General features: G+C 47.0%; 1 protein-coding gene across 2 annotated transcripts; it reads left to right on the forward strand.

Moving 5' to 3' along the window:
- Positions 1-13,957: 13,957 nt before the first annotated feature.
- Positions 13,958-31,292, forward strand: TNFAIP2 (TNF alpha induced protein 2). 2 transcript variants are annotated; one of them, XM_030949710.1, is made up of 12 exons: positions 13,958-14,030; positions 19,562-19,910; positions 21,516-22,143; positions 23,415-23,529; positions 24,746-24,871; positions 25,601-25,701; positions 25,794-25,892; positions 26,070-26,193; positions 27,137-27,259; positions 28,139-28,294; positions 29,366-29,487; positions 29,906-31,292. In XM_030949710.1, the coding sequence occupies exons 2-12, from the start codon at positions 19,574-19,576 to the stop codon at positions 30,045-30,047; spliced, it is 2,073 nt and encodes a 690-aa protein (XP_030805570.1). In that variant the 5' UTR covers positions 13,958-14,030; positions 19,562-19,573; the 3' UTR covers positions 30,048-31,292. The 2 variants fall into 2 exon arrangements, with proteins under 2 accessions (XP_030805570.1, XP_030805571.1); XM_030949711.1 differs by lacking the exon at positions 13,958-14,030 and adding an exon at positions 15,070-15,138.
- The last annotated feature ends 40,322 nt before the right edge of the window (positions 31,293-71,614 follow it).

A 71,614-nucleotide genomic window follows, 5' to 3' on the forward strand; every position in this document is an offset into this window, starting at 1 on the left:
ATGACAATTCCCACAAACGCTCAGCTTGGTGACTCCCTGTATTTGCTATGGAGAAGGAGAAGTAAAATATCATCTGAGTCTCCCTTAGGTATGCAGAACACATGAACACTTCGGAGCTCCCCTCCCCTGTCCTGGGGACATGGTGCAAGCAGGGAGCCCTGTGATTACATCCCCCATGGGTCTGTGAGCTACATTCCCCCTCCCAGCAGCAGGGAAGGGCATCAGTGCTGAGAGACTTACATTTCTTGTTAGAAGGATTGACTGAGTGGGAGAGATACAAAGAGGATTTCGACGTTTGCAAGCTAGGCCCGAGACTTGTAAAGCTGCACTCCTGGAGTGCCAGATGTGAGGCACAAAAGCCTCAGTGAGAGATTTTGTGCATCAGAAATTTCCCTTTACCGTATATGCATCTCTCATCCAAGCACCTCACGCAAGGCAACCATGGCATTTTCACAAGCGCAATATTTAAATGTATACTGGGGTTTTCAATCTCATAATTTTACTGGCAGATCTCCACAAAGCAACTGCCTTTCCTCAGGCCCCAGCTGCCTGTCCCTGGGATTAGATAAGGTGCTTGGTTTCCGTTTCCTAATAAAAGCAAGTTGCTCCCCTGAAGTCATGGAGGAAAGCTGGGCACAATGGTCTGCCTTTTGTCACAGCCTCTCCTGAGACACTCAGATCCTGCAGCCTGGCATCCTGTGAGTGCCAGGCACACAGCCAGCTTCCTCTGGGAGCTGCTGCTCTCTGGCTGCTTGCTCTTGAGCAAAGCAGCTTAAGGTTAACCCCATCATGGCAAGGCCATGGTTCAGCCCTGCCCCAACAGCTGTGCAAGTTGGAGAGGGGGCTCCAGGATAGGTGAGGAGCAGGGGTACCTCTGGGCAGGGGGATGCTTGGTCTGGGCTGCAGAGCAGACCCTGGAGCCAGCTGAGCAAGGAAAAAGGAAGGGATGTGCTTTCCAAAATGAGCTGCTGCTGTCCAGCTGTCTTCTGTGGAAGACTCAGTGTTCATTACAGCCATATTTCACATTCCAAAAAAAAAAGAATAAAGGCCTCCCAGGGCTTTTAAACGTGGAATATGTGTCTCTCATAGCAAAGTGCCAAGAAGCTCAATTATTACCCTATTAATTCCTTCTGCTTGTTGTTTCTCTGTGAAGAAAAACACCATCATCCCTATTCCTATCCCAGCATAGAGTTACATTCCCTTCATGACACTCTTCTCACTTTTACCCCAAATGGCCCATGCTACTATGTGCAGATGCATCTCTGGTGTATAATGCTGTCTCAAAAGCATCAAACTAAATGAAAAAGCCAAACTCTCTCCAGACTTAGCTTCTCAGGAGTGAAGGTTGCATCTGGGGGGGCGAGGCACAGATCTGGCACAGCTGACAGTGCTGTGTGGGTGGTGAAAGATGTTTTTTTTTTTTTGTTTCAGAGGTCTCTGATGTTTCACAATACTGTTTTTTCTGGTTTGGAGTGAAAAGCAAAGGTCAGTGACAGCAGTCAGGGTGCATGAGCTGGCATTTGCCATCAGAGACCAGCCATCAGATGCCACCATTTCACCAATTTTGCTCTGTGAAGTTGTTCTTCCCTGGAAGAAAGGTATGGGAAAGAGACTCACTTGAAGCAAGAAAGGAAGAGTACCAAGACACTGCAGTGAATGCCCAGGAGGCTGTCCCTCAGCTGGGGATCATAATCAATCAGTCGAAATATTCCTGAAAAGAGTCTTTTAGAGCAGTGCCACTATAATGTTTAGCTCCCTGTCATGTGGTATCTTTCAGAAATTATCTCTCAGTTGGTTTAAAATATTACGGATGATCAGTAAGAAGAGGAATGATGTATTGCATCCACTTTACAGGCTTGGTGATGTGGCCTGACACCACCCCAGCACACAGCTGGGATGACAAGAGGTGCCAGGGCATTATTTTCTCAGGGATGACTGAAAAGTTATATTAGTTTTAGGCTTCACTGCTTTAGTAGTTAGATATCACTCTTCTCCCAAGCACCAGAGGTTAGCAAACATTTATCTTCCGTATTTTGCATCTTTCTCCATGAAATCTTGTTTTGGTTGGATTTACTGCCCCAAAGCCAGTCATTTTGGTTCTTTGGTACTGGACAGATACCAGAATGCTCTGCTCAGCATCACTGTGCATCTCCATTCCTTGAGGACAATTTTATGTAATACCGCTAAAGACATCATGATATTACTACTGGGATTGGCCCACTTCCCCCATAAAACCTGAGCAAGAGAGCAGTCAGGTTGCTGGAGCATTGATTTAAACTATTTGCTATCACTGTTACAGCAAAAAGACAGTACTGGGAAAAGGTGAAGGCTGATGTACATTAATGGGTAGCAAAAGTGGATTAACTTTTAAAAAACTACTAGACCTTTCTCTAGTCCCAGCTTGAGGACACTGAGCACATGAACTTTACCTGCCTTGATCCCTGTCACACACAGCACGGCAAATACTCTTCTAGTGTAGTACTCTCAATTTGTATTTGTAAATTCATACAACACCATTAGAATACATTTTCCCAGAAAAGAATATGTAAGGCACAGAAAACTCTGTTGTAGTATTTCTGCCATCTTCATAGTACCTGAAAGTCTTGAATTTTCAGTGTAAGGCTTTCCTGCAAGCTGAACAGAGATTGCAGCTCTTTCTAAATGAGGCAGAGTTAATGGCAGATTGAAGTCTGACATTTAAAATGACACCTAAGTCCCAAGACATCTGACCAGGCATAGTTTATGTTTGGCCAGGCATGCAATGTGCTTGGCAGCACAAGCAGGCCCATTGCCTGAGCTCCATAATGAGTGTGGCACTGGAGACATGCCATGGCTTTGCTAGGGGATGCAGGATTATACCTTGGTTCCCAGGACTGTGAGGAGACTGGTGCCAGGCAAGACAGAACTGCTTTTGTGTGAACAGTGCAGAAGTGCAGAGAAAGCAAACCAAACCAGAAGGCAGAAAGGGGGCTGCACTCAGCCCCAGGGAAGGGCATGGCAAACTGCAGCTGGGAAAGAGAGGCTGAGAATCAGAAGAAAGCCCAGAAAAAAGGAATGATTTCACAAGCTGCATTCATAAAGAATGAGAGCTTTGCTTAATATTGGTTAGTGCAAGAGCAGTGGCCTTCAACTTTTTTCTGTCTATGGACTAAGGAAGTATTTCCAGGGGAGGCCCAGAATACAGATGTGATAAATGTCTTCCAGTCGGTTAAGAAATGGCTGCAAAAGGGAAAGAATGTGCTCCTCTCAGTTTTCTGTGGGGGTCAGGCATAGAGAAGCTTCTACTGAAGTAAGTAGACCCAAGTTAGCAGCAAAACCACCACTACTGCTGGCAGGGCTGGACTTCTGAGGACAGCATGTCATCCCCACCACCAGGGGCTTTTACAGAATCATAGAATGGTTAGAACTGGAAGGGATGCCAAAGATCAACTCATTCCAACCCACCTGCCATGAACAGGGACACCTTCCACAAGACCAGGTGGCTCCTATCCAACAGTACTTCCTGGTGAAGCACATCATAGGTAATCCCAGAACTGAAATGAAGGGAAAATCAAACTAATCCCACAAGTCTAGCACCTTGAGCAAGGCACAAAGTGCTGGGGATCATTTCCTGAGTGAAGGAGCTCACAACTTCTCAATACTTTTTTCCAAAACTTGGGGGAAAAATATTTCCTGAAAGAACTGTGCTATGAATAGAAACTCATTGAATGGGTAAGAGGCAATCATGGAATTAATCATCAGGGATTCATGAGGCAGCACAAGGCCAAAAGTCTGGTGGCTTTCGTCTCCAAAAGCACGTCATGCACTCGTGGACTGTCATCTTCTCCTCATAGCCCCAGCTGGAGCTCAGGAATGAATTGCTCATGCTTTCGTCTTGAGAGCTCTTCAAACAAAAGGGCCTTGAGCCTCCAAAGCACCAGCAAAAGCCCACGGTGCCTCTTTCCCTCAGTGATCTCAAGGCTGAATCCACCCAGTGCCTTGCTAGGCAGCTGTTAGTCACTCTCTGAAACAAAAACCATTCCTGGGATGACAGGAGCGCTGTCTGTGAGCAGACATGGAGAGAAACAACAGCCCAAACAGCTCAACAGCTGGATTTGCCTGTGGTAAGATATTCTCCCAGCAAGCTCAGAAAGGAGCTGTTATTTGGAAGCACCACATGGAATTCCACATGTGACATTTCAGCATTGCCTGCAGGGAGGAGACTAAACCTGAACGCACAATTTCCTCTGCTTTTGGCCCTGACCCTTGGGTCTGGGACTTCTCATTTCCACCAAAATGCCTTTTGCAACTGATTAAATACTAAGACAGCTCAAGGTTGTGTCTCCTAAGTGAATTAATTTTTTAAAAAAGAGGATTTCTTTGCCTTGCTACAGGGTGGGAATACTTGGATGAATATCTAATTTTGTTCTATTAAACATCCAAAGCAGAAGAAAATCTTGAGTTAAAAAAACTGCCCGTAGGCAGGCATGACAACTCACAGCAATGTTATTCCATTTCCCAAAGTTATTCACAATCCATTGAAAACAAGAACTACTATGTCTCCACAATCAGTCGACCTTCAGCCTTGGTGTGTGGATTTAGATGCCATTGTTTTAGTCACAGCAAGAAAAATGAATTGCATTGTTGCTGTTCCAGCTGTATTTCTGGGAAAATGCTTGCATGGGGTGTACCAAACAGAACCCTCAAAGGAATATTATTTTCCTCAGTTAAAAAAAATAAATATATATAACGTTATATATATATATAACCCTTTCAACCTCTGATGAGTGAAACAGCTTCTTTTTGATGCAGGTAGAGAGAAGCCTGGAGGGGTTAAAAACACACACATGGGGCTGCTTATCTTTACATAGTGCATCCAAATTATTGAGTTTACATCCCAGCACCGGATTTCCTATCCAGCACTCACATTTATTTACTTTAGATATATTTTCCTTTTTTCTCTGAAGGTGATGTTCAAAATAATTATGACAACTCATCCATTTAGGAAGTGGTTTAGGAAGAATCCATGTCTGGCCATTGTGCTATTGGGAAAAATCCTAGGAGCAAAGCACCTTATCCAGCCCTATGGTGCAGGTTGTGCCAAGGCAGGGAAGGCAAAAGAAAAGGTTATTGCCCTGAAGATCCAACAAGATTCTTCAGATGTTTTTTTGAGAAAAGGAACATTTCATTGCCTGATCAGTGGGAATTTCAGTCATCAGAACTGTAAATCTCCTTCAGAAATATGTTCCTATTTACAAAGAAATGAAGGGCTGTTCTCTACTGTCAGTAAACTTGGCAGCAATAACTCTGTTGATTTCAACAGTGAAATATAAGCAATAAGCTCCTTGCTGAGTCAGAGGGCTTGAAACACAGGCTGTCCTCATGGCTACTTGGATTTCCCCTGGAAACTTCCCTCTGCACCACTTATCAAGCCTAAGTTTGCCTGAGCACATGAGCATAATGCCACAGGAGAAAGGCCAGGAACAGGAAGGGGAAAACCTTGAGGACTTACAGGGAAGTTCAAAACAGAAGAACTTCTTGGTGTTTCACTGTCAAGACCTCAAACAGAAATACTGTTTTTGCAGTTTCCTGGGTGCTTTCCCCCAGTACTTTCCACCATCCTGTGATGGGGAGTTCATGGACAGCCTTTCCTGCTGGGCAAAAAGAGAGGCCCCAAGGGAGAGAGTCCTGGGCCAGGGGAGGTACCTGGGTTAGGGTAAAACAACTGCAGTGAAAAGAGGTCATGATTAGTTCCACCAGGCCTAAACACCTGCTGCCATCATGAGGACCAGTTGGGATTTGGTCCCATCCAGTGACCTTTCCAGTGTTGCATTCCCTGATCTAAAATTAGCCCTCTCATCCCTTGCACACAAGCCCTGTGCCAGCCCAGATACACCTGTGGGTGACCGGATAGAATCCACCAGCTGAGCACTGGTGAGGACAGGCATGGCCCAGCCCCAGCTCTTAAATATGGATGAGGACATTCCTCTCACACCCCGGGAGCTGCTGGGTGTCAGGAAACCACTCAGGGTGGTTTTGGCAGTTCCTGAGCTCAGCTGACAGAGCAGCTCTGTCACGACACCCAGCCCTGTGCTGTGCAGCCCAGCTGTGCTATCACATCTGGAGCACATTGCAGACAGCACAAGTGTCTGATGCTGCTCAGGATGTGGCTCCTTGCACCATTTCTTGTAGCTTAACTGATGAGGCAGTTCCCATTTGCCTTCTCTCAGCCCATGGCTATGCTAGCCCCTGAGGACATACAAGTGAAAAGCATCCCCAACTTAGAGACCCCTGTTTAATGCAGGAGCACTGTAAGAAAAGCAACTTGCATCTTGGAAGCACACATACAAATTTTTCTGGCTTCACAGAGCCCCTTGTGTCTTCATGCTGAACTTCAAAGGCATTAGGAAGCTATAAACAGAGAAGCAGTGTTTATAGAAAGAAACAAGCATAAGCTGATATAAAGAAAGGACTATGGGACACTGGAGTACCTCTAAAATGGGATGCTAAAAATAATGCTGCTTTTCAGTCAGAGATCCCTGAACCATCTCCAAAGGAGCCATGTTTTTCAGAACATCTGTGCTACAGGCAGTTGTGAATCCCTCACAATGGCCTCAGCCAAGAGCTCTTCCAGATCTGCTCTGAACCCCAAGCCAATGCTGTGACCCCACAACTTGCCCTGCATTTCCCAACAGGAACAGGACAGAAGGAAGGAGTTTCCACTCCCCTGGGGTGAATTGTGCTTAGAACACTGAACTTCCACACAGGAAGAACACTTCTGGTTTCTTTCAGGTGAAAAGGAAAAAGCTGCGCCCTTCCCTCAGCACCTGCTGTTCCTCCCCAAGTCATCACATGCCAGATGTTGAGGCTGCCCATCAGAGTGCAAGCAGCACCAAACACAGGGACAATATCACTCCCTCTGACCCATGGGTGACTTTTCCCAGGCTATGAAGATGCCTGGCTGAAGGTCCAGGGATAGCAAACCGGGAACAGCTGGCTGCCAGGGCTGCCAGGTCAAGGGGATTTCCCTTCCAGCACGTGATGTCTCCTGCCCACTGTGAGCATGTCAGGGACAGCTGCCCCGGCCAGAAATCTCTGACATGAATCCCTCCTCCCTCTCCATGTCAGAGCAACCACAGAAATGCACACCTCCCTCGCTCAAATGCCAGGGGAGGGTGCCAGGGCAGCCTCAGGGACAGATGCCTCCTCCACCAGAATATCACAGCAAAGGTGTCAGCAGCCTCAGCTACGACCACTCCTCAAGCAGAAATACCAGGATGGGGATGCAGACCATGCTTGAATGCAAGCCCTTCCTTTGATGAAGGTTTAGGACATTCCTGTCAGGTTTGAGCTCCTGGCTCATTACTCAGGCATGTAGTATCTCTAATGCCAGAAGAAACAAAAATCAGGGAAGTTCTCTGGGATTTTGTTGGTCCAGATATGACCAGAGAAGACAAAACTATCATCGTGTGAGGCTGGTACTACTGGTAGAAAAGCTCCCCAGAGGGGTTGACACTGTTGAAGTTATCAAATCACAGTTTTGCTGCAGGTCAGACCTCCAACACCAACCTCCCTCAAACAGACCTAGGAAAAAACAGGTTTTCATCACTTGAAGAGGAAGACAACAGAGGCAGAACTATGACAAGAGGATGAAGATAAACGGCTGCCGTGGATGCTTCTGCTGAACATGGTTCTGCTTGTCTTTCACACCTGGATTCAAAAAAATCATGACCAGATCAATCTTCTCAGCACAAGGTCAGGATTCTTCCTGTGGCAATAGGGTTCACGTTGGAAAGAACAAAGTATTTTGCAGGAGGAAGGAATCTTTTTGGATCTGAGAACATTAGGTTAGGTAAGTGCATTAATACTTAAATATTTCATATTGGTTGGCTTCAAGATCTTCGGTTTACATGTTGCTTTCAAGTAGTAACATAATACTAGAATTGGCCAACTTGAGGTTCCCTTTAACCTCAGAGTGAGCGTCCACAGGTGTGAGTGAAAAGTTTGCTCCCCACCTACCACAAAATATAGCCTTCACATGGAATTCTTTGGAGAAGGCCAAAAGCAGGCTTCAAAGAGAACAGAGACCCATCCCTTGGTGTGCTTCTGTGATAATTTTGAAAGCCAAAGGATGTTGTACTTAAAAGCATATAACTTAGCACATGCATAATTATCAAGGGTTGTGAAGCACAACAATGAAAACAAACATTTGGGGCCAGGAAGTAGTCAATTACATAAGAGGAAAAGTGAGATGTTGTATCTTGTGGTCTCACAGGTGTCTCAGACTGGCTAGAAACAACAGTCCCTTCACATTGAAAGGTTTCAGACTTGGACCCCAGGAGGTGCTCTCCACTCACTTGCCTTCGTCTTGGGCACCTAGAGGAAGTCCAGTTAGCTTCAGTCTAGGAGGTTCTCACTTCACTGACACATACTGAAACTGGAACAGAGAGTGAAACTTCATCCTAGTGATTTCTGCTATTGTCTGGGAAGTCCTGGGTATCCAATCTTTGCCCACCACTCCTTGGTTATATCTCTTACACAAAGCATGGCCTATCATGGGAACTTTCTCCTCAGTGGTAAACACTGTGTGATGCAATCTGCTGATGAACTCAGAGGCCCATTGCCCAGGCTCTGCTCCTGTCCCTGTGCTGTAAGGCCAGCATTTGGTATATACACATAGCTCTTCTCAGCCTGGTTGCTGATGGAGAAAAAAAAATCCTTTTCATTACTTGTAGTCATCACAAACGGGGGAGAGGAAGACACCTCAATCAGTTGGAAATAATATTGTTGCAAGCTGACCCAAGTGATCAGAGTTAAAATGCACAAAAGTCTTGAAAGCTGGATCCACCTCCTCCAGACCTCCAACCACTTACTGGCTGCTCTGCCCCAGCTGCTGAGCAGTGATAGTGCCTTTGGAGCCAGCAAGTTCCTCCACAGCTTACTGACCTGTCATGTCTCTGTACTCACAGAGAAGACCTGGGCCCCTTCATGACCTAGCTGACATTGCTCTGGTCTGCAGAGCTGAGCCAGCCTTCAGAATTCAAACTTTCATTCTTTCACTGACCTAAAACTTAATAAAGTTTTGAAAAGAGACAGAGAAATGCGGCAGGTGTAATTTCTTGGTCTTTTACCTCACATTCTAATGAGGACTCCAAATCCTCTTCTGCTACCCCTTTCTGCACGTGATCCCACTTCTATAAAATTATCCCACAGTGCACAGAAATAAAAGAGGCTATTTCCCAGCACAGGAGGATGAAAAGCAATGAGCTACAAGCAGCTCGTGTCATAGCACATGCAACCCTCACCCCACGCTGCCTCACATGCCTCCCCCAGCACTGCAGGAAGGTCAGCCACCCTAGGGACATCCTTCCCTATTTCCCTCCCCAAGCTGCTGCACACCCCATCCCACGTGGAAAAGCTGATGGGTATTACCTGACCCTGATTTTTCAGTCCATCTCCACATTGAGAGTATTTACTGACTCTTCCAAGCACCAACTCAGGCCCCTCTATTTCGGCTTTGTGTGCCCCCCAGCTCCAGGAGATAGCCACATATTCCCAGCAGAAGGTGGCAAGGAGTGCCTGCTTACTCAGAAAGCTGCTGCCAGCCACCTGCACCCAGACCTACTGCTTTTCTACTCTGAAATGTGCACAGCTGGAATTGCTCAGTGCAAATAAGTTATACTCATAGAAAATCCCACAGGAATGTTACTATCTTCCCTGTCTGGTAACAAAGGTAATAAAGCAAGTTTGAACAAAAATCTCAAATACCATTCAATGAATAACCATATTGAATTAATGGACTCCAGGAAGAACATCTTTACCCTCATGACAATCTGCTTCTTGACACACCTTTAGCTAACAATGAGGATAATAGCTTTTCAGGACCCTGAAAGAGGAAATTAAAACCACACTTCAAAAATAATCTCCTTATAAATGCTTATTGTTGATAGTATCTTCATTTGTACAGGTAGATCTTTCATTGTCTAATGCAAAGAATTCACAACTTTTTCTAGTAGAGACACACCCCATTTGCAGGCTCCTGCTCAGCTAAATTTGGATATTAGGACTGGCAGTAAAATTGACTTTGATGCTCAACCGAGAAGGGGGAAACAATCCTATGCAAGTCACTGTTCAAAAGTAAGCAAGCAGCTGCAAAATAAAGTTAAAAATCTCTGAAGCATATCTTGCTTTTAAGTGTAAATTTCAGGTGAGAAATATATCCTCTGTATTAGAGAAGTGAGGCGTAAACACCTGGATTCCAGGGATCCCAGACTTCAGTTAACTTCTGAGAACTATAAACACAGATATCAGTGTAGCCCTGTGCAATACACTGACTACTTACAGAGCACAGAAAAGTTCCTGTGCAGCACTGGAAGATGTGCAGCCTGATTTAACTTGGTTACCCACTACCCAATATTATTTTAGTAGGAACAAGATACTTGTGTCAGGAATCAGGTTACACAGACAAGCAATGTCATGCTGCTGAACAGCAGGAGGTCAAAGTGCTGTGATACATTTGGTTTGGGCAAACAAGGGCAGCCAGGGGATGACACCCAAACTCTAAATTTTTAATTTAAAACCAAATTACAAGATGCTTTTTGTTCCCCCCTCTGCTGGCAGAAATGCCCTGACCCCACTGAAATTAACTTTAAACAGATGGAGATGAAGCCCAGCACCAGATCCCATTATATGAATCTAATTTGGATCCCGCATAAATCATTCTATACAAACATTTATTCAAGAAAACAACCCAGGATGCCCCCAAATCTGCAGCTACATTTGCTGCAGATGTATACCAGGTGAGCATCAGACTCCCTTGACTTCCCCCATCCCTAACTGCAAGAGTCTTCTACAGTCAGGGCCCCCAGTGGGTAATCTGGGGATAAAACATTTGTCTGAACCAAGTGCAAAGACCCTCTGAATATTTAAAGAGAGGTTTCAGTGGATCTGAGATGTGTCACTGAGTCACTTCCCAATGCAGATTCCCAGCACATCTGTGATAAACATCCCTGCATCCTTCAGGGATCACATAATTGAGGATGTGAGGAACCAGCCCCAGGTTCCCTCCTGCATCCAGAACAGCATGCTCTGCTTTCAGACAGTCACAAACACTGCCTCCCCAGCCATGCCCACAGCTCTGTGTGTGTGTGTATGTGCATGTGTGTGTGTAACCCCTGGACCACACCAGACACCCTGGTTCCTCCCACAAGCCATATTCCTGCATGAAAAGGTCATTGGATGCAACATCAAGCTCACCTCCAGCTGTCCCCAAACCAGCTCTAACTGCAATGATCAAACCTTGCCTCTTCTCCCTTTCTCACTGGCATTGGAGGAGGTGATGAAATACAGAGCAAGTTTCAGCACTCTAGGGCCAAATCTTGCACTGTTTCCAATGATTTTCAGGCTCATGTGGCACCCGCCATTTCCATCCTGTGACCATGGTTATTCCTGGTCACTGGTTGTCAAGGAGTAAGGGGACCCAGCCCTGGGGCAATCCCAGAGGGGAACCCTCTGCCCAGCACAGCCAAAGGCTGGCATGACATGAATCAGTGTTTTCAAGATCATGGGTTTGCCCATCAGGGTGGCCCCTCTGCTTCTGCTTCCTGTCTTGGCAGACATTGCTGAGGGTGAGGTTTTTCCCTGCTACCATGGACTTCTTGGAAAGAGTGCCAGAGAGGAAAGTGGCTGTGCCAGCAGATAGGATGCCTGCCAAAAAGCACAGACCAGGACAGGCATCTGCTCTCCAGCACTGTGCCAGCTCAACTGGGCACCTTCCAGCACAAGCCATGGCCCCAGAGCATGTCTGCTGCTGGGGATGTCCCCACACAGGACCTGAGTAGCCCCTACAAAAGTTTTGTGGCCACACAGGGGCTGAGTGTGGACATCAGGAGCACCAGGTTCATTGTTCACACTCACCTTTAAATCCCCGGACCATTTTTTACATTTTGCATCAGATCAAAGCTATCAGATGTAAAACAGAAATTCTCCCAAGCACAGTAACCAGGCACTTGGACTTTCTACCTGCCCCACTCCCTGCCCCACAGCAGCTTCCCAGGAAAGGGGGAAGGGTAGACTCTGCAGGACCACAATATTTTGATTTTCTGCCTGCAGGGCAACTGCTTCAACCCAGATCTCATCCAGATATGTGCAGAAGATGTTTCCCATTGAAGCTATCTAAGCAAGGGACAGCACAGCCCTCACAGCTTTCAAACCCTCTGCAAAGGCCCCACCACAGCCATTGCTGTCACCCAGGCCCTCCAGCCAGCCCCTGCTGTGGCAGCGTGCTTCTCCAGGTAACAGGGACACCACACTCCATGGCCAGAGATGCTGGTGGCTGGAAATCCGGAGCAGAAAACAAGTCACAGAATCATGGAATAGTTTGGGTTAAAAGAGATCTTTAAAGGTTGCCTAGTCCAACCTCCCTGCAATGAGCAGGGACATCTTCAGCTACATCAGGTTGCTCAGATTCCTCTCCAACTTGACCTTGAATGTGTCCAGGGAGAGAGCAACTCACACCTCTCTGGGCAACCTCTTCCAGTGTTTTATCACTCTCATCATAAAATACATCTTCCTTTTCTATCATCTAAATTGACCTTTCTTCAGCTCCAAACCATTACCCCTTGTCCTATTGCAACAGGCTCTGCTAAAACCTTTGTCCCCATCTTTCTTATAGGCCCCCTTCAAGTACTGAAAGGCTCAAGAAGGTCTCCCATCCACAAGTGGAACACAGATTTTCAGAGGCTTTGGGGTAAGGAAGGCAGCCTGTCCTTTTCAGTCTCTAGGCAGGGAGTCAATCCCCACTCTGAAGATGCTGGAGGGTATTCATGTTTCCATGGGAAGTGCCGTGAGCCCTGCTCTGGGGAAGGCACAATGCAGGACCCAGATACAGGTAGCTGTGCTTTCAGTCATGCACCTCATCCCCAACAGCCTGCTGGTGGCAGTGCCCTGCTCACAAAGCAAAGCTTTCAAGGATCATGGAATATCCTGATTGGAGAGGACCTATATATGAAGTCCAACACCCATTTCTGCACTGGACAACCTCAAAAGTCACACCATGTGTCTGAGAGCCTTGTCCAAATGCTTCTTGAACTCTGGCAGGCTTGATACCATGACTACTTCCCTGGGGATCCTGTTTCAGTGTCCAGCCACCCTCTGGGTGAAGAACCTGTTCCTGATTTCCAACCTAAACCTTGCCTGACACAGCTTCAGGCCATTCCCGTGGGTCCTGTCTGTGGTGGCCATCGGGAGGAGATCAGTGCCTGCCCCATCTCTTTCCCTTTTTGAAGGGGCTGTAGGCTGTGATGAGGTCTCCCTAAGTCTTGTCTTCTCCAGGCTGAACAAGTCTAGTGACCTCAACTGCTCCACATATGGCTTCCCCTCCAGACCCTTCACCATCTTTGTTGCTCTCCTTTGGACACTAATAGTTTTATGCCTTTCTTATATTGTGGCACCCAAAACTGCCCCCAGCACTCGAGGTGAGGCTGCTCCAGTGCAGAGCAGAGCAGGACAATCCCCTCCCTTGCCCGGCTGCCGATGCTGTGCTTGATTCCCCCCCCCGGCTGGCCCTCCTGGCTGCCAGGGCACTGTTGGCTCATGTTCAACTTGCCGTCTCAGGTCCCTTTCCTCATTCCCCAGGCTGCTTGCACACCCAGAGATAACCACCTCAGGTGCAGAACACGGCATTTTTGGAGGCACCTGCTCTATCCCTGACGGCGCATTCCCAAGTCCTCAATGGGACACATCACTCAGCCAAGCCCGGCATCCAGCACTCTGTCGGGACAGGGCGCCGGGCTCAGCCCGTCCCTCCGCACGGACCGACCCTCGGCACCAGGCGCTCCGCTGCCGGCCGCTTCCCCGCGGAGGGGATTTCTCTGTTCCCTTCTCTCGAGGGGAGGTGCAACTGGAGTTTCCCAGCAGCTGGTCCCGCCCCCGCTTTCCTCCCCTTATAGCCGGGCTGCCCCCGCCCCGGGCCCAGACCCTGTGACAGTGCCGGTGACAGTGACAGCGCTGCTGGCCCGCGTCCAGCCCCGCCGCCCGGGAGCCGCCGCACAGTAAGTCCGTCAGTCTCGGGTCTTTCCCTTCCCCTTCCCCTTCCCCTCGCCGGCGTCTCCGCTTCTCCCGAGCCGCTGCCCCGCTCCGGGCTCATTGCTGGGGAGCTCGGGGGCTCTCTGCTGGGTTCGAGAGTGGGGAACGAGGGGCACCCACGGAGGATGGGTTGCCGGGCACAGGGACGGGTTTCAGCCCCACCTTGGAATTATCAGAATGGGAAATAAATCGGACTGCTGGCAGAACAGGAGCACCAGGCATATCCCAGGGCTGGGCACCGCAAGGATATGTGCCTGGTAATTCCATTGTGACAGCTGGGTCTGATTTGTGCTGCTTTTCCCCTAAATTTCAGGGCACAGGCTCAAGCAGTGACTACTGTAAACCATACAACTCCTTCCTACCCTTCTGCCTTCCAACACCTTTCCCAAAATCCAGATGAAGGTATTAGGCACCAAAGCGTCCTAAACGCAGATCTGGCGCTGGATTTCAGATCCAGTGTGGCACTTCTGCCCTCTCTTCTTTGTCTCTATTTAAAGGAAGTGATTTTCCCCCAAACCACAGGAAAGTAATTGGATTGTGATTCTCTCAGTTTGGCTGCACTGAAAAAACACCATTTCAGAGCCTGGACCCTGGATGGCCCTGGGCAGCCCCTGGGACTTGCACCCTGCCAGGGTCACTGTGCCAAGCTGGCACAATTCTGCATTGCCGTGCTTGCCCTTTTGTGACTGCTTTTTCTTTGTCAGGGATGTCCCACAGCTCCTAGGACCTGCCTTTTCCCAGAGCATTGAAAATCCTATAGAAATACCCTTCTGTCTTTGTGCAGCAGACCCATATCCATTGCATCAGCTCCTCAGCACAAATTGAAAAATTCAGCCCCAGGATTAGGATCCTTGGTGTGTTCAAAGTAGAATTTCTTTTTGAGGCTGCTGCAAAGTGAAGAAGAGACTTCTGTGACTGGAGCATAGAAGCCATGGTGCCTCACTTTGACACCCAAGTTCAGGACAGAAAACCTGAAGAAACACTGCCCAAAGTGTCAGCTGCCTGCCCCCCACCAAGGGACTTTGAGGATTTTCAGCTCTGATAAAGCAAATCACAAGGGAGCAGAGAGCTCAGGTTTGGGTTTGCTTCATTCACCTTCTCTATAAAAGATGCCTGGAAAGCCAAAGAATTTGAAAGTGCTGAGAGAAACTCCCAGGGAATTTATCTTCTCAGTCGCTGTTAGCTCTAGCAGTGAACTTTGAAACTCTAGGCCTTAAAGAAGGATTTGGCTTTGGAACTAAAAACGTTTTTATTATGAAAACAAAACTCTAGACAGCAGCATCTGGTTGGTCTTTCAGCAGCAACAGTTCAAAATTATGCTGCTCAGACTTGAAGGAAGAAGAAAAAATTAGGGTAATACAGTGCATTCTCTCTGTTTTTTCCCAACAACAGTGTATATATAGAATTTTCTCTTTCTCTGTTTGAAAGATTCTCAATAACAACAGGAGATGATGGTTTACTGGATGGTTTTCAGGTGTGTCAGTAGTTTAGGGAAATCAGAGTCTCGTTTGGAAATGACCGCTGCACTGCACAACTGTATCTACACATGGTTTTATGCTGGCTTAAAGCATCTCTCTCATGCCAGGTGAGATGCCCTGGGGTCCTTTCCCTGCTCTACCACTGCCATTCCCCTGAATCCCTTGGGTTCCCCATCACCCCCAGCCCTGTAGGGCTGCCTGGTGATGCTGAGGCACATGGATCGAGTCCTCTGGGGAGTTTCTGCTCCTGCCTTGGCTTCTTTACTGGAGACAAGTTTACTGGAACTTTACTGGAGTTCAGCTCCCCATTAGGAGCAGAACTTGGCCACCATCAGGACACTGCTGGAGCACATATTGGGTGGTGGGTGTCTCACAGGGGTCTGCAGATGGGACTATGGATGTGAGCAGCATAGTAGAGGGTCAAGATGGAGCTCTGTGTGGCCCAACTCTTCTGTAGACTGTGATTTCCCAGGCAGAGCCAAGTGGGAGCCCTCAGATTTGTGGTGTCTCCATTCAGTACTTAACCCAGATAACAAAAATAGTAGGAAAAACCCCTCACCTCCTAGGAGGGCTCCCAGCTTGCAGAGATTGAGTCTGGCATCTTTTTGGACTCTTTGCTTTGATGAATTAGCAGTTTGTTTATGTGTCAGCACATGGTCTGAGGTACACTAAACTCAAACTGCCTGCACTGCTCTGCTGCTTCAAAGATGGCTTGGCCCAGTGCAATTCTTTTGTGTGGGCAGATAACTTTGCTAGATAACTCTGGATTTCTGAGAGGCTGTGGGAGAATGGGAGATGTTCACTGAAATGAGATACAAATCCTCATGACCTAGTATGTCAGCAGGCTGGAGAGGACCAAAAATCCAAACAAATGCTTGTTAATACTGGCAGCAGCTCAGGAAAAAGAAGTCAAGAAAAAGTTCAGCAAAAAAATTGAGAATAGGGATAATTAATAAATCTCTTCCCCTGAGTGCTCTCTGGCACACCATGAGCTGCCCCTGGCCAATGAGATCATTCTGCATGAAAGCTGTTTCCTTTGAGGAGGAAAAGGAGAAAATGGGAAGCCACTGTGCCCAGAGTCCAGGCTGGGTCCTTCTGTGTCTTGACTCTGCTCCAAGTGTTTCCCTTGCCCTTGCTGCCCATCCCAGAAAAGCTCCAACTCAGAGGTGGGTGTTGTGATCAGCAGAGAGCTCGCTGTATCCCAGCACAGCCACACCAGCAGTCACAGCACACAGTCCCAGTGCTGCAGGGCATCTGGACACGGTGGCAGGGGGTGTGCTGCTCTTCTGGTTTGAAACCAGAAGCTAAATATGCTGTGTCAGAAATAATTGGAGCTAAAGGCTCCCCTGGCACAAACCATGTTGCCACATAACAATAATGAGGATGACGATGATAACAGTAAATTAGTAATAATACTGAGTTGGGAACAATGTCAACTCTTGACCTCAAACCATTACATTTCCTAAGACCTGAATTTGAGTTCTGGGAAATGATTTAGCATTTCTCCTGCTAAAAAATTTGAAGCCAGCTAAAACTCCTTTGCAGAGGGTTTGATTTGTAAGAAGAGCACAGGCATAGAGGAGCAGCCTGCAGCTGTCGAAGCCAAAGCCAAGCTATGTTGGGCAGGAGCACGTCCTGACAGAGGCAGGAGGTGCAGTCCTAGCACAGCATCTCCTGCCTGTGCACCCCAGATGTAACCAGGACCACCTCCTTTTAGCTCAGTATTTCTTGTAGAAAGTGTTGGCATTTTTTTTCTGTAAGTTTCTTAAAAGCATTTCTTACAGTAAGGTCTTGGTTAGCTAACAATAATGAGAAGAGATGGACAGGGAGTGTTTGGTACCCCTTGACATTAAGACTGGGGCTGCATTTCAAGGCAGAAGTGGCAGCTGAGGTTTAATGGTTTTTCCTGCTTCAGATACAAACACAGGTCAACCAGCAGTGGTACATGATAATCCCTGGGCAAGAGTTCAAGCTGGCCAAATGTGAAAGCATGGCAGCTTTTGCATCGACAGCCTTACCTAGGTGCTTGAGTCTGGCTTTTTTGAGCACTACCACGACAAAGTTCTGACAGATGTTAAAAACTCAGATTCTAACCAGCTAAATCATTCCCTTATGGAGTCTTGTATGTGTAGTGTCACTTCAATGCTTTTCAAAGATCTATTGCATTTATCTTGGCATTGAAGAAGAACCAAATCTTCAAAGTCCACCTCTGTGATCATCATTCATCAAAATGAAAGACCTTAGCCTTTTAGAAGGGATGAGGTACTTTCTTTGGTTAGAAAACAAACAAAAAAAACCCCAATAATGCTTTGTTTGAAATAATAGGAGAGAGAGAAAGGACTCAGATGAGTCTGTGCTTGAACAAACAGGAAGGAAGGGATTTGGCAGAATTAATGTAAGCACAGTGTTGTGTTGGGAAATGCAGGTTATGAAAAGAGCTCTGCAAAAACTGGGCAAGTCCAAGTCATTTGCAGAACATGCCTGTTGCCATGAATTTTTGGGGTTGGTTGGTTGTTTTTCTGGGTATTTTTGTGGTGGAAATGTAACAAAAATGAACTTTTTTTTCCCACTGCTTTCAGGATTCTAGTGGGTCATCCTGACTAGCATAGCTGGAGTGAACTGCAGGGGGTTTCCTTCCCCCTCCCCTCCTCAGTTCATGTGCTAGGGAGATGTGTGTGCACAGATTCAGCCATGGCACAGCTGCTGGCTAACCTGGGATTAGCTCACTTAGTTGAGAGTATGGTGCTAATAATGCCTTTGGTTGTGGGTTCAATCCCTGTATGGGCTATTCACTTTAGGGTTAGAATTGGTGATCCTTGTGGGTCCTTTTCTGCTCAGACTATTCTGTAACTCCTGTCAGCTGAGTTCTGGTGCTCAGGCCCCCTTTGCTTGCTCATACAAGCAGAACTCCTTCCCAAATGAGTTTTCATATTTGTTGTGTTTAGAGGGTAACAGCATTACTAATCCTGCACATGGCCTGGCATCCAAAGCAGGGAGAAGGAAAGCTCTCAGCAAAGCCAGGCTCTCACTGCTCTCTGTATAACTTAGAATGAAAAGCCACAGTCTTCCAACAAGTTCTCCCAGAAATAAGTATCAAATTTTGTATCAGCACAAGACATATCAACATTATAAACTCAACAGAGGTATTTGAAGATCACCACATTGTGGCTGTATAACTGAAGCCAAATTCTTCATTTGTTTGAAGTCTAATTTTTCTGCCATTACTCAGTACAAGCAAACCAAAACTTGCCTGAGAGTTCTTCATACAGATGTGCTTCAGTCTCCTAGAAAGTCGCTTTATTTAAAGCATTATTAGAATAAAGATTGGAAACTATGAGTCATTTTATTTATTTACAATAATTGCATAATTATAATCATCATAAAAATGGTTATAGTTATGCAAATAAATATTTTGCAATCTATTGAATTATAGAGGAACATAATTCTAAACATGAATTCTGAGAAGAAGTTGTAACAATAACAAATTTCTGTTGTTAATTATTTGTAGTGTAAGAGTGTTGGTGGTAATGCAGGACTCTGGCAGGATCATGTTTGTTTAAACAAGGCTAAACTACCCTGATCCTCGTGACTTGTTCCCACTTACCTTGAGCACAGATGAGGAAAAAAAGGCCCTGAGTAAGGTGGGAATTGATTCTGATGCCATGTAAGAGTATGAGAGCTTTGTGGTTGCTTTGAAGGCACAGGACATTTATCCCACCCACATCATTCATGTGCCCATCCATGCTCATGTCCATAGTCACACAGCATCCCATGGGAGAGCCTGACAAGCTCAAGGTCTCAAATCAGGACATCTGAATCATCCTCAAAATGGGTCTTTGATTTTTTTCTAATTTGGACTGGACATTAGCTGGATGGTGTTGCTCAGGAATTCTCCTGTACTCATACCAGATGTGTAACATTCTCCATGTTGCCCACACATATGCCTTGCCACACTTTCTCCTTGGTATTTTTCTTCCTAACTGTTATAATCTGATTTTTTTTCCCCCTGAAATTTACAGGCTAGAAGGAAAATGATGAAAATGTTACCTTTTTTCCAAAGTCCTTTTGGAATACGCAGTGGATCGGAGGGTTGCATTGATGCAAACAGGCCATTTGAAAACACTTCACCATCAGTAGCTGAGCCAGTCCCTGCCTGTCCTGAACCTTCTGCAGATGAGATCTGGTCCAGGGACCAAGACAAGATGAGAGAAAGGCCAGAGGCAGCCTGCAGAGCTTCACGTGCCTCTTCCATCACGAGCAATGAGAGCTGCATCTCTGCCGGGGACAGCCCTGAGAAGGGGAACAAAGGAATAAAGGGAATGCTTAAAAGTGCATTTAAAATCGTTAAAAAGACCAAGCCACCCAGTGGTAAGTGCTCCTCCATCCTCCTTGCACCACTTCATGGGCCATAGTTTCCTCTAGAGGGGCTGTATGAGGCAGGGAGTTGTCCCCTAGGGAAACAAAGGCGCTGATAGATTGAAGTGACTTTTCCAAGAAGCCTGGAGAAAATTGAGCTGAGGGAGACATGACCTCAAGTCCTAGTCTTTTAGTACCAAGGGTACAGTCCTTGAGGAGCTGTTCAGCTGTCCATTTGCAGGTTTTCTGTCCAAAACAAACTTATTTCTGCTTCCCATGGGGGCACAGAGAACTGTGGGTGGGTAAGAAACCAAGGTGTAACTCTCAGCTCTGTTCCTCCATCTCCTCCTACAAAGTCTTGTTTTAGTACAAATTTTTGCATTTCCAGACAAGCTTTTACCTGTCTAATTGTCATCTCTCTCTCCATGTGTCAAATGCTTTCCCTAACTGGTGGGTTTTCCTTCTTGGCCTTGAATTTGCTGCTGAAAACAGGTCTTTTGTACTTTTGTCCTTACTGCTGCATTGCCCTGTCCCCAATGTCTTTTTTTTTTTTTTAAGCAACCAGAATTGCAGAAAATATTCCAAATGAGACACCACCAATGTGTGGCACAATATATTCCTATTTTCCCATCTCAGCTGGATATTTCTCACTGAGTACATCCTGGGGTCATAACTGACACGTTCACTACCACCTCCCAGTAAGGATTTACTAATTCTCCAGGCATCTCTCTTCTTCCTCCATCTCAAGCTGATTCACATCCAGCTTGCAGCAGAAAATCATGTTTGTTGCTAAGTAACTTTTATTCTATGGGATTTGTATCTGGTGTTTTGTGCTATTAAATTTCAGCTCATTTACTATTCAAGTTATCCCATTGTTCCTGTAAAATACACCAAGCCCTCAGTTTCGATAATGTCTCTGAACTTTGTGCAATCAGCAGATGCCAAAAGGGCACTCCCAGTTTTTGTGCCACAATCTTTAAGGATAAATGAAGTAAGATGAGTTTCATGAATAATGTAAGCTTTCTCCACCCAGGGTACTCCATTACACACTAACAAATCTTATTTTGGGATATAATTTTGCCAGGTTTCCCTGTCTCAAGAAACTGGCTGTAGTTCAGATAAGATAGTTGAATTGTATTTGTCTTGCTTACTAAATGTGTCCTCCCAAACAATTTCACAGGTCAGGTTGTGCCAAATCTATTTCTGGAAAACCCATGTGGTATTTCCTTCAGCACATCTTTAGTTACATCTTTCCGTCTACATTATTTCTAATGCCGTACTTCTGACTTGAGGTCAAATTAATGGGAAGAGGGACGAGCAATAACCAACTAACTCCACAAGACTAAATTTTGGAAACAATTATAGGTGGCTTGTGAATAGCTGTCCATATGCAGCACACTGGTGGTGGGTATTCAAATTTCCATTGCCCCAGTTGAAGGCAAGCTAGAAATAATCTGATATTTAATTAAACAGACTTTCAATATGGTGTAGGAGCCCAAGAGGTAGCATTTTAGAAGTATAAGCATTTTTTTAAAAGATTCCAGAGCCATCATTTTTATAAAACATAAGTCTAAATCTTCACTCTTGGTTAAAGAAAGGCTGTTCTGTTTTCACCAGTCAAACAAGTCATGGATCTCCTTGGAGAGCAAAAGCTTTGTGATGCCATTCAACATCTGTTTGCCCTGGAGAAAAGCCTGTCTAGCAAAAGTGAGGAGGAACTGAACACCAGTCAGAAGGACATCGAGTCTGTCTATGAAGTTCTGAAACACAAAGTCTTCAGCACCTTGAAGGATTCTGTGCTGCTTGCAAAAACAAACCCAGATCTGCTACAGCAGGCAGTGGAGGCTCTGAAAGAACAGGAGAAAGAAGATCAGAACTACATGTCAGAGAATCCACCTGACCAAAATATGCAATTTAGACCTAGAAAATGGAAAGAGCTCTGGATGGCTACAGTAAAGGAGTCAGTAGAGGCTCGAATGAAAGACACAAGCCGTACTCCTAGAACTGAGAACCTCTCTGCAGTCGGCCAGAACCTCCTGCACATGGGAAAGACAATGAAAGAAGATTTGACAGTGGTTGCCAAGTATATTAATAAGCTTTATCCTCCTGAGTTTAATGTGTTCAGCATATACGCAGAACTCTACCACAATTATTTTGCCTCCCAGGCAAAGAAAAATGCTGAGTCCCATCTGGAAGACAAGGATATTTACCTTCTTCTCTCGTGGGTGCACAATTTCTATCCAAAGTAAGTGGGCTTTTATACATGTTTACCCCTGGAAATCAAAACAGGCTCACTGGCTGCAAACCCAGGCATTTGCTTGATTTATGAGTTAGTATTACTGCAGTGCAGTCCAGTACCTGGCTAAGTTACTGGTGTTACTGATGATCTGCTGATTTACAGTCCTTGCCAGAATAGCCAGAAGGGACACTCTCAAGGCTGCTAGTCTCTAAATGAAGGGCTGTTTCACCATTTTGGCTGCTGGGCAACCTACACACAAATGTTTAGGGCTTCATCTGTGGGTTAAATTGATCAGGTTCATTGCCTTGATATCTATTCCAGTTGCAGACCTGGGCTCACTCTTGGAAAATTTGGAAATCTCAGCCCTTTGTACCAGAGGGCAGACAACAAATAGAACAACCTGAGATGCAATTATCCTGGGCATGGAGGATGTTGCTTAGGTGTTACCCACAGTCTATGTTTTCTTCACCTTTAGGAGAGCCAGGGGTGTGCCCCTGTGAGAGGACACAATCTAAGGGTCCCCATAAACTCAGTATGTTACTGAACTGAAAACATTGCTTGTTGTGGCTAATAGTACTGAGTGGAGAATTGAGGGCTTTCACTTCTTAGGTGTAAACCAGTCAAGACACCAGCAATGTTTCTTCTGTTTCAAAGTCATTCAGCTCCACTTTATCCTTTTTGTGTTCCACTGATGAGTGTAATGATTCAGTGTTGATCCCAGAAGTTTTCCACAGCCAGTGTTGTGCTCTAGATCAGGATATTCAGGTCTGAACCAGCCTGTGTTTGGGAGTGAGCAGTTGTGAGGAGTAGGGCTCAGCCCAGCACTGGGGACAGTGTTGGCCAGGGTAGCAGCTGCTTTGGGAGTGTTCCCAGAGGCCACGTCCAGGTGTCTGCTGAGGGACCGCCTCCCAGCGATCAAACACCAGCTTTCCATCTGCTCACCTCTCTGTATGGATGGAGAGAGGTCATGTCCAGAGGCTAGACTCCCCTGCTTGCTTCAGGTCTCCCATCCCCACCAGAGCACAGTGGCTGGTACTCAGGAGTTTGACAGACCATGATTCCATTCACAAGGTTGCTTGTGGTCCCACCCTCACAGATCTCACCCCTGGCACATATCCATTCAGCTTCTCCAAGTCCTGTCTGGACTGAGGACAATGTACATTTCCATCTGTTTTTTCCAACTGATACCCTCAAAAAGTGTTAGTGATTTGCATCAACAACTGTCTTAAATTACACTGCCCTTGGAAAATACAATTGTTTGGCTTTTTTCATTCCAGAGACATGAGAAATGATCATGCTTTAGCCATGGAGTTGGATAAAGTTAAGCTTGGAAGCCTTTTGCCTTCAAGTCTGAGCAAAAAGCTTGAAAATAAATACCTTGACAGTGAAGAGGTAAGAAAGGTTCAGTTACTCCTTTTCTTCCCCTCACTGTTCCCTATGACTCCTCAGAGAAGTTGTGACTTGTCCTGGACACGCACTTCTTCAACAATGAACCACACACCCTTTCAGGGAGAAGCAAAAGCTTTTGTTTGTTTTTGGGGAGCAGGTCACCTTTCTGCTAGATGGGACTTGCAGAGCAAACTTCTGCTTAGCCCTGGCAGCCATGAGAAAAGAACTGCTCTGTTCTTGTAAATCATGTGGTAGCAACAGGGGGAAAATCATCCAACAACAGATCTTTATGGGCAACTTTCTCATTGTCTGATAAATCTCCAGAGGGACTTACGGTCCCTCTCACAGGAGTCTCTGAAGGATCTTGGATTACTCCTGGTATCTGCAGAGGTGCCAGACCTTGGGTGAGCACAGAGCATGGAGTTCTGGTCTTGACAAATCTGTTCCTTTGATGGAGAATTGCCTGCTCTCCAGAAGATAAAACTTGCTCTGGTTTTTGTATCACCCTTCCCTTAATGAAAACAAGAAGCCACTACTAGAGTATTCCCATAGCTTAGTGCTCTTGGCATTTGGGGCTGGAATTCCCAGAAAATGAGAAGATGAGTTCCAAGTTTAAGTGTAGTCTGTGATGGTTTGCATATGGGAGAGGTGGTGTGAGGTCTGCAAAGCGCATGAACGGGACACTGGGGGATCAGCAGTATGTGCCAGACACTGCACAGACCATTTCCAAAGCCTCACTGCAGCACAGAGGGGTCAGAGCAGAGAAAACCTGAGAGCACTTTGTTTCCCTCTCCAGCACTTGTGTGGTGTCAGAAAAGCTCATGAAAAAGGATTGCAAAAGCAGGTGGCTCTGAGACTGACACACACAGTGTGTGACTGGGGGAATTTGGGCTCTGGCACATGTAGCTGCTGCAACCTTCCTACCCACTGCTCCATCCCTGCCCTCCTGATCCCCCAGATGTGGAGGTGTGACGGGATCTTCACTCTCACCTTAAAATACTCAACTTACTATTGTGTAGGTGTCATGAGGGGGTTGTCCTTGTTGCTGTGAAGTCATGGGTCAAGTCATTTCCTAACAAGGAACCTTTATATCCCAGCCAGGGCTGAGGAAAAGGTCTGCTGAGCCAGGCAAAAGGTGGGTGGGTGAGTAAAACCTGCATAAGGCAGGAGCTGTTGCATCCATGTTGTAGTAAATGCCATTGTTCTTCCTTCCCTAAAGGTTACTGTCAAAAATTCACTGAGCAGATGTCTAGATAAAGAAATCCAAAGATGGAAAGAAGACAAGGAACCAGAGAAGCTAAATGGGCATTTTCAGAGTGAACTGCTAGGAATATTTGTTATCCAGGTAATACAGAGCTATATTAAAAATAAACAATTGCATCCTTTACCTGCTTAGGATTTGAGACCAACTATGGTCAATGCAGAAAAGGAAAAGGCCAAGTCACTTGTGTAGAGTGGTAGCAGAGGTGGGTGGTACAGGGAAGCTCAAAACCATGGTCTGTCTTGGGCTTGCTGTTCCATGGGACAGAGGCAAACACCTCTATAAGCAAAACAGGAAGAAAAACTCCCTTCCTTCTCCTGTGCAATTTCTTCTGCATCCCCAGCATCAGAGACAGGACACCAGCTCAGTTGATTGAGAAACGGGGAGTCTCTTTCTTCCTCCCAGGGAAAGTGCCACAGGCAGAGCTGCCCCTTTCCGTCCTCTGGCTGCAGAGGATTAGTTGAGTTTATTTTTAAAAAATAAACCTCTCATGTGTTGAGGTTGTTTCGATTAAATTGTTCATTTAAATGCAATCTAATGACATAAAAAAAAAAAAAAAAAAAAACAAGTGTGAAATTGCCTACTTTCTCAGCTGTTTTCTAGATTTTCTTCATGCTCCTTTTGAACCTCTCAGCTAAGTATAGCTGCTCTGTGTGGTCCCTGGATCAGTTGCAGGGGGAGATGCAGGAGAGCTGGGTGCAGCTCTCAGCAAAGGATCTGCAGCTTCTTTTACCCAGCAAACCTGCAGCTTCTTTTACCCAAAACCTGACCTTTTTGGAGCAGGCAACATTTAAAATTGATCTCGCTTGTTAGAGTATCTACAGCAGCCAGAAGCGAGCTGAGGACATCAGCAAGGCTGTGGGTGAGGAGCTGTCCCGTCGGCTGCTGAAGGAGCTGCCAGCCTTCCTGAGGAGGTGAGTGAGCTGGGGAGGGCTGTGGGCACTGGGGCTGGCACAGCACCTGGGCAGCCACTCACCCACCTCTCCTCTTCCCATCTCCCCTCCAGCTACAGGGATGCCTTTGAAGACTTCAAGGAGAAAAGCAAGAAGCACACATACTACAAGCCTATAGTGATTGCAAATATTAACAACTGCTGGAATTTTAGGTAAGGGTCCAAAAGAAAAGGTTTTGCTCTTTCCTCTGCAGGCAGTGTATAGAGGGGAGGTACTCCAGAGTGAGCAGAGGTAGGTCCATCTGCCTGCAGAAGGTTTGTAGACCTCTGAATTTCTCTCTCTTTCCTCTGAGGACAGACTGTTCTGACCTGACTGGTATTTTCTTTCAGAGACTACACGGAGAAATATGTGGCAGAAAAGGATGACAGTAAAGCTGATATCCTCAGCACTCTTGCTGATATTGAAAACAGTGGCTTTGATGTGCTGCTTCAACAGCTCTTTGCCCAGCTGAAGGTACCATATCTGTGCCCCACATCCTCCTGCCCCATGGCTCAGCTGATACCAGGGCAGGGCATGTTCTCCTGCCATGCTATCTGTTGTTCTAATCTCTGATTCAAACCAGCCAAGTTCAGAAGGGACAGGATCAATCCTAACCCACACTGCTGCTGGAAAACTCCCACTAAGCTCTCCTTGAGCTGGTCCTCGAGCCTGCAGGCAAAATGGGTGCAGTGACATAGGCATGACTGTGCAGGTGAACATAAAACCTGCTGATGGCATCTGAGACAACAGCTACAGCAGGGAGAGTCTCAACCTGCAGCTATTTGCTCTCCACACTGTAGGAAGACATCACTAATGGCATAAACTGCAATTACGCAGCTTTTGGCTTCCCCATAAAGGTGACCTGAAGGGCATTTCTGTACTTCTGGCTTCCTTTTTTTTTTTTTTGTTTATATATATATAACACAATCTTTTTGAGTTAAGCAATTTTGGTGGAGGAAAAGGAAGCGTAGGAGTCAGGAATGTTCAGTCACAATCTCTCCTGCTTTCTCTGTAGAGCCTCTTGGAAGGCACGAGAGAACAGGGGTGCAATTTTTTTCATTTTTATATTTATTTACTGTGGCTGAGAAAAACTGTGAGCATCTCATAAGGATTCATTTCTTTTCCCCTGATGGTTCCATAATTCTTTAATCAGACAAGATGGTGAGGGGGAAAGAAAAAGCAGAAATAATAAAAAACACCTCCAATATTAACCTTTCAAGTCCTTGGTCTTCTTAACCATGAGGAGCCAAGAAGGGGACACAGTCCTTTGTTCCCCTGTCCCTGTAAGGCATCACCACACACCTCTGCACAGGACTACACACCATGCTCTCACTGCATGGGATACATGTAGGAATGACAAAGATACATGTGCATAGAAGTTGTTTGAGGTAACTTAGCAGATTTTCCTTTTTTTCAGCCAATGTACAAGAAGTTTACAGAGAATAAGTGGGATTCCAGCAGTGAAATTATGAATGAGATCATTAAAACCACCAGCAAACATATTTCAGACTTCCAGACCTTAAAGGACCCGTTTTACCATGTAAGTCCAAGAGAAATATTGGAGGGATTCTGGGGTGCTGGGGCTGCATTTTCAGCTCTGATCCTCTGTGGCTTGAGCTGCCTTGACCTCTGGTGAGCTGGCCTGGTATCAGGAAGCTTCTCAGGCAGGGTTTCCATCAGCATGCAGTTTACCCAGATAAGGCACATAAATCTCACCCTCCTCTGACAGAAGCAGACTCCTGCAGCTCTGCTGCACTGTTTGCAGAGCAAACCACCTCTGATGCAGAGAAACTGCTTTAGAGACCACCCAACATGTGGCTTTAATTACAGATTTGGTTTAGCAATCTTGAAACACAGATGCAGTTGCATGGTTCAGTCTCATTGCTCCTTTGATTGCCCTAGGGGCTGGAGGAGGTGGATGCAAATGGGACAAATCCCAGAGAACTGAGCCAGAACCACATCCTCCCTGGTGCTGGACTATATATGAAATATCATAATATAAGACAATATTTGATTTCCTGTCTTTGTCTTTTTAGTAGCTGGGACAAATTATGATGTTTTATGTGTTAGAGAGAAGAACAGGAAGAACAGCATGAATTCCTGTTTCTCTGGAATACTGTTACTCCTTTACCACATGGAGATCTTTTCTTCACTTTAAACTCTTCCCAGAAGGAAATAAACATTTGGAAATTCCCATTCTTTTAGAGCACAAAGAAATTCTCGGCATCTAGGATGTGCTGTAACTGTTCTTGGGAGGCTGGCAACCAGGGCTGTTCCTGCTGTGTAATCTGCTGCAGGCATTGGTGGGGCATGGCTGACAGCACCCAGGATGGTTTTGTCCTCCATCCACACACATGGTTTGTTATGTCCCCAAGCAAAAGAGAGATGGATGATGATTGCCTCCTCTCCTTCCCAACAGGCTATCGTGGAGAAGATCCATACCCGTTTGGTTAAAGAGTACATTGTGAGGCTGCTGAAGAGGAAGGTCAGCCTGAAAACTCCAGCACAGCAGCAAACTCTGGCCCAACACATCTCCAAGAATGCTGCTGACCTGGAAGCCTTCTGCACCAGCAATGTACGTGAGTGCTTGCCATGAACCCATCAGCACAGGGCACAGACACACTGAAAAACAGGAAAGTAATTCTGGGAACTTTTGTTAACCTTTTCAACTCAGCTTAATTTCCTGGAAGGCAGGACCTGAGGCAGAAAGTGGTCTCTACATGCCTATAGGCAGAAAGGGTTCCCTGTAAGCAGCCTGCCCCTCCCTGCTTGGAGAGACATGATTTCATCTTCCTTTGTCCCACAGGCAGTTTCCTTTCGAAGGTTTATACTAAGAGGGTCAAAAGACTTAGATAATCTTTTCCGGTTTCAGTACAGCTTGCATGGAGTCTGGGTTTCCTCTCACCCTTGATTTCCCTGATGCTGCAGCTTTTAGGTCAACCAGGGGCTAAAGGAGGCAGTGTGGGGGTCTGTGGTATGCATGGAATTTCTCAATGAGAGCCACAGCTGGAACACCCCTCTCTGGTTTTTGAGATCATCTCCCTCCTTCCATGCCTCTAATTTTGCCTGCAAAAAAAAACTAAGAGCTAAGCCAAAACCTGTCTTCCATCACCCCATGCATGTTTGACTGGAGAAGGAACAAATCTTTCACATAGAGTGGGTAGGAGGTCAGGCAGCTGCACCTTGGAAATTCCAATGGTCAGGAAGAAGCTGTAGCTGGGGCTTCTACCCGATTTTGGCGATACCTGGAGATGCCAAAGGCAGGGTTGTGTTTGGAGCTGGGGCAGAGCAGCACGTGGCAGTGACTCACCTGGCCCATGAGATTAAAGACCTTGGTACACACACCAGGCAGTGCAGAAACCCAAGGAAAAGGAAATGAGCAGATAGACTCTGCTGAGGTGGATGTGGAAGTCTCAGTCTTATGGCAAACCACACATCATTTGTGAAAGGATTAAAAACCATCAAAAAGCTAATCCAGTTTTTCCAAGGCTGCCTGAGGCAGAAACCGCACTGAAAACAATGAGGCACCTAAAATCACTGATGTGTCCTTTCCACTTGCCAAGAAACAGCCTCAGGGGGCAGCTCCTGGGGTGGGGGGCACTTTGCACCCCCATGATGTCCTGCTAACCACTTTTTCTTCTTGCAGGGATCTCAAGCCACGTGGCTGAATTCAGCACTCCCCAAACTGGCTGAAATAATCCGACTTCAGGATTTAGGTGCTATTAAAATTGAAGTTGCAACACTTGCCACAACATACCCAGACATCCGGTAAGAGATGCTGAAACAGATTTGCTAGTACTCATAAAGAATTTTAATTGAGCCAGAAAGCAGTCAAATATGAATACAGGTGAGGTTCATACAGCCTGAGCCTATAAACCTGGGTGGGAGCTGCCTTCCAGGCTGTGGCCATCCCAGTCCTATCAGAAAGCAAAGGAAGATATGAATAAAAGCCTGTTGATATATTCCAAATTCTGGCCTGATTTTCTCCTTTAACTTGGAGATTCCCTTCCCTACCCCAAACATCCCAGGACAGTTCAGGGTCTTGTGTAGGACTGCCAGGTACCAAGCTGGCACTCACAGGGGACATCAGCACACGCCACAGGTTGGGAGGCACATCCTGGTGCAGTGGCCCTGACATGTGGAGATGTGTGGGAGGAAATAACACCTGCCCATTTCTCTTCCACAGCAAAAGGCACCTGGAAGCATTCCTGCACATCAAAGCCAATTTGTCACGCAGTGAACTCAAGAGCATCCTGGGCTACTTGGCAGACAGCACAGCATCCACACAGCCCAGGGCCCCGCTCTTCTCCAGCATCAACGTGTCCTAGACCATGGCATGCCTTGGCACTGCCCTGTGCTGGACTGTGGGGTGAGCTGGGGATGGAGACCATCTCCTGGAGCAATGCATGGCACACACTGCCACCTTTTCCTATGGAAAGTGCTTTGTCCCAGTCTGGTGCTCAGCATCTCTGTGGGAATCATTGTCCTCCATGTGGGGCTGGGCACAGGGTGCACCCATGGGAGGTGCAGTGCCCACAAAGACTGGGGCTGCTCCTCCCACCAATCATGGATTCCCTCTGAGGTCTCCTTGGTGCCACCACATTCTCTGCCTGGACACTGCCCTGGAGCTCTGCACTCCATCTACCTCTCAGGGTGCCACAAAGGCTACATCACAGACCAAGCAGGCACCACCTATGTAGCTTTATATCTTCTAAGGAAATTAAGGGAAACAAAAACTGAAACCAACATTTAGAGATGCGTAGCATCCCATGAACTCTCGAGATGTTGGGAAAGTCCCATGTGAGCATGCTTGCAATCCATCTGCCTTCCTCAGAGCCAGGCAGGGTAGCTGTGTTAGGCTGGTGGGAGAGGCACGAGGTTCCTGGGGAGGAGGAGCTGCAGCTCAGCAGCTCCTGCCAGCCCCCTTGGAGCAGCTGCAGGCTCTGACCCAGGGCAGCAGCACTGCCCAGAGCCTTGGGGTTTCCATTGGAGAACGGGCCCTGGGGGATTGTGTGCTTCCTCCACCTCTGTGAGGTGGGAGATCCTGGGCCCCTGGCAGTGACCCCATCCAGTGCATTTGCATGGAGGGACCCCTCAAACAGAGGCTGGGAGCGAGCTGCCTATTGAAATGGATTGTCTGGGTTAAGCAGCAGCTGGTAAAACACTTTGGATATTACTGAAGTCCTCCTTACCAAGGAGAGGACTTCCAGACCCCATTAACAACACAGGCTTTGAATGGGGTGTGGAACTGGTCTCAAATGTCATCAATACATACTGAGCACCCTGTATGTGTCACCATTGTCTTGCTCACTCTTTTCCCCTTGTGCTGTGAGGTAGATACGATGTGAAAATACAAATGAGTCTCTTGTGAAACTGTGTTTTGTTTCTTACAGCACAGTTTTTTTGGGAACTTAATCACTTGCCAAAACAGCACTGTGTATATTTGGAGACCTTTCCCTTCTGTTCTCCTCTGTTTGAACTTTTAGCATCAGTCTGTAGAAAGTCAGTCTGGAAGGAAGATGCCTGATGACTGTGCAAACTATATAATGTATATTTATATGTATATGCAATGTACCACCAGTGTATTTTTGCATCCAATTTTATTTGTTCTCAGTTAGAGATACTAATATGCAATGTTTATAATAAACAGTATTCAAATATGCTAGAAAAGTGACAGTTTACTGTGTTGCCACTGCTATGTTGTCCTTCAAAGGGCCATTTCTCCCAGCCTGCTCTGGTGAATTATCACCCACTGGTTCCAAGTAGGGGAACCAGTCCTGTATAGACAGGCTGGAAAAGCATTGCTGCTGCCCCTGTTAGACATTCACTGAGCAGAGTGGGCTGCTCACTAGCAGTGGCCAGTGGCAAATGCTCAGGGGAATCTTCTGCCAACAGGTCCTGCAGCAAAATTGTGCCACGAGTGAAAAACAGTGCTTTGATTTTAGTCTGCAGCCTGGCCACAGGCAGCACAAATCACTCTCTCGTTCCTTAAGCACACTCACACAAAACTCATATAGACATATGGGTTAAAAAATTATTATTTAAACACTTGTCTCAGCTACAGTTTAAAGGCAAATGCCAAAATGACTTCTGACTGTGCTGAGCACTTATGACAACTGTCACCTATTGGGTAACATTTTCTTTCCCAATTAGTGAAAGGTAACTTTATTGCTATAAAATTATGTATTTTGATTTAGAGATCTGTTAAAGGCCTACAGAAATGCATCATACAAGTGATTACACTGATCTTTAAAAAAAAAATCCAGCTAAGTGCCCAAAGGGAAACAGTATCTATTTATATATCATAATTAGCATGGGTAGGAGAAAATGGTTTTCATACACATTTCATAAGCCATATGGAAGTGCATTGTGCAATCTCTTCATGCTGCTATAAAACCCCAGCTTTCATCTCTAATGAGCCCAGGAAACTAATTTATTTATCTTCCCGCATGACTCGACATTTAAAATGGCATTTATTTATAGGTGGCATATTACACACAGCCAGGTAGTTTCAGGAGGTTGCACAAATGTCTTCTGATAACAGTGTTAGTTCAATATGATAAATAGCACTTCTAAAAACTACGTAAATAAAATTTTCTGAGGTCAGCATGGCTCGACTTTCTTTATCATGCAACCTCTGCTGATGCTTGGAGGCAGAGCAGATTGCAAAGATTAAAAAAATAGGATCAATTTTACAGAACAGTTAGGAAAGCTGGTTCCTGAGCACAGCTGCTGTAGCATTACCAGCTTTCCCTGTTTGCTGTCATCAGTGTCCCCAGCACATCAGCGCACAACAGAAACCACAGTGGGCACAGACTGAGCTCAGACATACACTCACAACACTCCTGGCTCCCTGCCCATCCATCGCACCTGGCACTTCCATCATTTGACAGAAGACTTGCAATCTGCAGTGCAAAGGACACAAACCACAGCATAGCAGGGGATGGTCTGAGGCATTACTCCCTCCTCTGCTCCTGCAGGAGCACCTGTGGTGTGAGTCCCCAGGGACCCCTGGGGAACCTCTGCCCTTTCTGCAGGGGAAGCCAAAACCTCCAGAGAGATCACAGACTCAAGTGTGAGTGTGATGGGGAGAAAAAAAACCAGCAGGAATGTTTTGTTAAAGCCTCATGAGAAACTCTGGGAGCTGCTGACCTGGAAATAAAGGGTTAAGAAGCCAGAATGTCAGCAATTCCTTCCCTTTGAGCCTGGATCCTCTCTCTAAAATCCACTAAGAAATGACAGCACTGAACTAAAGGCCACAGGATTGGGTGGTGTGCTGATTTTAAGAGAGAGACACACTAGAGCAAAGTGGTTTGGTGGGTGGGGTTTTCCAGGTGAACAGTGCTGGCTTCAGTGACGTGCCCGGGTGACACATTCCTCACCTGCTAATTGCTGTAAAGCAGGAAATGTAAATGTATGTGCAATCACATCTTCACCAAGGATGTGGCAACAAATTGCCAACATCCATTTTCAAATCCTGCCTTTAGCATAGCTAATATAAACTTTAATAGAAGAAAACCTGGAAACCCCAATCCAGTGGGAAGAGACCTGAAGCCTGGCAATGCATGGAGCATCCCACAGGAAAGGCACAGCTGCAGTGAGGAGTGGGATGGCAGAGCCTCCTTCCCAACAGGAATTAGGGCACACGGGCTGCAAGTCTGGCATCTCCCAGGAAGGTTTCACTTGCTGCTCCATCACCTGCCTCCTGCTTGGGTCAAAAGCCAGTACTGGGGACTAAACAGGCAGGAGCACCAGGAAGGAAGGATGTTTTGGGAACGGACTAGAGGTAAGTGAGCTTGAGCGTGGCTCTAGCAAAATCATGCTTTCCCATGCTGTAGATTGAAATCCACAAGAGTAATTGCTGCCTTCCTGCATGACTTAGAAGAGGATGTGGCAACACCACCACACTGATATGCCTGAAACACAAAATAGCTTTCCTGTAGCCACAATAATAGATGGCAGCTAATGTCAGGGGATTTCAAGAATTACTCATCAATGCAGGAAACATGGATTTCCACCCTAGCAAAGAAACAAATCCATAGTAATGGGAAGAGAGGTGAATCCCACTTCCTAAGGGGAAAGAGAGGAAATGCAATGGAGCAGACACACCCATAAGGCTGTTCAGGGGCATGTTACAGAGGAAAAGTTAACTGTGTTTTTTTAAAGCAGTATGAAGTTTTTAAGGTTACTGTGAAGTGAATGTTCACACCTGCTGGGCACCATTTCTCCTTGCTACCAGGGGCTTTCTCCTCTAGAAATCAGGTTTTAAAAACCCCTTTTGGACTGACCAGTTTGGAGGCTTCCCTACAGTGACATTTTTCATCTCTTCTCTGTGTCTCTCAGGTATTCAGCTCCTTTTTTCAGCTCTTCACAAGTCTCCTGATGTCTCCCAGCACTACCCAATGAGGCCCTGGGACCACATTCTCCCAGTTCTCTCAACCTTCCAGCAGATGGGACACACAAGGGCAAATTATGTACCAGCGCCCAGAAAAAAACATCATTTGAGGTCAAGGAATTCAGTGCTATTTATCTAAGTAGTTTTTATCCAAATAGGACAGAGCACTTGAGCTGTAATAACTCTCATAATGGACTAATAAAAGAGGAAATCTTATTATTTAGCAGAAAAGCTGAGCACTCAAAAGTACTCCTCTCAAATGGGAGGAGGTTGTAACAAGTCCTTAGGTAGAACAATATTGGTCCTGGAGTCTTCAAGAGATTTTGAGCTCTATCCCAAAGGCGTGAAGCCAACCCCCAAGTCCCACTGGCAAGAGCAGTGTAGCTGAGAGCTCAACCAAGTGCACAGTTTAGGATAAAGTTAACAGTGCTATGTCCTAGTTCAATATGAACTAGAGGGCTGTTTCTGCTCCTTGGTTTCATTGCTGTCCCCTTTACACCAAGGCTGTAAGAAGTGGTGAAAACCATCTGACCTGTGGAACACAGACTGTCATCTTCATGCTGCGGCACAGCAGATCCCTTGTCTCAGCCCAGGTCCCATCCCCAACTTCACTCATTTTGACACAGCCCCCTCACAATCTGCATGGGGCTACACAGAACCAAAAACCTTGGCTGAAGCTACCCACTCCTCCTGCCAGAGGTATTTCCCATGCCCCAAGAGAGGCATTCAGCTCAGCAGGATCCTGGCAGCCACCTGCTTGTGACAACGTTGTGCTTGACCACAACCGTGGACCACATCAGCTTTGAGGCAAGTGGGTGTGAAGGGAATGTCACCTGAAGAGGTCACACTGCATTCAGAGGTGTCATTGCTGTCCTGCCTGGACCCAGGTGGTTTGCAAAAAGCAGAACTGAGCAGCATTGTGTTCCTCCACCAGGATGCAAAAAGACCCCTCGTAAGATTTACTGGAAGAGTCACTGAAAAAGGGGAGGAAACTCTTGCACATGCTGTGTGAGCTAGACCTGCTGCTGGAGCAGCCTTGGAGCTTGTGAAGATATCACAGGTGAGATCCTCAGGTTAGTCCTGGAGCTGGCAAAAAACCCCAGCATGAGGAGTAATCCAGATAACCTTAGCTGTATGTCAGTAAGGGAAACACAGGAGGCTGCAGAAGCAGAGACTGAGGTGGGAGTGCAGCCTTCAGGTGTCTGCCATGCCTCTGGCCATGTTCAAAAATCCTCTGTAAGTCTTTGTTTAACTGTCCAGCTCAGCATCCCGTTCAGGTCCATTAAAAATATCACTAAGACTAAAGTATTACTGTGGAATGCATGAACTGCCCAAGCTCCCATTTTTGTTTGATTTGATTTCTCTATGAAGTTTCTCTCAAAGGGCTCAGATTGCATTTACTTGGGGAACGTTTTGTCAGATCAGCACGTACAGCATGAAATCAATAGCAGCTTTTGAAGAAAGACCAGATTCATGCATTGTCCAGAACAATCTCTTCAGCCAACTTTTCTTGGGTGGAAACCACACTTAAGAAAAGGACAAGTTCTACCCTCCACCTCCCTCAAAACCTTCCCTTCAATGTTGCCTGTAGACTGCAGGCAGAACCCTATCTCTTCATGTAACATTATCTTTGTATAAAAGCCTATTTCTGTACAAAATAACACTGTGTCTACCCAGATATGATGTTATTCTTTCCACTGTAATTTTCTACTATCTCATATGAACAACTCTATACTGCAAACTTCAGCTTATTATTCAAAATTATAAATTGTCAATTTTCATACATTTCAATATAGCTTGAATTGAAAAGCAAGTTCTTGCTTCCAGTAGTACATGAGTAGCAATGCTTCCATGTAATATGCAAAACATCATGAAGAGAATCAACACACAGCAGATTTCTGCAATCTGTTTACCTCTCTATACACAGAAATATCCTCTGTAGGGGTGCTTCCCTGGCAGAAATGGAGGCAATACAATCTATAGATTTTTGAGAGCAGAAAACTGGAGTTGTAATGAATACATAGATAATTTCTTAGTCAAAGGCTCGTGCATCACACATGCACACAGCGCCCCCACACATGCCACTGCCACACAACTGTTTTTCTTACAGACACTCTATAGCCTTTTGCCCAGTTTCAGCCCTTCAAATAACAGTTTTCTGGAAGATTGACTTCCTCCACAGGAAGTGGGCTAATCAGGATATTTTGTTTGGCAACTCAAACTGGGAAGTCTGGGACCCAAGAGCTGATTGTGCTGATGTGTGAAATCCCCTTTCTGTTCCCATGCTCTGCCATAGTGTGGCCTTAGATATCTGAGTCCCAGCATGGGTTTTGGTAGTATTCTTTCTGCTAACTTTCTCTACAAGGAAAATATCAGAACATTCAGGCCATAAGAGCTCACAGTTCACAGTGTTGTAGGAGCTTTAACATATTATGACAGAAATGCAAACAACATACAGAAGACTTCTCTGTTCTGTCCAGGTCCATGAGCCATCAAGAACCTCAGTGGTCCTGATGTGCAGCTCTTGCCTAATGTAAAAAATTACTCAAAAACCAGAAAACATGCTATCATCTTTCAATCTCTACTATCACTACTTCCAGTATTCAGGACTGTCAAATGGGCAGTCTTGAAATTCTGAATTCTCTGCATTCTGAAGCTTTTGCTGTACAAATGCCCAAAAGGACAAGGTGGATGTCAGTCACTCAGAAGCTGAGGTGGCTGCTCTCTTGAGCCAGTGATAAGCTACATGGTTGGTTTTTTAGGTGTTTCACCTGTGTGTCATTGGGGCAGCCTGTGAGGTCTGGTGCAAGAGTTGTTCTTCTTTAGGACAGGTTGAGAAGTCACCAGGGCCAGGGGTAATGTTGCCTCTCCTATCAGCAGAGCTGTTTGTCAGACAGCCGCTGTAGGAGGGAAGTCTCTGCCTATGTATGTAAGATGGGAAACAACCAGCACTGAAAGCAAGTGGTTGTCCATCTCCTTACTAAGGAGGGAACTGGAAGAGTTCTCAGGAGAAAGGTGATACATGTCTGGACATCCTGGGAGGATGTCCCTGGAGGATGGCTGCTGAGGAAGGGAAGGGTGACCTAGCATCAGCACCAGGAAGGGAACCCAGAGCTGGTCTCTGAGCAAAGTTCTTTAAATACTGCCTCTGTCAGAGGTTCCTGGTGGGCACAAACTACAGCATAGGAGCAGGAGGAGGCAGGAAGCCTCTCTGGTAGAACATTCATGCAGGTTGTGACTCAGGAGAGCCTTTTGTACTTTCGTTTCCATCTCTCATGAGTACAAGCCATGGAGCTCTCAGGTGCAAGAACAGACTATGAACACCTGGCTGTGCTTGTACTGACGTTAACCTGGTTTGGGTGACTGCAGCATGAGGTGACTGGGTAGCAATGGGCTATCCCAAACAGACCATGGCATTCCATCTCCAAAGACACCACAAAACCACACTCAGGGGCTGAAGCACTGTAACACAGTGACCCAGCTCCCCCAGACACTCCTAGCCAAGAACATGACACGTGAGGTCAGCAAAGGTATCTCCTGGGGGCATGGCTGTGGGTCTCCAGTACATGAGCTGGGGAAAGTGTCCAGGAGAGCATAGGCAGAGCCACGGGAGGGACATCAGAACTGTGAGTGAAAGCCAGGGAGACACAGTGTGCAAGGTCAGATGCTGAGCAGCCAGGACGTGGGGGTCTGTATCTGGCAGCGATGCAATCAGCTGGAAGCATTCACTCTTTCCCTGGAACCGTAGGCAAGGCAACGGCTGCCAGAGCTCACATGAGCACCAGCAGTGACAGATGATATGTTGTCAATGCTCAGACTGTCTGACCCTCCTGTGTTTCTGTTCTCTTTAATGCATTTTCATTTCTCTTGGGAAAACACAAGTGGAGAATGGGTTATTTCCTTCCCCCTATACACTACCAAGAATGGCAAGAAATGGTGTGGTGTAACCACAATGTGAGGCAGAGGTTTATTTTTCCAAAAAGGATTTCTTCATCAACCTGCAAAGCTTCAGTGCTGTCAGCCACAGCTGTGCTGCACGCAGAAGCCAGTCCGAGGTCAGAATTCTATTGAGGGTGAAGATTCAGGTAACAGTGCGCGACAAGCCAAAACTGAGCTACACAGCAGGAGAACATGGAGCAAGGAGTGTCCTGCCCAGCCTTCTACTGCCCCTCTGCCACAGGAACCACAGCCCTGCAGATGCACCTTCACCAATCTGTAAGTGATCAGTCCCACAAACAGCATCTTGTCCTAAACTCAGCCCTGCCTTCAGTCACAGCATCCAGAAAACAGAGGCCCTTCTCGAGCTGCTTGGCCAGAGCTCTTTCCTAGCTCTGATCTACCCAGATCAGAGCATGTCCTTAAAGCAGAGGCATGTGTTTCTCAGCATAGGACTGCTCTCCCATCTGTCCTTCATGCAGTTGAATTAAAATAATGCTACTAATGAACGTCATCAAGTGTAGGGGGATAGAATATAAGAAAATAAAGATAATGTAGAAAGTAATCTTGCCCCTAAGGAGTTGCAGCTGGGCCAATTATCAAAGATTAGGAACAGGCCTGACTTTAACAGCCCACAGCTGTAACCAGTGAGAAGAAGAGTGTTACATAAGAGTGGGTTAGCTGGTTAACAAGGGAACTGGAGTCAGTTGGCTGCTTTGTGAAGAAGAGTCAGTGCTCTGAGGAGCTGCTCACAAGAAACACCAAGAAGGTATGAAACTTTGGCAATAAGGAGACAGTAGTATGGAACCCCTGCAATAAGATGACAGCAATCAAGCATCACTTACCAGCTCTTATAGCCAGACCAAACTGTCTAACTGCTGCATGTTATAAGATCAGTTGAGGGGGAAGCAGGAAGGAGATGACCACAGAACCAGAGAGTGTTCACATGCACTGCATAATGCTGGGGCAGAAATGTCCCTGACTTACACCAAGCCAGAAATATGCTGAGCTGTGCCTGCTGGGGTCCCAAGGAACCCCTCCCAGTGGGCATTGATCCTGCTGGCACAGGATCAGCTGATGGACTGGAGATCATGGGGTCAGCAGCCTCCATCCCCATAGGGTCCTGATGGATGTTTCTACCTCGCTTACTTCTGACAAGAACCCACCTAAGCCAAGAAGAAAAGGAAACAAAGGAATTAACTGTGTTTGTGCAGCGTGGAGGGTTGGCTATGGGGAGCTTGGAGAGTGTTTTGCTCTGGGGCTTGCTGCAAGAAGAAGTGAACACCAAGTTGCCTCTTGAGTGTCAGGGACACACAGTGTTGGTCCTAGAGGGGATCCGGTAGCTCTGGAAAGCAGACTGAACTTTCTCATTTATCACATGGAGGAAACAGATAATTCATCAGTGACGTGACCTTTTGAAATCCCCAATATTGCTGCTCAGATGTGAAGAGGAGGAAACCTCTGCAGTCAGAGCCCAGGAAGCAATTGCACATTTGGCTGAAAAACTCCTCCTAAGATCTACCTAGAGAGATCATGATGGACAAGCAAAGCTCAGAGGTGCACAGGGAGCCCATGGCAGCTGAACATCCCTCAGACCAGCAGCTGCACAATTGCTGTCCTCAGCCTCCTTGGCATTGTGGGCGCTGTGTTTACCCTGCAGAGAACCAAGACAGATGGCAATTTCATCAGCCCAGGAATGCACATGCCCGCTCAGCTCCTGGTCTCATGTTTCCTCTGCTGTCTCACTTTCCTTTCCTGCCCAACACACTCTCTAGCCTGGTATCTCTGTGGGGAAGAGGCCATTTTGGTCCCCAACCAAGCCACCCTTCTTAGCACAGAGCTGTCCATTGTCTCTGAGCAGTACACACATATATCATCATGTCCCAGTCCAGCTGATGTCACAATGTGTGTCAAATAGGTCAGCCCACGTCAAGCCAAAAATAAGGACATAAGCATTGTTTTTATTGGCTTTTCTCCACGCAGTTGAATTGTGTTTGCTTCACTTTGAGTTTGTTTGCTTTAACTTATCCCTCATTTCAAGAAAACATTGGCAAGAGAACTTCAAGTCTCTTTAACAATGGCTGGGGAAACCAGATGCAAACAGCCTGTATAGTTCAGTCTAGAACTTGCAAGTTGGCTCAATATAATACAAATATCTATACTTGGTTTTAGCTACACAAGTGATTTTGAGTCATTTTTTTCTGCTTAGATTTAGCACATAGATAATCTGGACAGGACTAGCCTTAAAAATCTTTGCTGCAAGGTGCTGCCTTTGCTTTGCTATATCTCCAATGCAAAGGATTTGCCTGGTACCACTGAAACATGCTTCAACTGCCAATATAAATGGAATCAAGCCAAGTCAAAACATTTTTCAAGAAGTGGACTACCCTTTTTTTCAGACCAGATGCACAGCAATAGTCCTGCAGAAATCACACTCTGCTCCCACCAACTCAAACCCCACTGCTGTTTCAGTGGGAGAAGAGGTTCCTGCCCTCAGCCCTCCTTGGACCAACTGTCTATTTAGATGGTCCCTTGTGCCCAGGATCAGAGCTCAGTGACAAGTGCTTATTCTGTCTGTGCACTGGGAAAAGGGGCTGTTCTGCATTTCACAGAGCAGGAATGAAACACAGATGTGGCCGGCCCTAGGACCAGTCATAGTCTCACAGCTGGTTTTTGAGCCCTGCCCAAAGGTCCCTGGGAACTTTTTGGCCACCAGACCAGCTTAGATTTTCAGTCAGACTAAGGCAACAAGTTTGGAAATGGAGCAAACTCTCCCACCACCCTCCCTTCTGATATCTACTGTGCAACACCTGGGGCACTGTGATACAAAAGGTGCCAGCAAGTAGATGCAAGATGTGACTTGGAAAGTCCCAGCATTGCATGTTGCTGGGGCATGGACAAGGCAGGGAACATCCCTGTGGGAATTCTGAGTCTCACATTCCTTCCCTGACCACCATGAATGGCTGGGTTTTGTTTGCTTTTTTCTTCAACTATTGCAAAACTGATGTGGCAGGGACAGCAGTGCAAATGAGGAACAGACAGCTCATGAATAGTGCCAAGCACTGTAATCCCACTTCATGGATGGTTTCAGTTGTTCTGGACCATAGCCATTCCAGGACTCTCATCAGACAATGCTGTTATCATACACTGCCCCCATCCCTGTTCATCTCCTCTCCTCCCAGCACCTCTATCATCATCCCTGACCAGATGCATGATGGGATCTGTGTGAAAAATGAAGAGTCAACCTGGAAGAGCCGTTCTTGCTCCAGCATGATGAAACACACCTCACCACCCTTGCAGCAGGACCTAGAGATAATATTTGCCTTCTGCTCTTGCTGGCCCACATGTCTCTGGTGCCAGTCTTCACCTCTAAAAACAGTCATATTCAGGGAATAACAGAAATGATGGACACAGGAATCAGAGAAGATGTAAAGATCCTGCAATATCTTGTTGGTGCAGCAAGACCACAGCTCTGCCACAACAGGTCACTTCCCCCACACTTCCCCTGTTGCTCAGTGAATAACTCCAATTTTTCTCTTGTTTCACACGTTTCAGTTTCACTTTTCTATCTGAAAGTTTCCAGCCTTGAATAAAGTCAGTGAATTCTTACCACAGGATTTAACATAAAATTTTCCATTCTCCCTGACCGTGTCTGTTCATGCTGCCAAGCTGCATCTCAATGAACACAGGTTAATTGGCCAGAAAATACAGGGCAACTATTTGTGCTGGGAAAAGACCAGAATATGGAAGGCTATTAGTCTGGAAACACTGTATTTTCCTACAGAAGGTTAGCTCTGGGAAGTCAATGCTTTGAGGCAGAATTTTCTTCCTGGAACTCCTTGGTGTATTCCAGAAAGGTGTTGGTCTTGCTGAAGGCTGGGTGTCACAGCCCTAGAGGTTTTTACTTCATTTGTAAATTAGCTTTTGCAGGCTGGAACAAGCAAGTTTTTAACTACCTTATAGAAAGGAAGGGATGTAGAAAGGTCATTGTGTCCTTGGCCAAGGAGAACATCACAGCCAAGCCATCCTGGAGGAAATAACCCAAATTCCATCCCATGCCCCAGGGCAGCTGTCCACCTCCACTCCTGCTCAGAGCCTCAGGACCCACATAAAGAAACTCTACAGCTTTGGAACAATTTTGTTTCTGGCGACTCCTGGAAATCTGGCAGTTTAAATCACTTTCCTATGTTCAAAGTTGTCTGCATCTCACTCTGGAAGGCCTCCCTGGAACCCATGGGCTCTGCACTGCTGTAAACCAACAGCAGGGGCCAGCCCCACATGGGACACACCAAGAGAGGGTGACTGTCACATGAACAGCAGCCCCAAACATGTGCACTCCCTCCCACTCAAAAATGGGTCATTTCTCCACCACAACAAAAAATACTGGTTTTACCATTAAGTAACCCCAAAAATCTGTTTTCCTTAGCTATCATCTGTGTGTCATTTCCACAGACATGCTTACTCGCTGCCACAATGTTCCCCTCACATATTGACTTCTGAATTTGGAAAAAAGCATCTACAGGATCTAAAGCCGAGGACCCTCTCTGTACTCACAGCTTTAGCTTCAAAGCCTATCTGCTTCAAACTGAGTGAACAACCTCCAGGATCATCAGAAGGAAGGAGGAATGCCACTGTCATAGGTGCTGTGGGTTCTCCCCATGGGCTGTCCTCCAGACCACATCTGGGACATCCCTGGTGTAAGGCAGCAGCCTCACCAGCAAGTCCCCATCTGCTGCTCTGTCATTCTCATGAAACAAAATTCAAAACACTGGGCATGGCAAGGAGAGAACCACCTGCCCTGAGGTGCAAAGCTCAAATGTAATGTGTGGAAGGAAAAAGAGCGGGTCTGTGATATGCTTGGACAGACGGGTGTCAAAGACTTAGGAAACCTGGCAGATCTGTCTCCTTTTGGAGCAGATTCAAGTGGGAAGTGCTTAAATCTGTTGGTGAGCCTTGGAGGAGCACAAAGCATCAGTATCCCCGTTGCAGTGTGGCTCCATGCCCAGGGAGTGTCCTCCACTGGAGCAGGGACCAGCCAGCTCCCTCCAGAGCAGGGTCTGCAGGGTGGCAGGCACAGACCCTGCAGCAAGGGCAGCTCTTGGAGGCCTTCAAATAACCTGGAAGACATCCACAGAGTCTGGCCCCCTGTGTCAGGTGTCACCAGCCTGTCTCATGGTGATTCACCAGGGAAGAACCAGCCCAGCCTGGCACCTCAGCAACCCCCAGGGGTTCTGTGGGGAGAGCAAGGAAGCACAGGCTGTAGCCTACTGAGGTTTCCAAAAGGCATTTGGAAAGTTCTTGCCATAGACTCAGAGAGAAACTGGGGAGCAATAGGTAAGTGAAAGGTTCTCACAAGGACAAGTAACAGAGCAAAGATGGGAAATACAGTGCAATTTTCATATTGGAGGGCTGCTCTCCTATGCAGGGTTGTGCTGGGATGTCTGCAGAAACCTAGGCAAGGTGGACAGGCAGGTGACAGCTGTTGCAGATGATACCAAATGGCTCATGGCAGTAAAGGTGACCTTATGATGCTTGGCAAACAGGTGTTCAAGTGGCAGAGGAGATTATGTAAAGGGAAACAAATTCTTGCTTTACATACAAAACAGGGGAACCAAATGAGACCCTGGGCATTAGGTAGCATTTCTAACTCTGTAGAAATGTTACCTAATGCAAGGAAGAGAGAAGAAACCTCAAATTAAATGTGAAGAGTTACTAAGAGAGGGGGGAAAAGTGAACAAATCTGGAGCAGAAAATCATGTCATAACAAAAACTCATGGCAGCACCAGCTCAGAAATTGTGCCATTTGGGTCCCTTTGCCTTGAAGATGTGATAGCAGAGGAGAAAGTCCAGAGACATGGCAGAGCTTCTGCATGAGCAGGACAGGACTCCTCAGGCTGGAAATGGGCCAGCTGAGGATGGGAGGCTGTGAAATACTGGAAGACTAAATAGGATGAAAAGAGGAAAACTGTCTCTTCCCACACAAGAGGTTTCAGATGAAGACAGTAGGTGCATAACCCAAAAACAGAAAACTGAAGCTTTTTTTGCACAAGGTGTAATTAGGCTGCAGCATCTCCTGCTGCAGGATGCTGTGGTTACTAAAAGCTCAGCTGAAAGCAGGAACAGTCAGGGATGGAGAAGGTACAGAAGGAACAAAACAACATTGAGTGTTCTCAAATACAGACACTCCTCTGGCTCGGGAAATGTGTGAGCTGAAAAGTGTTGGGGTATGGGAGAGTATAAGAGGGTGGACTGTGCCTCTCCTACCACTCCAGCTATCTCTGGGCACCTATTCTTGACACTGGCATGGAGAGGATGCTGGGCTGCTTGGCTTGAGCCATGCTGCAATCCTGCCCCCGCTCCCAGATGTCCAAAATGTTTGAGATTTGCAGATTGGGTCATTTGGCTCCATACTATCTGGAATTTGAGTTTATTTTAATAATTTTGATGTAGTGCCCAGAGATTCAAGAGAAGCAGGGAGTGACACTGTAGAAGGTCACCCTCAGACATTGCCAAACCTCATATTCAATTCCAAAAGCAGTGTAAGAAGTCACATTGGTAAATCAGTCTTCCCATATTTCTTCACCAAAATTGTCTTCTGTTCTCTTTCTTCTTGTCACCCAGTAGAAAAACAAAACAGAGATGATGCTATGTTAAATATAGAAAATGTCTTTAAAAGAGACCCTTTATAAATCCCATAAATTGCATTTATTAATTCCAATCAACTTTACCTCATAAAAAACTCCCAAATCTTTTGCTCTGGACTTAATGGGAGCCTGGAGCTCTGCCTCATGTCCTTGTGAGCAGCTGGGACATGTGTTTATTCTTCAGTCATGTCAACAAGAACAAACATTCCAAGCAAGCACCACATCTTGGTTCAATGACTTAGAAAGCAGAGCCTTGTGGGAAATTCCAGCCTTGCCACAGCCTCTTGGGAGGCCTTGCTTCCCAGGAAGCAATACAAAAATGTAGGTCCTTGATGCCAGCATGTCTCAGACTGGGAAGGACCATTCAATGACACAAGGAAATTCCTGTCCTTCTATTCTGCTCATATCTGGTCCCTGGTAGGACTTTGTCTGTCCAACATGGTGTGGGGTGAAGAAAAAACTCCTGCCTTTGAGGAGATGCAAACACCTGTAGTCTATTATATTTTCCCTCTCTTTGTTTGCCCTTTCTCTTAGTACAACAAGTCAATGTTACAAAATTACAGATGTGTCCTTCACCCCAGCCCTCTGCTCCATCCACCTCCCTGTTGCACCATGCTTGGGAAGAAACTTGCCAAAAGCCCACAGAGCCCTCACCTCCTGTTTATTTCCAGTCAGCGAAGTGATGCTGCATTCCACATAAATACTCACACAAGCTGTAAGTCAGTCTGGCCTGGCCATGGGGCTCACAGGATGACACCACTGCTGGAAGGGGGCTCTGGGGGCTCCACTCCACCTTCCCATTCAAAACTGGACCACTGCCAACACTAACCCAGGTCATCCTGTGTCTTTGCCTAGAGAAGTCTTGAACAACCTTTAGGCAGCAAGTCTGCCACCTCTCTGGCCTGAATCCTCTCCTAGGGAAGTTTTTCCTTCATGTTTAACCTGAGCTCTCTAAGCCGCAGCCTGTGCCCATTTTCCCTTGGTGTATCACCTGCTGATACTGAGAAAATTTTGACTGTCACCGTCATAACCACCTTTCATGTGGATTGCTGTCAAATTGTCCTTTATCTTCCTTTTTGCCAGGTTAAGTAAGCCCAGCTTCTGCAACCTCTGTTCATGATCTAGACCCATCCTGCACCCTTTAATGACCACACATTCATTACTGGGACGTCTCTCCTGCACACAGGCATGGAGTGGAGACTTCAGGGGAGATCCTTCTGGCCAACAACAGTGCCTTCCCCAAGCCAGTGGCTGTGAGAGGACAGGCTGCTGGCCTTGTATCCAGGCTCCCTGGCATCAGCTCCAAGCACAGCCCTGGGGGAGATGCTGGAAGTGCCAGCCCAGGCTGGGGAACACCCTTTGCTCTTGGTATCAAAGCCTCAGCACATCAGTGGCACAGCAGTGCTGCCCAGCCTGTGCTGGCAGAGCCTGGCAGTCCCAGGAGAACCTGGCCAGCACAGGAATTGTCCCCAATCCTTACTTATGGCCAGGAGAGAGGCACCCATCTGCATCCTCTCTGAGGTGAAAGGGAAATTTCATCAGTGCTGAAAACATAGCAGCCCAGCATTGTGCAAATCATTTGAGGCTAACATAAACATCTCTGCTTTTATGAAAATAGAAATCAGATGGCATTTAAATGAACCCAGAGTGCTGTTCCTCCAGAACAGTGTCATAAATACTGATGCTGTTCCTCTAGGACAGTGTTCTGTTATTTGTCCACAAATGGAAGAACTGGGATCTGGATTTTCCAAGCAAATGACTCAGGCCAAGCTCAGCCTTTGTTGGTAGCTGCAGCCTTGCTTTTGACACGGTGCTTAAAGCATGCTGAAATCTGAGCTTGTGTCATGTCTGGCAGCCTGGACAGTTTCAAAATCCTTGAGGCACATGATTTACCAGAATCGCTTCTTTTCCTGCATCCTCACAGCCCTTCGGTAAAGCCCCAGAATTCTGCTGGCATTGGAGAGGGACAGCCCTAAACAAACAGCTTAACCTCAGGGGTTTGCCAGCTCAGAGCCTGCTGAAGACCGGGACACAAATGAGCCAGAAACCAGCTTAGGTTTGCCTGCAGGGCATTGCAGTGAGACAGGACAGACAAACGCCTGCACCTTCCCACAGCGGGCACACACCTGACAAAACACGGCAGGACATGCAGTACCAGCACTGCAGCTTTAGAATGGAAACTGAGGCACAGCATTGGTGTGTGACAGCTATGCCCAGGGCCATGTGCCTTACTGTCCCCAGGGATCCTACAGACTTTTCAGCCTGAAGCTCAGCTGCAGGAGTGGTTTATCTGGAGTTCACCCATTGAGGATAGTCCCCATTCCCAAAAAAGACATGTGCTGGGCAGAGCCTGTCAGCATTGGAGGCACACATGTGGGTGAGGCATGGCTGCCCTCAGCCTCTGTGCTATCCTCCTCCTCAGACCTCTTATATCCCCCAGTCTGACCTTTTGGAGAGACCACACTTTCCTTCCAGGGTCCCCTGCTCTGCTGTTGTCCCCCTCACTCCTTTCAGAGAAGCTCAGTTTAGCTGTAAGTTGGGGCTGCCCTGCTTCAACTCTAAGGATGCCCCTTGTGAGCCTGAGCCTCCACAGACACCCTGGGAAGTGCTCCTCACCTCTGCACTGAGTACACTTTACTGCTTTCTGATCCCCTCTTCGTGGGTGGGAGAAAGGATCCAGCTCTGGGCAGAGGAAAACAGGACCAGATACTGGAAGACCAGAGAAATGTCAATTCTCAGAACAGAAGGAAGAGGAAAAATGAAGTGAGGGCAGATTACAGACACAGATAAAACAGGGAAGATCCTGGGGCACGTTGGTCTAAGAGCAAAGAGGAATTTAGATGAGCAGGCAGCTCCTCAGAACATAGTATTAAAGGCATGAAGAAACCTCCCAGTGCGGTAGGAGGATGTGCAGCATGTTGGGAATTCAGCTGAATCATAAATTCCTTAATCCCTTGAAGTTCAAGAAGGAATTACATGAAGAAAAACAAGCTATTCACATTCCAGGAGATGAATGTAAAACCGTGGCACAGGCATCTGGGGAGCAACTGGAAAGCTGAAGCACAGATGCTGGTACTGAGGCATGAGAAACACCACAGGAACACAATTTTAAGTGCTCAGAGGTGCATCTGCTCCAGCAGCAGCCTTGGCTTAAGCAAGCTCTGCCATCCCCCTCAGCACTTGCCCAGCCCCCAGAAGCTGCACTAGCCCAGGGGAGGTCACACGTGCAGAGAGGGCTGCTAATGCCAATGATGATGCCAGAAAGTAAATGAAATAAGATAATACTAACAAATTGTGCCCCCATTGCAGCCTAAATAAACCAGAGGTTTCCAGAGGTGGATTTCATCTACCCAACTTGTCCCAGCACAATGTATTTGGAAAAGCCCTCCTGCAGCCATCCACCTCAATGGCTGAGAGGGAGGCAGCTCCCCTAGGCAAGAGCAAGCAGTGCTGATCTTCAAAAACATTTCCTGGAAAAATATCAGTAGAATTAAAGAGTTTTCAGCATGAGAATGATACCAAGACAATACATCAAGACTGTTTTAAATTAAATTTGTTCTGCCTAAATCTATTTGCTTTCCCTCCAGGGCAGGAGTTTCACTCCCCTGAAAGCAGAGCAGCTGTGGATTGCAGAATCATGGAATGGGTAACGTTGGAAGGCACCATGAAGGTCATCCAGTCCAATCTGCCTCCTCAAGCAGGACCTGGACCATGTCACTCATGGTACTTGGATTGGGTCCAGGCTCCTTTTGAAAATCAGTGCTTAGTCACCCTCACAGTAAGGAATTTCTTGTTCATGGTCAGGTGGGATGTTTGGGCTGTTGACTTTAACAAAGTTTTTAACACTGTCACAAGTACCCTTCATGTAAATTAGTGAGGGCTGACTGTGGCTTGGCACAGGTCTGGGAAGCACCACACCTCTGTGGGCATAGAGACCTTGGGCTGGGGGTCTGCTTTTGCAAAGCTTTTGGGAAGCAGACACAAAACTGGATAGAGATCCCTGATCAGAGCAAAACTACAGGGGGTATTGAGTGCAAGTCCACAGAAGCCTTGTCTGAGCCGGAATCATTAATGATTTGAATGCTGAAATGCAGAGAATGCTTATGAGATATCCAGGAACTGCAAGCATGGTGACCAGTAATAGGAGACAAAATCTGATCTCAGATTTATCCAGGAAAATTAAAAAAACAATAGGATGCAGTTCAAGCGCAACAAGAACAGCATATGGCAATGCAACAGAAGTAAACAACTGTACAAACACAGGGAGGAAATTGCCCATTCAGTAATAACTCTGCAAAAATTCAAACACATTCTGCAGTAATGACAGGTCATGAACGGGCTGTGTCAGCACACTGCTGTGAAAAAGGAAGCCTCCAACTGGGAAATGCAAAAAGGAGGGACACCAGGACAACACAGAAAGAAACTCCCCTGCTCCAGCTGTTATTGCCAGAGCTTGTGCAGTGTCCATTCTCGGCATTCCAGATTCCAAAAGGCAAAAGGCAGAATGACTGACAGACCAGAAATGTGATGTCTGAGAAAGCACTGAAGGAACCAACACAGAAAATTTAGAACCACACCAATTTAGAAAAGAAAGTAGGCCTAGACTACTTTGGCCTAGACTACTACTATGTTGGCCCTCAAATAACTAAAAATTGCTTCCAGAAAGAAATGGGAAGTGGGAAGGGAAGGCAAGGCAAAGCAGGGCAGGCAAAGCAAGGAAGGCAAAAGCAGTCTTCAGGGAAATTCAGCTCCACAATGGCTTTGATACCAGGCTCTGTCCTGTGATTTCAGTTCTTCCCTGATCAGTCTCAGAAACCACCCACTCAACTCTTCCTCATATGTTAGGAATGTCCAAGGTTTGCTGGCAACTCCATATTCCTCCAGGGTCCTGGTTTTTAGGTAAGCTGTAGGGAAGATGATGCCAGAGCTCTGCTTCTTGAGCCTCAGAGGGCATGGGCACTTGGCAGTCACTGCCACTTCTCCTCCCTCCCTGCAACAAGCGTTGGGTATGCAGAGACATTTCCCACTGTGCCCACAGTAATCCCTGTCCATGTGGCTATCAGGCACTCTTGGGGAAAACATTTCAGGCATGACTATTTTTGATTATGATTCTGTGGCCTGTGCCCACCAGCCTGGGCTTGTCTGGTGTAAGAAGGAGCCAAGAAAGCGCTGCTGACAGGGCAGTTACCAATGACCATGCAGGACATGAAACAGCAGAAGGCTCATCCCCACTAGCCCAGGACAACCTCTGTAAAGAAGCCACCACAGGTTTGAGCTATGACACAGTGCACCCTGTTCCTCGTGGCATTCTCCCCTTGCAGCACAAACTCCTGCCCCGGGACTCCTCGGGACACTTGCTGTGCTCTGAGCCAGGACAGCCAGGACAGCTGCAGCAGCTCCAGAGCCCATCGAGGCAGGGGACCTTGGCTGCAGGGCTTTCCCTACGGCAGGGATGGAGGCAAAGCAGGGATGGGCACAGCACTTTTGCCAGGGCTGACATCTTAGGGAGGAAAGACAAGTAAATGGGTGGGAATTTATGGGAGACCTAAGTGTAAACATGACAGAAAAAGGAAGCTCCCCCAGGCTGAGGGACCAGGGAGCCACCCCAGGGCCCATGTGGGTATTAGGACAAGACTCACGATGGTCCGAAGAGGAGGCAAATTTCTCTCCACAAGCAAGTCCAGCTCCGCTGTCCTGAGTTTTTAAGCTGAAAGTCGCTGGGACAGGGCTCAGGAGCATCAGCTATCAGTTGCCAAAGGGCCACAGTAGGCCCTGGCACTGGGCCGTGCCTGGAAGGAGGAACACTGCCGTGCCAGCCCTGAGGGGCCTGCTCCGCTCCGCGGCCCCACGCGTGGGCTCGGCCGTTCCCGCAGGTTTTGCTCCCATCTAGCGGCGGATCCCGGCTCCACACGGCGCTCGGAGCCCGAGGGAGGCAGCCCGGGGTCCGCAGCTCGGCTCGGGCCGCGGCAGTCAGAGCCCCTCGCTGCCGAGGGGGCACCGGCCGGGCCGGGCCTGGGGCTTCCCTGAGCGCGGGCCCTCTGCCAGGGGAGCGGCACGGCTAAGGGGTCATCCCTCAGCCTCACCCTGAAGGGTTCTCCCCACTCTCCCACAGTGAAAACTCATATTTAACATCCACCCCAGGTTCTGCCCGAGCTGCAACACCTCAGTTTGGGCTTATCCGCCTCCCCTTTCCCGGATCCTCCTCTCCCTCCAAAGTTTGGACCATGCTGGATGAGACCCCAGCAGACATGGGCACAATGGGCCGTGGACCCATGTGGCACCATCAGCAGCAACCGCAGCAAGTGTCTGGGAATGAAAATTTGGATCTTTCTCAGCACTGGGCAGCCTGGAAGGAAATAAAATGACATCATTCCTCATAGCACAAGCCCACTTTGTTAGGCACAAAAGACCAGTGTGGAGAAGTTCAGAGAGTAGAATACAGTGAAGAAAAAAAAAAACCTAATACTCATCTGTGAACCAAGATAGGCTTTATAATTTTTCCAAAACCCTGCAAGGGTATACAATATAACAAACAGCTCCAGACAGTCTGCTCTTGCAAGTACTTTGTCCCAGCCCTGAAACACAGGGGTTTTCCCAGCAGCTGCTTTAAACTCAGTCCATTTTTTTAAACTGCTGGCAGACTGGCACCGCTTTTAGAACAGCCCATTGGGGCAGTAGGCAATGCTCCCACACAGGCTGTGTGAGCCAAGCTGGACAGCACAGGCAACCACGGCCCCTGGAGCAAGTGGCAGCTTGGGGATGGCAGCTGGGACCAGGCTGAAAAGCAGGATAGCAACAGGAGACAGGAGTGTTAAAAGGTGTGAAGCTGGCAGCTGGAGCTCAGATGTGGAACCAGGGTTCCTGAAAAGCAAATAGGAAAGGCAAACACATGCAGGATTATTTCTTTTGGCTGCTAATTTGCTGTCAGTGGAGCCATATGATGAAGTGGTAGGGAGTCACCCAAGAGTGAGGGCAGAAACCCATCTTCAGGTGCCCATATGGCCTTAGGTCAGATTCAGACAATTAAAACCTTATCCTAAAGCCCTTTGCTGCAGCAGGAAGCCCAGCTGCTGTGGGGTGGGAAAAAATCAGGTCTTTGGGTCCTGGCTCTGCAGCACTGCCTCTCAACCTCTCCTCTCCACACTCACAAGCTCCAGCTCTTTCTGTAAAGCACAGGGCACACCCCACCTATCCTGCTCATCATTGTCTTTCACAATCTTCCCATAAACCTGCTGGTTATCTGGCAGGCAGACACATCTAAGTGCTCTGGGCATCCTACTTTGGAGCAGGCTTGAGTTCCCAGCATTTTGTTGTCCTGCAAGTTTCATACTCTGCTAAGGGGCCCCTCATAGCCCACACAATTGACACATCACGTAGGAGTGTAATGCCCTGTAATAATAAGGCAAATAATAAACATGAAAGAGCCACGGCCCTTTCCATGTCCCAGTGCCGCTAGATGGCGCCAGGAGTGTACCCTTCCCGGCCCGGGTGTTCCCAGGGCCGCCGGGGGAAACTGGGGAATCCAGCCCAGCCCTTCCATTCTACAGAGACCTCAGCACTCGCCTCCTCCTCGTCTTTTCTTCGTGGACCCTGGGGTGCTGCAGTACAGGAAGGCATTTCAGCCTTTATAATCAACCTTCAGTGATGAACTGGGACCACAGTAATAACCTATGGTGGCTTTTGCCATGTTGCCTGCCACACACAGCCCCCCCTTTCCCCACCTGTGGACCAGGCATCACTCCCAGCTGGGTGCTGGAGAGGAAAGCCTCAAAGATGGGTGCAAATTATTTTGATTAATATTGGGATTAACATACGAGTTTCTCATCACTGGCAGGCTCCTCTTGGGAGGAACAGGAATAAAACACAATTTACTATTTAATTTTGCCATCAGAAGGTTTGCCTTCTCTGAGGTCTCACAGTTTTAGGGATTGATTCTCCTCATGCACATTTGATATCCAACAGAGCTCAGCATGTCCCAGAGTATTACCTGTGGTTTTCACTATCAAGCCCTCCATTCCCTGTCACATCCTTGGCAAAGCCACTAAATAAACCAGGGAAGAACAGGCAGCACCTCAGCAAATGTCAGGTCTTTCCTCAGACCTTGCAGCATAATTAAGGAGCATCTGCTTTCCACTGCCCTCAGCATCAAGCCTGAAGGTGACCCTCAGAAATGGCAGCTCAAATGAGGGGAATTCTGGTGAGGCCCTGTAGCAGCACTTCAAAGCAGCCAGCCAAACCCTGGCCCCCAGCAGTGTGGGGCACCCAGGTGACAAATCATTGCTCATCACAGAGCCCTTCTGCCCAGAGCAGAGCTGGAGAGGTGATGGAGCACAGCTTCCAAAAGAGCCAGAGCAGCTTGTCACTCCTTCCTGCCCACATCCCAAACTTGCTGTGTCTGGGTGATGGGTGAGCATGGCAGTGTCACAGCCCTTGTGCCAAGGGGATCCCAGTGAAACCTTGAGTGAAAAGGGGGTGGGAGAGAGACTTTGTGCAGGGACCCTCTGAGTGATGCTGTCCTGCTCACAGAGGTGGAGTCACTGGAAGAAAGGCCAAGTGGGAGATGCATAGCACAGATCCATGGTGGCGCTGGCAGGCTGGTGGCAATGACAGGGCTGTCCCTGCCCACATCCCGAGGCCACAAGATAATCCTGCAGGAGGATCCTGAGTGTGACCCTGCTTCCCAGCCCTCTTCAGAGAGTGGCACAAATCCCACACAAGCGCTTTAACCCCAGGTTAGGGTGAAAGCTAGAAAGGAGGAGGCTGGATCACTTGGGAAGTTCAGGTCACACAATCAAGTGGGTTAAAATACCTCATCCATTCCATTAAACAAGGCAAATCCCTGATCCTCCTTCCCTGCAGCCTCTCCTCCCCTCCCTGATCACCTCAGACAGTCCTAGGGAGCGACCCAGCATTCCCTTGCCACTGCCTCCCCTCTAGGGAACCTCCCCATACGCCATCTGCTCTCCACAGGTGATTTGTGGGTACCTAAGGACATCCCTCCCACACCATCTTCCTCCACACCAGCCTGCCTCTCCCCATCACCCCCAGCCAACATCCCTGGGCCCTCTGGCTCTGGAAAACTTCATTAAATCTCATGGACAAACTCAAGTCTTTATTTGGTCTCTCCATGAGTGGATGTTTTCACACATGGTGCAAAAACTTGCTGCTACAAAACCTCATTGATCTGCACACAAAAATGGCAAGCCTGGTGCCCCTCAGGGCTCCCAGCTGCTGGTTCCAAGCAGAACACACCCTTGTGTGGCTGTAGATGTCAAACAGCACAGACACACATCAACATCGACATGTGCATGGCCAGAGCTGTCCACATGCTGAAGGATTATTTTTAACCCAACAGTGATGGAAATGTCAGAGACGGTTTTATTTACTTTCTCTGGAAGGCTTGTTGCTTGAAATCCCCATTGGCAGAGGCTGACCCTGACCCTGCCCTCACAATAGGGTCTGTCATCCGGGTCTGACATCCCTTCCCTGAAAAATTGTGCAATTCAGCAGGAGGGGAGGGTGACTGGCCCACAGTGCCTGGCCCACTTGGGGCCTGTGACCAGTCCATAGATAACCAGGAAGAAAAATCAGTGGTTTTCCTTCAGAACTGTGTATTTACATCTGAAAACTAGCAAAGCCCTTGCCCAGAGGCTGGGACAAACAGCTCCTTTCACTGCCTGCTTCCCATGAGCTTTTCTCCACTGTCTCCAAGAGGAAATTTCCAGTAACTGAGATACAAAAATTAATGCAAGACTATGCTCTTGAGCCAGCTGTAAAATTCATACAGGAGGAGCTCCCCATCCCACACCTCACCATGGCAGGCTGCCCCCAAAGCAGGTCACAGCCTTCATGAGAGAGGGAAGAGGCAGCTCTGTCTGCAGCCTCCTGGTGCAGGTCAGGCTTTGGGCGCTAAACTGAGGCACCCAGACCTGCAGGCATTGCCAGCACAATCAGCCAGGCAATATTCCCTAACAGAGGTCTTGTATCCCTCAGGAGGGAGGTTGCAATGCTGGGACACCATGTGGTGCAGCAGTCCCTGGTTTCATTAGAGATTTCATGGAACAAAGGGTGGAAACAGAGAGGAATTCAGTGAGGGAAAACTCTCTTCCACACTTGCCACATCCTGGGAATAACCACCAGGACTCAGCTGAATGGCAATCTCTAGGAAATCTTGAAGAAATGTCTTTCAACCATATCCCATTCAACTTCCTCCTGGACTTTACATATAAGATTGGGATTTGAGCCTCATGGTTTTCCTGCAAAAGTGCAGAAATTTTGTCTTCCATGGCTGACAGGCTTCTCCATGTATCCAGCTGCATGTGAAGCTTTCAAGGAGCTGTGGTTGCAGACACTGGCACAGCAGAGCAAGACCTCATGTTTCTCCCAGCAGGCCTGAGGGAAGGCAAGAAAAAAGCTGGATAATTAAATAGCACTCGTCAGAACATGTGCAAGAGTCAAACAGCAGAAACATCCTTCCTGTGCACACTCTTGCATGAAGCTGTATCCACACTTACCTGCTGAAATCCTCACTTCCTGGGCTAAGCAATCCATGGGCAGCAGCCCACTGCTGCCTGCCCTCCCCAGCCAAACCTTCTCACTCCTCTTCTGGAAGGACATTTCATGCTAACATGAAACAACCAAAACCAGTGCTTTTCCAAAGTCCTGCCACCTCCATATACAGGAGGGAGAAATGTGTTTTTGGCTAGGGGGAAGCAGCAGGTTCTCAGAGAGCCCACAGGTCACACCCCAGAGCATGGCAGCAAAATCACAGGGCTGGCATGGAAGGAGGAGGTGGCACATCCCATAACTGATTTCACCTTTACTGTGCTAGGCATGTGTGTCCGCCACTCTGCAGACTCAGCTGGGTCTGCTCCATTTGGGAGCTATTTACCCAGCAAACAGGAGATTCAGGGACTTATAATGCTTTAAAAACTTGTTTCTTGATATCTTTACTAAAGCAAAAGTGACACTATGGATAATTTCTTTAAAGCAGGGTATAAACATGAGTAGCTGACAGCCAGTTCATTATATCAGAATCAGTTTTCATTAGGAGGGGAAGCTTTTGTGCTTATTAATTGTTTCTCTAATTGCTTTCTCTCCCTGCTACCAGGGCAGCCTGCTGTCTGCCTGTGCCTGGAGGGCAGAGTCCTGCATACCTCATCGCTGATCTGCTAACATGGGTAACTATAAATAAATAGTGACACCTGAGAGGGGAGGAGGGAAGGGACTGTGCTTCTCAACCTCAGTCTAGTCAGCTTATGCAACAGAAGGTAACTGCTGACAATCTGTAGTTATTGACTGAGCAGGATAATTTCTGATAGCTGAGGGCTCTGACCTGGCCAACATAAAACAAAATTCTCCATTTCTGAGCTGGAGCTGGATAACTTTGGACTAGCAAGAAGTTGTCAATTATTTAAAGTGAAGAAAATAGCTGCATGTTCTCCACTAAGCAGTATTTTAAATCCATGAGGAACTGCTTAACTTTGAAATCCGCTGCAACTTGGCCCCCTCCTCCTCACAAAAAAATAAAAATACCTATTTGTGATTATGAACAATTCTCTTGGGAAACTGAAAGGTGACTGCAAGTACCCCAAATGAGTCTTGGGAATTCTCACCATTGGATTTAACTCCTTGCAGTGCCAGTCATCCCTCTGTTTTTAACCCTCCTCCCTTCTGCCATCAGCTGCTGCTTTTGCCAGTACACAGTGGGCACACTTGCCTCTGGCTCTCACAGCACAGTACAGCACAGTCAGCTAAATGGGGCCAAGCCTGGTTGAATTAATGCAGTTGTCATGGAGGGGGCAGTGGTGGGGCTCACACATCCCTCCCCTTGGCACCAGAGAAGCAGGAGGATCACAGAGATGATCCTCCTTGTCTTGTCCTGCTAGGAGGCAACAGCACCTGCCTGGGACACCGTGCCCAGGCAGAGGGTAAGAGCTGGGAGGGAGGGGATGCTGCAGAGACCTTGCTGCAGGGACACAGACAGGAGTGAAAGATGGGGAGGAAGAGCCAGCCCTGTCTTCTCCTTTGTCCCTGCTGTAACCTGAATCACTCATCAAAGAATTCAGTAACCTGCACTGTCTCCAACATGATCCTCCAGGGTGTGGAAGTCTGAAGGAGAGAGAGGGAAGTAGAGCCAGTGCATGGAGCAATGAGGGCCTTGGGGAGGTGAGGCTACAGCTCCACCTCCCTGTAAGAACTGTGCCTGGGCAGGTACACCTTACACACAAGCACACTCACACACACCCACCTTTGCTAACAGCAGAGGCAGCAACAGAGTCCACATTTTGTAGGTTTTACTTCTATATCTGCAAAAAGCAAGTTTGCTTCTGTTTCCGATTCCCTGCAATTATCATGAAATGCCTTCAAGAGAGCAGCTCTGTCTTCTCGGCTGAGCGAATCTTTGATGTCCAGCACTGCACTCAGATGTTCCTTCCTTTCCAAAAGGACAAGAGGACAATAAGTAAACGAGCCAAGAAAAAAACCCCAACATTTGTTTTATATCCTCAGTTTTGCTGGAGCAGACCAAAGACTGGAAGCTGCTTTCTGACACCGTCTGGTTATCTAAGGGGGAGGCCATATCCCAGGAGCTGTGTGGGACAGGGCTGAGCTCATGGGTCCCAAGCCCAGAGCACACAGCATTCCTGTGAAGTATTGAAAACGTTCAGCTTAGGTTATTCCTAGAAAAAGACCTGTATCTAACATAACAGGTTTCAGATAATTCTACATTTGACCATTTGGCGGCATTTCTAATATCTTTTCTCCCCTCAAATGGAGCTAATTCTTGTTCATCTGGAAGGTTACGGCATTTGTGTTCTACAGGGCACTGTTCCCCTGAGCAGGGAAGTACTGTATTGGATATAAGGCAAATGTATCCAAGCCAAACAGTTTGAGATAGAGAAATCTGTTGTAGTCAAGAACAGTGCATCCACTCACACCAGGATAACCTCCTTTGAGATCTGGGTCTTCTGAGAACTTTCTATGCCCACTTCCTATACTATGTATACACACATATATATATCATTGCTATGCTGTATCAGATAAGCAGCTTTTTAGCTCAATAGCACCTTCAAAAGTAGTAAAGTAAAAAAGAGGTAAGAAACCAGATGAAGCATAACATAATCTCTTTGTCTTTCTTTTTATTTTTTTTCTTTGCCTACAGCAGTCCTTTCTACAGAAGTCTAGAGACTTCCCTTGCTGCAGGTTTATCAGATGACTGTCATGTTGAATAGGCACTGAAGTAATCTGCCACAAATTGTCGGCCCCACATTGGAAGGTATTCACACTTTTGGCCTTCAGAGCATCCTGTGACAGAGAGCTCTACACTGCAGTCATGTTAAGTTGGAAAAACACAGGCACAGCACATCAGAACAAAAGATAGATGCAGTAAACCACAGGCTGTGGAAAAAATGCAGTTAGCTCTCTCCTTCCTAGTAAAACCTGTGTTTCAATTCTGTTAAATTTTCTGTAAGAAATACAAGTGTATATTCTTTCTGAATACACCTAGAAACTTCTGAAAATAGTTATAGAAGGTGTGGTGAAGTGTTGAAGCCAAAAGCCAAGTGTTTGGAAGTTATGAAATGCCCAAATTAAGGATGTTCTTGAAACCTACATTTGACACATGTGCTCCTGTAAATTCTGCATTAAGGTAGTACTTTTCCACAGCATTTCTGCTTTGTTGCCAGCAATTTCATCCATCCTCCACCTTTACAGGAGGAAATTTCAACTTCAGCAGTTAATGTCTGACAAGGATATAAACCAGGCACCAGTGAGTGCATTCAAAGGGTCACTGTGCCTGGCCCAATACAGAGCAAATTATCACAGGACTAATATTGCTGTAGGTCTTCTGGTTTCAAGTAATCATGTAAGAAAGTACAGAAGTCAAAGCAATCAAAGACATTACCTGAGGTCAGGAAATTCTTTTAGAATGGGCAGAAGTGCTATCTTCATCCCCTCAGGATCAGAAGTTTGAACAAGCTCTAAAATTGCTTTTATGGGATCCTTGAGAGAACCAGCTGCAGGACCCTGGGGAGAAAAGCAATGTTGTGTTCAGGGCAGGAGAAACAGCACAGCACATTAAGAGCTGGACTCATGTCAGACTGGGGATCTCTCTGTGGGGGTTAGGACCTTTGCAGGAGTGTCTGTGCATGTGTAGAAATCTGATTTTGCCCCAGGGTAGCAGAAAAGAACCTGGGGAGTAGCCACAGATTGCTTCCAGGGTGGCTGGGCAACCATCTTCAGCAGTGCAGAATCCCCTCCTGCTCTTCCTTTGGCAAAGCTGGCAAAGGTATCTCATTTTTGCATAAACTCCCTGTCCTTTCAGGGCCATTTCACCTCGTGGGATGTGGTTTGCCTCTGGAAGTAAGCACAGCCCTATGCTTGATCTGTGTGAAAACAAGCCTTGTTGGCCAAACATGCTGGCATTTCTGGCCCCCAAAGCAAGCCCAGGGACAGAAAAGTAACCTTAGGGAGAGCATAGAGGACACAGATCCTCTAATAGAAAAAGGTGGGAAACGGGGCTGGACAGTGTAGAAAACATGACATGGTTGGTAGATGTTGCACAGAATGATCTCCCTCTAATCTGGAGCATACAGGAGAAAAAAGTCTCATCAAAAAACACACAGCATTTTTAGCAGAGCTGGAGAAGCAGAATGCAGATGAACCACCAGGAAGAGAGCTTCAGGTCTTGCTCACATTTTCCATCAGTGCAGTAATGCAATTTAATTGCTTCCCTGAATTATTGATGCCACCACATCAACAGAGACTGTGACAAAGCAAACCTGGAGAACAGGTTGCCAAACTGGGGCAGGAGAAGCCCAGGTTCCCCTGATCTGCAGGGGGCATTAGAAACAGCTGGTCACATTCTCCATGCAGCTCCTCTGCAATGAACATAAATTAAAAATAATAATAATATTTGAAGACAGCCTTCCCCCTCTCCCCCTGCAGTGCAGGCACACAGCATGTCTAGCTCTGCTCAGGGCACAAGCTGTACTCAGCTCCCGAGGCACTGGTACTGTACAGCTTCATACTTGGCAAGCTCACTATTACAAAATGCTAATTAATTTGAAGGCGTCAGATTTAGTTAAGCACTGCATAGGCAGGCAAGGTCAGAGGTAAACAGCCTGCAGTCTAAAGGGGAAAAAAAGAGGTGTTTTGTCAGCAGTGTTTAAGCGCCTTTGACACATACTGCTCTTAGGAGAGAAGCAAGGTATTTTCTAATGTGTTTTGAGAGGAGAGGGGAAGGAAGACCCCAGAGAGAGGGCAGAGCAGGGCAGGGAGCAGGTGCAGCCTGTGCAACAACTGCACGATAAATTCAGTCTGCAGCAGAGTTCATATTTGGCATGCAGAACCGTGAGCCTCATGACTAAGGAGCAGGCTGTCCCCTGCAAATCTCTTGTGCGTTTCACCTCCAAGGCTTTCAGTGCTCTCACATCAAGTAAGAAAGTGCACACACTGAGCACACTGGGAAAAACGTTCTAACCAGATGCGGTCCTTTTTCACCCAAGCTTAATGTAGGCTTTTAACAGATAATTAGATTTCCTCTATTTCCTTTGCACTGTTCCATGCACATTACATCCAAAGCTGATGCTGAGCACAGCATTTCTGGTAAACTTCAGATTTAAGATTAGAGAACCCTCCTGCTATTCCCCATGTCTCAATTGCTGAAAGCATTAATTCATCTGTGATCGATCACTCCAAGAGAGGTGGGAATTCAGCTAAAAGCATTGGCAGCTCCCAGCTTTCTGCCATGAATCTAATGCATTAATTATAATGGCTCTGAGAGGATTTTAGAGAAGCCTACAGACAATCATTTTTATTTCATTTTATTCATTGGACAAGGTAAGAATTGCTGACATATGGCTTGCAAGGGAGTCATCTGTGAGAAAATAGATTTTCAGTCCCTAGCACTTAAATAGGCAAGTTGTGAGAATGACTCAGCATTTGTGAAATCATTAAAACCAGTGCAGCCAAGGGGGTTTATATGCTGTCACATCTGAGTCCTGTTACCAGACTGACTTTGCAACCACTGCTGTGCTGCTCAGCCCAGCCCCGTATGGAACACCATGCCTGGACACCCTCAGCCTGCATCTGCTAATGAGCCATGCCAGGGACATTGCACAGCAGTGATTCTCCAATTGCACCAGCTGAAGGAGGGGACGCTGCTGCCAGGGCAGTCCTGGCCCTTGGGTAACCCAGGGACTCATGTGACAGCCTGGTGGCACCTACAGATGCTGTGTTCATCACTGCCAATTACACCAGATTATGAGGTGAGACTTCTTAAAGCTTCTGAAGTTGTTTCTGCAAATCAGAACCAGCACTTTGCACAACTTTTCTTCAGAGGTGTGGCTCTGCTTTTACACCCAATGTTCTGCAATGTGCCTTCACCTCCTAATGGTGTGAGGTGTTTACCCCTGCAGGAAGACTCGTTCCTCCCCACAGCCGTCAGCAACCGCAACAGCATCAGCATGTTTTTGCCATGAGGAAATGCCACAGCACAGGGAAATGGCTGAGACAGCCATCATCCCAGCTCTGAGGGGCTGGGAAGGGCCTGTGGGGAAGGAGGAGGCTGGATGGAGGGGTGGCAATGCACACCCCATGTCCAGGGAGGAACAGCCTTACAGGGCAAACCACAGAGCAGGTGGAGGTGTGGAGATGTGGAGCAGCCTGTTTGCTTCATCACTCCAGAGGCTTCAGGGTAAGCACTGCCACCCCATGCCAGGTGCCAGAGGCCTGATGGAGGAGCTGGCAGCTTTGGAGCTGTCTCACCAGCTCAGAGGAGCACGCCTCATTCTTGTGTCAGTGGCAGCAGTGCAAAACTTGCATCTTCCAGTCACACATTTCAAAACCATGAACTAACAGCTTCTGACAGATCAGAAGAGCTGTCAGCATATCTGAATGTCATTTCAGTGAAGCTTGATACCCCTGTGGTAAAATCTCTTAAGCTTTTTTGCAGTTTTCAGAGTCTCTTCCTCTGCTGGTATTGTTCTTGATGACAAAAAGCAAAACTGTAACCATATCAAAGACTTACTAAGCACTCTTTAAAGATGGTTTGCATCATCCTATGATCTTCTTCTATCTTGTTGACAGTCCTCCTCCTCTGCATAGCAGATGTTTTCCTGGGAGTGGTCAGGAGGGCCTGCATGTATTCTGTAATAATGATGGCATTGACAGCCTTGACCAGGGCCTGTTCCAGAGCAAAGATACCCAGATTAACTTCCCTGCACTGAGCAAGGCTCAGCCACACCTGTACCAGGGCACACAGCAGATATTCTGCCCATGCTGGCCCATTTCTTTGCTTAAGTATTAATTTAAAATGCTTGATCCAACACTTGGACTATCTCCAAGCAGCATGTGGATGACAAACCTTGATGGTAAGTGTGGAGACATCAAATCAAAAGCAATGAGACCAGTTAGCTGAGCCAGAGGTCACTCACACTCCAGACCTGCAGCAGCACTGTCTTGGCTAACAAATTACCACTGGGGAGATCTTGGGCTGCAGACAAAGCCAGATGCAGCCTCCCTCCAGCATCTAACACTTGACACAGGGCCCTGGGGCACACAGTTGTTGCTGGGCACAGAGAAGTCACCTGGGCAGCTCCCTCTTAGCTCCCATACCAGCTGAGGAACCCCAGTGCAGAGGCCATGCAGCGCCTGACAGGGACAGGGAGTATTTCTGCTGGGGGGTGGGCTGCTGCACAGAAACCACATTTTGTTAGAGCAGGGTTAGGCTGCAGTCCAAAGGTACAGGAAATCCCCAGCTCTGTCCAAAACAGACAAAGCAAGAGACAGAGAGCTCTGGCACAGCGAGTTGCTGCTTGCCCCAGCACTAATGTGACATAATGTCCAGTGACAGGCTTTGAACAACAGCAGAATAGATCCTAGTTTTTTCTCTTCCATTACTTTTCCCATATTGCAAAATGTTAATTAAAATCATCACTGACAAATAGACTGCCGACCTGGGAGTCCCATGCTTAGGAGGACACATGGCACATGTAGCAGCAGCAAATCCAGCCTGCACAAAAGAGAGGATTCCCCAGGTACCAACCTCATTGCTGAAGAGATAGACTCAAGGGTGTTGTAAGATCCTAGACAAGTTGTTTAGGCTACTGTAAAGGTGAAAAAACTTGGGTACTTTGTGAGGTTGTTTGCCAATTTCTCTGCATGAGATGCTGTGCCCTTTGAGAATTTGGACTTTTCACCCCTCTGTGTCCACTCTACATCAAAGGGATCAATAATCCTTACAAATAAGGTAGAAACACATTAGAAGCTGGAAAAATTTCCAATATAATGGCATTGGGGCAATGGTAGGAGAGGACGGAGCCCAAATTCCCCTCTGTATTTGGGAGGTACATTCAGTTTCCACATTTCTTCACTTGTTGGTTCTCTGCTGAAATTACAGGAAGGTTCCAGCTGTCACTACCCAACCCTGGTGAATAGAGGTATTGGACTGAGACCACCAGATACTTAAAAGCCCATTTGGCAACAGAGAAAACTGCAGTTTAGATTAATTTTCTAGTACTGTGCCATCCAAAGGTTCAATTACTAATCCAAATGTTCAATTACTAGTTTTAGTGATTTCACAGAACAGAATGGTTTGGGTTGGAAGATACCTTAAAGATCATCTAGTTCAAACCCCCCTGCCATGAGCAGGGACACCTTCCACCACAACAGGTTGCTCAGTACCGCATCCAACATGGCCTTCAACACTTCCAGAGATGGGGCATCCTCAGCTTCTCTGGGCAACTTCTGCCAGCACCTCAACACTCCCACAGCAAAGAACTTTCTCCTAAAATCTAATCTAAACCTAGTCTCTTTTAGTTTGAATCCATTCCCCCTTGTCCGTTTGCTACATGCCCTTGGAAAAAATCCCTCTCAATCTTTCTTGTAAGATGATTTCCTGAATAACATATTGTTCTCACTTTCTTACTTATTTCTTACCTCATATAAATCTGTTTTTTTCTTTCCAAAGGTCAAAAAGTTTTGCTTTAAGGATTCAAGGATGTGGTCAAAACCACTGTCACACCTTTTGAAGTGGTCCTTCAGTGTTCCCTGAGGAAAAGAAACAGACAGAGTCAAAGGGTCCACATGTAGAGACACCAAACAAACAACAGACACAGATTATTGTGTCTTTGCTCTTTCTGCTCTTGGAAACAGACTTCTCCACCAACTGCAGCATCCTGTGTTTTTATTTCAAAGAAAATCAAAACATGAAAGAAAGAAACAATTCCGACTCAGGAAGGATGTACTAAATTCTTAAGCCCAAACCTGGAAGACTGAAAACCTGGGCCCTGGACCTCCTGTTCCCCCTCCAGGGTTGCTGGTGCTCTGTCAGAACCACCCGCAGTTCCCACACGGATGTGTGGGCCCATGGGACAGGCTGGCAATGAGCTCTGAGACCAAAACTGCACAGTGTAGCCAGAGTTTCTCTTGTCATTTTCCTTTTGCTGCCTCCAGCGTGCCCAAGGGAGCTGTGCAATGAGGCTGGAGATGCTCAGGGGAGCTTCCCAGGGAAATGCACAGGATCACACACTATCAGGAGCCTGGAATTCTGTGTTTTCCAGACACAAGGGTGAAGGGTGCCTGGGCTAACAGACTGATAATAGAAAGTGTGAAGGGAGGGGACTTTATCTCAAGGGAGAGACACATTTCTGGTCAGCCTTCTCTACATCCTGATTACCCAGCACAGCCCTGGGCTCTGTGAGTTATCACTACCCTGGGAAGATGCCCAGCAGCTGGGAATTAATGGGTACCAGGCAAAATTCAACTTTTTGGGGTCTGGGCAGCACAACAGTAAACAGTACAAACAGAGAAACTTGGGTCCCAAAACTGGAAAATGTGAAGCTGTCCACATACAGATTCTGACAAGGCAGAGGAGAATACCAGGCTTGAAGGCCAAACTATGGCTTCACCTTTTCCAAACCAGAACATGAGAGGGAAGTGCATGCCAGCCATATGGTCTGCAAAGAGTCAGAATTAAAATGTGTCTTCCATACCTTGACTTTCGTGGTGATGGTCTGCAGAAAATGCTCCATAATGTCATCTTCCATCCTGTGTAGATATCCATTCACCTTAACATTCTGCTCAGTGCTGACACTGCAAATGTATGTTAGCTTATGCCAGACAGTTCTGTTTAAAAAATTAATATGGAAAATATTGATCAGATCAAATCACACTGTTCTCTCATATCAAAACTCTTTCCACTGCAACCAACACAGCTGCCTGGGTCATTGAATGGACACATGCTCAGGTCCAAAGCTAGCTCAGTGACCTGCATTTGTGTGCTCGTTAAGACACTGCCACAGGGGCACAAAAGCTCAGTGCATACAAATGCCACTCATACCCATCAGTGAGATCAGATCAATAAAAATTCTAGTGTTTTCAAAAATGAGCAAGCATGAAGCAGCATTGACAAACAGAGTCTGGGTGAGCATCCCATGTGCCTTTGACAATCTACAAATACAAGATAATTATCTTCCATCAGAACAATCTTCCAGTCAGCAAATCCTGGTTAAAATTATCACCAGCTTGAAACCAGACATCCTACATTGTGGAAAGGCTCAGTGTACAACTTCATTCTCAGTAAAGCTGTGAAGGATTACATAGAAGAGACTCATAAGTATTCAGTCTAGGATCCAGCATCAGCAACATGCAAATACAACAAACAAAGCAGCTACCTAGGCTCAACACAAGGCTCTGATGTCAAGTAATCACTGTGCATATGTTGGATTTTGGCATTTTGCTGACTCCAGAGATCCCTGGATAATTTTACACAGGAAGAAAAGAAGCAACCTTGTTTTCTCTGATGCTGCAAGTGCTTCTGAAATTAGCTTGTAGGTGCAAACATCCTCCTCCACCCTTCTGTGCTTTACTGCTTCCCTCCCTCCTAGCAATCCCAGGGAGAGCCTGGCATATTCCTTGGGGTTTCATTCAGCAAGGCACTTGAGATTGCACCTACCAAGTGCAGTAGCACACACATCTCAGCATAACCTTTATGCAGCTTTCCTGCTGGAGGATGATCAGGCCAGGGAAAGGAAGGACATCACAACCCACAGTGGGGTTAGCCAGGATAGTGTCCCCACACATGACACAGCACTGCTGCCTCCTGCTCAGTGCAGGAAGGGGGAGATGGCTGCAACCCCTCCACCTGCAGGGCCTGGGAGCTGGCAAAAAGTGGCAGTACAGCCCTGTGACTCTGGCCACAGTCACAACCCCCATCTCAGCCTCTCTCTTGCTGGGGCAGCCAGGGCAGCTCTGAAGGAGTCTTGCTGACAGCAGCTGGCTTCCTCCATGTTTAAAGGCTGGTGTGCACAGGTTGGCCTCATACCAGAGCCAGGAGGAGATCAGACCAGCAGAAAACTCATTTTGCTCCCCATGTCATGAGGCCCTGTTTTCTAACCTGAGAAGGCAGCAACTCTCCAGGATACATAAGCTGCTGTAGATCTGTGGGCAGCCATCAAGCTGGATAAAACTTCTTACTTCATCTTCATAGCTAAATTAAAACAGGAAGAAGTACCTTTAATCTGGCATGCTCCATAACATCTAACAGCAACAGCACACTGAAGAAATACTGTGTGATTATTTGTCTTTTCATCTCACCCCATTTGTCTTTTCAATCCCCCAGGTGGGATCTACAACATGACCAAGTCTCTGTCCTGCCCAGCTAAGGGGGAAGGAAAAGACAGGAACAGCACGGAGAGCCCTGGAGCTGTCTGGGTACCTTTGTCAGGGACCAAGAGGCAGGAGGTTGATTTGCAACACCTCCTTCTGGGAAGCAGCTCAGGCTTTGTCAATAAAGGTGCAGAACAAAGTCTCAGTGTATATGAATAACTCACAAGGTCTCTGAACTGCTTTGTGAGTCTCAGTCTCACAAAGGGCTTCTGCACAACTCCATTTTATAGGAATTTCTTTCCTCTCATCATGTGGAGGGCCAAGGATCTTAAATCAAATCTCCATCTGAAATACAACCTAAACCAGCAGTCCTGGCATTTTCTGCTGTGGGGGATACATGGGGAGAGAAATACCCAAGAACAAAAAGCAGATGAAGGGAGCCAGAGGAAGTGGTGAGAAGCCAGATGAGAAGGCATTCATTTTGCTAAGAGAACTAGGACAGAGGAGAGCTCTCCACCCTGCCACAGAGCCAGCAGAAAGCACTGTGCCTGGGATGCACAGCCAGGTCAGGAAGGACCAGGCCTGGGCACTGGACACTTGGCTGCCCCTCTTCCCAAGTGTGTTTAAGGTCTGAGCCTCTCCAGATCTCCCCCAAAGGCTTTATCCTGTCCCAGCTACTCCAGATGCACTTTGTTCCCTCAGCTTTAGTCCAACTACAAATACCGAGCACACAAGCAGCAGTGAAGTGCTGTGTTGTCAGTAACAGCTTAATGGGAAACAGCCATTAAGATCCAGGTGAACACAGCATCACCAGCTGCTTCATCAGGATTTCTTTCTTTTGAGCATTAAGAATGCTACCAAGGAGGAAAACAGCATCCTTCCTACCTCTCCAGGAACCTCAGGCACTCCTCCAGGCACTCAGCTTCCACCTTCTCACCCAGGCTCTCGCTGACACGCCTGGCAGCCTCTGTCTTCTCTGTCATTATCTGTGGATTTCAATGTGTGAGAGGAGAACTGGCCAAAGTAATTTGTTCCCTATGCAGTGAACAGAATACATCCCACTGCTCACCCTGCAGCAAATCCCTCTGCCCTAGGCACCAACTTCTGCTTCAGTTTTGAGAATCCTCATGGAAATAAATGTATTTTTCATCATCCTTATTGTAATGCCCAATCCTACACCTTTGCCACATTGTTTTTGTTGTGGTCAGCTTGGGTAAAAGCCTGTCCCTGCAGATGTAATCTGCTGGCCACATCCAGCCTGGCAGCTCAGCTCATACATAGACCTGCCATCTGCAGGAGCATCTGTGCTTCTACCTGACTCACCCTGGCAGATAAATTTGGGTGCAGCCACTAAAAAGAAGTTATGCAGACCTATCTGTGTGCCCTGCACCTCTGCCAGGGTCTCTACATGGCATGCCTGAAGAGGGCAGGTGTCACCTGCCCAGCCACCACAACTCACACTCGACACAGCCCTGTGTGTTAAACCCTGCAGCACATGTCCTGCCCCACTGAGCCCAGCTGGGTGGCCCAGGTGTCTGCAGGAGGTGGGCTGTGCCAGACAGCTCAAAATTCACCCCACATGGGGCTGGCTTGAGCAGGTGGCAACTTAATGCTGCCCATTAGTTGCTCTGTGGAAACAAAAGCTTGCAAAGGGGAGGAGAGCCAGATGGATAAAAGGAGACAGATGGACCCATATGCTGTGCCCTCACAGTGCTCATCAGCCAGAGACAAAGGGTGACTCACATCATGAATGGGTTTTTCCACTGCTCATAACAGATGCAAAAGCTCACCCAAAGGGGCTGGATAAAATAAGCCACCCCAAAGTGTCAGAAAACCACAGATGATGAGTTTCCATGACACCTTGATAATTTTCTATCTGAAGTTTAAGTGTCAGCCTGAGAAAATTGAGGAGATGGTAATTTGATAAGGTTTTCCTATTAATCCAGGCTTTTCCATCACCCACCCCAGAGCGTTCAAACCTGTCAGTTGCATACACAACAGAGTGAATCCACTCATGCTGAAGCATGGCCAGATGTTACAAATATGAGGACTATGGGATTCAAACCATGCCTTGTCCTAGTTCCCATTAGAAAACTTTCCAGTGTGAGCCAGGGGCAGGAAAAAAACCATCTTGATAGCTAAACATCGCCCTAGCACAGGTACATCACTGGGCACATCACTGCTCCATGGCTCCAGCAGGTACAGGGCAAGGCAAGGAGGAAACAGCCCCTGATGTGAGCTCTGCATTTGCCTGGGTCTGAGATGGGCCAGAAAAGCCAGTGCTTGCCAGCTAAATCTGCATCCTCACAAGGAAAACCAGCTGCTGCTGATCTGCAATGCTTCCAATGCCCGAGGTTGCCATTCCAAAGGACCATGGAGCTACTTGCCTCTCTCATGGCCTGAAACGGGACTGCCACTGGGGTGGTGGAAGCAGAGAATAAAGATACAGTCATGAGAGCCCACAGCCATGGCCCTGATCTCCAGCATCGCTTAAGCCCACATATAAACTCCAGGATTTATTTTAATCCTTCTGCAGGTCGTGATCCACACCCCCTCTGCCCACAGTACATGCTGCTCACGAGTCAGCAGGGTGTGCTCCTGCAGTGTGTCAGTATGTGTGCTCCTCAGGTGTGCTCCTGCAGTGCCCTTGGAGCCCTGTGCTGTGCTCTGCAGAGCCCCCAGCACTGCCTGACCCACCAGGGCAGCAGTCCCAGCAGGGATGAGCAGGAGCAGCCTGCCTGCAGCTTGCACTGCCAGCCATGGGACTGCACTGCCATGGCTCAGCAGCTCTCCCTGCTTTTATAAAAGTGCTCTGCAGAGCTCATACTGAGCAGGCTGGTAACACACACCACCACTTTCCAAAGGTTACATAAAGATCCAGGAGCATGTATGAAAATGCAGCTTCAGCTTGAATCAGCTCAGGCTTATCCTTAGTTTAGTAAGGAGGTATTTTTTTCTTTATGTATGCCCAGGGCGAAAACAGGTTAAGTATGGCAGCCAGCTTGCAGGCTTTTAACCCACTGAGCTTAGACTGAGACATGCAAAACTGGGTCTTGCCAAATACCCACGTTTGTGTGCAAAAACATGACTGCCCCAAAGATTGGGAGCTTTTCAGTTCCCCCCAGTTTACCTCAATGACTGCAGCATCTGCCCAAGGGGTTTTCCCAATATCAAAGGCTTCTTTCAGTGCTTTCCCCACTTCCTTCTAAATGATAAAAGGAAATTAAAAAGTACAGTTAAGATACAATGGCATTCATAGCGTGTTAGGTTTCCCAGCCTCTCATTATCCATTTGGAGTAGATGAATTCCTGCCTCCATTTTTTTTGGCTGTCTCTTTTAACCCAAAGCCTCCAAAGCCTGGCTATTTTCCAGCTGACCTAATAACATTTTTCTGTTTTGTTCTACATTGTTTGTTTGAGTTTAAGTGATTTGCAGCTTTCTTTCATCCCAGTGTCAGCTTGGGTTATCTACAGTCTTCCCTAGTTAGCTTAGCTCAAATGAAGGCGCCCACACAGCAAAACAATGCTTAGATACATCTCCATGCTGCCAGCTACTGTAGTTGAGATTTTCCACCCTTCCTCTCTCCAACCAGCATCCAGAGAAACCAGCCAGCATTAATTAAAACCATTCCCTTGCTTGAGCCAGGGACTTGTGAGTGCAAAGAGAAGCAGGCTTAGTGTTTAGAGCTACTGTCATGGTGAGATGGGCCCCATGAGGCTGCACGATGGGAAATTTCCCAAGACTTGGCTGGCTTGTGCTAGTTTGAATGGCTGTAAAAACAAAACTAGCACTGCAGAGAAAGGACTTGTTGCTTAAAACATGATCTGACCTTTATAGAAGCTTTAAACTCAAAAATCTGGCTTGCTTATTTATTCTTTCATTTCTGAATCTTCCTCCAAGGAATATAAAGTCTGATCTCCCATTTTGATCTTTGTTCTTTTCTGCCTGATGAATTAGGAAATTTGTGGCTGTCAGCTGAAGAATTTCATCAAATGTATATTCAAAACAACTGCTCTCCCATATTCACTGAAAAGTGTTAATCAAAGACAAATAAGCAGTTGTAAACAACCCAGAAAAATTTCTTTCCTCACAAGTGCCATCACCTGACTGTGAGCAAATGTGTGAACACTATGTGCTGAGATAGCACATCCCTGCTGAGCTGCACAAACACTTCAAGCCTGCCCCCCACAATGGGACAAAGCATAGCTTAGTGAGGAACTGCAAGGCAGTTAATAACTTGTTGAGGACAGCACTTAGTTGTTTTGGATCAGATTATGTGTCTGCATTAGAAACAGCCTGCTTGTCTGTAGCTCTTGTAGTGATACCAGCACGTCAGGCACCAAAGCTCCAATGAGGAGAGGACCAAAACTTCTGCTGTAATAAACAGGCCCAGTTTACTTCTTATTTCTTTCTGTCCGACAAAAATGTTGCAAGGCTTCAGATCCATGGATGGTCAGTACACCTGTGCTGACTGCAGAACATGAACTTCTCGGTCCTCCTTCTGTCCATTTGAAAAAATACAGAGGTGGTGGGGAGAAGACACAGAGCCGTGATCCTTTGCAGGGCAGTGTAAATGAGCATGAGAATGAGCCCTGGCACCATGCTGCAAGGTCTGCCTTGCACTCTTGTCAAATTCCCCAGTACAGCAAGGGCAGAGGTGACAGACTGGCAACCCAATTGATGGCAACAGCATTTTCAGTTCACCAGCTTTGTAACCTCAAAGGCACAAAGCTCCCCTGCCCCAGGTGTGTCCAGATTGAGGGAAATGCTGCCTGCATGCAGAGCTGACTGAATTCCCCACATTGGAGTTTCAAAGTGGTTTTGAACTCCACGTGGCATCTTGGGTTCAGCACCTTCTGATATGCTCACAGTTCTCAGCACTCATTTCTGTTTAAAGTGCTTTTAGTTTGCACAAATATCAGGCTGCCACACCCAAAGATAAACCAGGTATTTCTAAGCAAAGCAGACCATAGCTCATTCTGGTCAGGATCTTCTCATTCTGAAATTTTAGTCATCCATTGAAGTGGCAAAACAAACACCATGTGATTTGGGCACAATAATGTATGACAATTGTCAAGAGATAACAGCAGGATATTTGCTCAACAACAACTGCCTGTATATTAGCATAATGAAGGGCTGAATTATCCTAGAAGCAGAAATAGAGGGATAAAGCAGGTTTTATAAGCTGTGCCACTGAGCTGAAGAGACATCCATAATTTTTCCATATGGAGTCAGCTTATGTCCACTTAAGCTCATTAGCTGGAGTCTGGAGCTGTACCCAAGCTGGCCAGGTTTGAAATGAGCTGGGACA

Source organism: Camarhynchus parvulus, chromosome 5 (assembly GCF_901933205.1).
Source record: "Camarhynchus parvulus chromosome 5, STF_HiC, whole genome shotgun sequence".
Taxonomy (NCBI): Eukaryota; Metazoa; Chordata; class Aves; order Passeriformes; family Thraupidae; genus Camarhynchus; species Camarhynchus parvulus.

Excerpts from the sequence above, each read along its gene's own strand:
- TNFAIP2 (XM_030949710.1), top strand. The coding sequence starts at position 19,574 with ATGATGAAAATGTTACCTTTTTTCCAAAGTCCTTTTGGAATACGCAGT. Across the intron at positions 23,530-24,745 it reads AATACCTTGACAGTGAAGAG|GTTACTGTCAAAAATTCACT; the intron begins GTAAGAAAGGTT and ends CCTTCCCTAAAG. Across the intron at positions 25,702-25,793 it reads CTGCCAGCCTTCCTGAGGAG|CTACAGGGATGCCTTTGAAG; the intron begins GTGAGTGAGCTG and ends TCTCCCCTCCAG.